This window comes from Quercus suber, unplaced genomic scaffold (genome assembly GCF_002906115.3).
Source record: "Quercus suber isolate HL8 unplaced genomic scaffold, Cork oak 2.0 scaffold_105, whole genome shotgun sequence".
NCBI lineage: Eukaryota > Viridiplantae > Streptophyta > Magnoliopsida > Fagales > Fagaceae > Quercus > Quercus suber.
The window spans coordinates 342592-414680 of NW_027069570.1; the positions used below are offsets into that span (position 1 = coordinate 342592).

The 72089-nt window shown below is 32.7% G+C and overlaps 3 protein-coding genes and 1 pseudogene across 4 annotated transcripts; 1 reads left to right on the top strand and 3 right to left on the bottom strand.

Annotated features, from left to right (window-relative positions):
• Positions 1-17434: 17434 nt before the first annotated feature.
• On the bottom strand, positions 17435-23010 carry LOC136061263 (zinc finger CCCH domain-containing protein ZFN-like; annotated as a pseudogene).
• An 11230-nt stretch (positions 23011-34240) lies between these two features.
• Positions 34241-36338, top strand: LOC111997160 (photosystem I reaction center subunit III, chloroplastic). 2 transcript variants are annotated; one of them, XM_024029229.2, is made up of 2 exons: positions 34241-35119; positions 36187-36338. In XM_024029229.2, exon 1 carries the CDS (start codon positions 34426-34428, stop codon positions 35101-35103), a length of 678 nt encoding a protein of 225 aa, XP_023884997.1. In that variant the 5' UTR covers positions 34241-34425; the 3' UTR covers positions 35104-35119; positions 36187-36338. The 2 variants fall into 2 exon arrangements, with proteins under 2 accessions (XP_023884997.1, XP_023884996.1); XM_024029228.2 differs by having other exon boundaries at positions 34243-35119; positions 36184-36338.
• A 1894-nt stretch (positions 36339-38232) lies between these two features.
• LOC111997151 (LOB domain-containing protein 4) lies at positions 38233-41156 on the bottom strand. Its single transcript, XM_024029217.2, has 2 exons — positions 40701-41156; positions 38233-39088 (listed from the first exon to the last, which is right to left on the bottom strand). The coding sequence occupies exons 1-2, from the start codon at positions 40875-40877 to the stop codon at positions 38750-38752; spliced, it is 516 nt and encodes a 171-aa protein (XP_023884985.1). The 5' UTR covers positions 40878-41156; the 3' UTR covers positions 38233-38749.
• Positions 41157-62682: 21526 nt separating this feature from the next.
• On the bottom strand, positions 62683-69551 carry LOC111997162 (uncharacterized). Its single transcript, XM_024029231.2, has 4 exons — positions 69353-69551; positions 68985-69117; positions 67249-67351; positions 62683-63058 (listed from the first exon to the last, which is right to left on the bottom strand). The coding sequence occupies exons 2-4, from the start codon at positions 69063-69065 to the stop codon at positions 62880-62882; spliced, it is 363 nt and encodes a 120-aa protein (XP_023884999.1). The 5' UTR covers positions 69066-69117; positions 69353-69551; the 3' UTR covers positions 62683-62879.
• Between the last annotated feature and the right edge of the window lie 2538 nt (positions 69552-72089).

The window sequence follows — 72089 nt, forward strand, 5'->3', positions numbered from 1 at the left end:
ACAGAGCAAGTGCAAGCCCACGGATTCTAAAAAAAAAACAACGGACGGCAAGCCCAACATTGGATGACGACGCAATGTTTCTGCAAGATTTTTTCAAGATTTTTATGACAAAAAATTGAAAAAATCTTGCATTTTTGTTGTTTGTAACTGAGGCTGAGAAGGAGGGAGAGGAAGAGATTTGTTAGGAAGAGAATGAAGAGACTGAGAAGGGCAGAGAGGAAGAGACCTTTGCGAGGGAAAAAAAAGATAGGAACCAGAGAGAACCTCTGAACCTGTAGATTAGAGCTGATTAGTTGAATGGAAGGTATAAGTCAAGGAATTGGAAAAGTAAGATAAGTTTAAATGTGTGGATGAGAACCATTCTAGACAAGAGTCAAAAAAGAGAAGTCGGATGTGAGAATTAAAAAAAGGTGGAAAGGAAAAAAATAAAGAAAAAACAGGATTTGGCTTGGGCAATTTAGGAATTAAATTTTTTTTTTTTTTATCAAGTAATTTTCATCATGTCACTTTCTCTTCGGGTACTCATTGAATGAGTGTGTGTATAGAGCTTGACTCAAATTTGATTATTTGCATGATTTTTTCTCCAAAAAAAAAAAAAAAAAATTATCTATATATGGGTGTGTGTTAATGCAACTAATAAATAATAATTTAATTTATTAATAATTAATTAGAAGAAGTAACTAATAAATAATAATTAATAATTTAATTAATCAATCAATTATAAAAGACAAACAAATTAAATTATTTAGGCTAAACAATAATTAATAATTTTATAATTAATGAAACAACAATATAACAAATTATAGTTTATAAAAGACAAACAAATTAATGAAACAACTAAATAATAATAGTTAATAATTTTATTAATATTTTAAATGAACTTATAGTTTATTATTTATTCTTTTACTAGAATTATGAACAAATATTTTATAAGAAAACCACGTAGAAGGTAATTGTAAATTTTATATATTTGCGTGTTTTTTTATTATTGTTGTTGTCAATATACAAAATTTTCTTTTTATTAGATTGTGTAATTTATACTTGTTAAAATACACTCTTAAAAAAGTTCTTGGAGCCACCACTGCAAGCAAACTACATATTTTAAAACAAGAAAAGAAATCAAAGAGACGATTGAGCAACTTGTATGCTAGTGGAAGCCATTACACGCCCACTAGCTAAGCTTCTTTGGGTTAAGATTCTAAGATTGGGAGTGTTTAGTAGAGTAGTTTGAAATAAAATTTTTGTAATTTTTGTAATTTTTTAAAATATGTATAAGTAAAAAGTGTGTGAAAATATGTAAAATATTGTTTAAAATATGAAAATGAGAGTTTGAATTAGTTAACGAAATGGGGTTGAGATTCAAAGACAGAATATCATGTATTCAAAAGGAGTTGGCAAGAAACAAGTAAACTACAAGTCTACAAACGAAAGAAATCAAAGAGACGACGGGATCCTAGTAGAAGCCTTTGCCCGCCCACTATCATTCCCTCCGTAAAATTAGTGGAAAGATGCAGGAAAGTGTTTTCTAAAAAATTAAAAAAACAAAATAAACGTTTACCAAAAATCAAAAAATAAATAAAAGCAAGGAAACCAACCTTCTCGGAAACTTCCGTAGCTTTGAAAAATCGAGAACAAAACAAAACCGAATGCGCGTGTTGTCCTTAGGCAGTGCGCCCAATTTATTTCGGATTGAGATTGATTGAGCTTTTATAGCTTGAAATAAAGGCTGAGTTAATTTCTTTCTGTTCACGATGAAAGTAACTCAGCTATTATGAGGGCGTTTGACGTTTTGCGTTTTCCCTTTTTTTTTTTTTTTTTTTTGGCTAATGAACAGTAAAATCACATGATTTTACTGTATAAGAGACCAAAAAATACTGTTTATGTACTGTTTAGTACTGTTCACGCACTAAAAAATATTAAAAATGGATCACACGGTACTATTTATACATTTAAAAATTATTTTGCTACAGTATTTTCAATTTTCAATTTTCAATTTCAACAACAATAAGTTCAATCCAAACGGACCCATTATTTAAAGTTAAAAGTTTTGGGTGAGTTTGTATGATCTTTTTGATATTGCGTTTTTCGAAAAAAATTGGAGTTTTAAAAAGTGGGCAAAAATAGGTAACTAATTTTTTTTTCTTAACTATCTAGTTAGTTGTTAAGGTTTTGAAATTATATTTTTTATTAGCATCTCGAGTCTAAGAGACTTGATTTAAGATCTATAAATCGAGTTTTTAAAACTCGATTTTCATGAGTTATTTATGTTTGATGTGGTATTTTTTCACGTGGCGAGTACGTGGAAATCGAGTCTCTAATACTCGATTTCTAAAGCAAAAAAACTAAAAAAAATTTAAGTCTCATGCACAGCCTCACCTCACCGGATCAGAGAGGGAGAGAGAAAGACCAGATCAGAGATCAAAGAGAGAGAGAGAAAGAGTCACATCACCGGATCAGATCAGCTCAGAGAGAGAGAGAGAGAGAGAGAGAGAGAGAAACCAGATCAGAGATCAGAAAGAGAGAAAGAGTCAGATCAGATTAGTTGAAAGACATAGGCGCGCTGCCTGAACTCGTGTGACCCAGGCGTCGTGCAGCCTGGGTCTCGCGAGGCCCCGACGCACGGCCAGGCCTCGCGACCCAGGCCGCGCGCGGCCTGAGCACGCACTGGGGCCGCGCGGCCTGGGCTCGCGGCGCCAGGGTCGCGTGAGCTCAGGCCGCATGAGGCCTGGGTTCTGGCCTAGGTCGCGCCGGGGCCTCGTGAGGCCTGGCCGCGCAGCGGCTGGGTTGTGCGAGCTCAGGCCGCGCGCGGCCTGGGTTCTAGCCTAGGTCGCGCCGGCCTGGGTTCATTCCTTCTTCTTCGGTTTTTTTTTTTTTCTTCTACTCTGATTTCCTTTTCGCTGGAGTTGTTCCAAAATATATTTGGGCTTATAAATCGAGTATCAGATACTCGATTTTCATGTGGACACCATGTAGAAAAAATGTCAACTTAGACCCGATCAAAACATGAAAATCGACCCTCAAAAACTCGATTTATAGCCCATAAATCGAGTCTCTTAGACTTGAGATGCTAGTAAAAAATATAGTTTCAAAACCTTAACAACTAACTAGATAGTTAGAAGAAAAAAAATTAGTTGCCCATTTCGCCCTCCAAAAAAAAATTGAGTGTTTGATAGAAATTATTAAGAAGAACTTTTAAAAAAATTGAGTGTTTTGTTAATATTTATAAAAGTGATAATTTGAGTAATAAATTATCAAAAATAATATATATATATATATATATATAAAAGAGTTTATTTTATACTTAAATCAACTACTTTATAATACTTAAATCAATTTTTCTTCATTCATTTTTAAAAACTACAGGCCTATTTGTTATATCATCTCAAACTCACATTTTCACATTTTAAACAATATTATACACTTTTTCACACACTTTTTCATCAATACGTATTTTAAAAAACAACAAACAATATTACTCAAACTACTCTATCAAACACCCCACATTATTAACATTTTTACAACACTTTCACAAAAAATCATTTGTGATAAAAATTAATACTAATTTTAATTTGAACGTGCTATTAAAATTATTTTTCTCTCTTTCTTAAAAAAATTAATTTTTTCATCAATATTAGTGAATAATATCCTACCACTTGAAATTTATTGTGAAAGTATTATGAAAATATTATGAGAGCATTTCCTTCTTCTTTTTTCCTTTTTTTCCCCCTCTTTTTTCCTCCTCCACACACGTATCCTTACTTTTTTCTTTTTTTCATTCTTTCCTCTCTTTTTTCCCTATCACTTCCTCCAAACTCCGAAACATTCCACAGAGCTCTCTTTCTTCCTCTTTTTTTTTTTCTTTTTTTTCCCCCTTTTCTCTTAGCACTTTGTCTGTAACACTCACACACTTCTTCACCTTAATCTTCTTTATTCTTTTGTTTTTCTCTAAATTCAACCACTCACAAACGGGATGATTCAAATTGGGAAGATTCAAATTGAGAAGATTCACCTAAGGTTATTTCTCTTAATTTCACCAAAAATCTTCAATACCTCTCTCTCTTCATAACCCCAAAACCAAATGGGAATTGAAGTCAGATTGATGCAGATTCAGCCATGTCGGAAGATTCAGATCGAGTTGTTAAGAGTGAGGGCATATTGGAGCTATTATTTTCTATGTTTGTCTTTTCAGTTTTCAATGTATTTTGTGGTTAGTGAGATGAGGGTAATTTGGGTCATTCTTTGCATTTCCAACAGTAATATTGATCAAAAGCGCTTTTGAGTTTGCAAAAACTCGAGAAACCTGTCCACACGTTTTGGATGAATTCTTTGCATTTCGAAATGCATCTTTTTTGAGAAAGCATGTTTTGAAACATTACCAAATACCTGATTTATTTTTTTGTTTTTAAAAGTGCTTTTTGCCGTCTAAAAGCTAAAACAAACGGGCATTATGTTGCATAGGAGTCCTTCTTTTTTCTCATGCTATTCATGAAGAAAATACCTAAAAACTTTCCATTACTCAAATGAGTTGTTAAAATAGATAAAATTGCTTTTTAAATTGTTGGGGTGTTTGGTACATGCATTTAAAAATTAAAAATTGTTGTCTAAAAACATGTGTGGAAATATGTGTGAGTGAAAAAGTATGTAAAAATACATGTAATGTTGTTTAAAATCTAAAAATCGTTATTTGAAAACATGTACCAAACACCCCTAAATGCTAAAAATTTTGAAATTTTTAACCCGAATGCTCTGAGGAGATACACTTCTTTTTAGAAGAAAACAGACGGTTAAAAACTAGTGACATAAGCTAACCTACTATCTTACCTACTATGTCTTACTTAGTCTAACGTCCCTTTAACCTCGTTAGTTCTGACTTCTTAGAGCGTTTTCAAATTTTCTTGGCATAAATGCTTTTTTTTTTCTTTCTTGGAGAATGACCGCGTAAATGCATTTTGATTTTTCTATTTTGATGTTATTTTCATTTTGGTTCTCACTTTTATTTTATTTTACTATTTTTTGTCTTCAATATAAAAATGCATTTCATTTTAGTTTCTACCATCATCTTATTAGTAGAAAATAATCTATATGGCAAAACGGAGTGTATATATGGCACACAAGATGCCTAGGTGGCCATTAAAATAATAATAATAACTTTTATTTAGCATTTAAATAATGTCACATCAACATTTTAAATATCAAAAAAGCCATGTCAGTTAAAAAGAAATCTAATTTTATGATTTTAGTAAAATAAAACAAAATAATTTTTTTTTTTCTTTTCATTGTTTTTTTTTTTTTTGGGGAAGAACATGCACCAAAACATGACTATTCATGTTCTTAATGATCTTCCCCGAAATATCCTGTTTGGTTGCCCAAAAAATTTACTTTTTCAATTTTAGAGATTGAGAAAAAATTTTGTAGTAAATTTCACAACTTTTCTTAAACATTTTTGGCAACCAAACACAACATTAGTTGAAAATCCATCGTCATTATTATTTTCCTATGTCTCCCTCTCTCTCATCTCGTGCTCTCTCTCCTTCAGCTCAAAACTCACTCAATCTCTCAGTTGAAAACCAAATCTCTCTCTCTCTCTCTCTCTCTCTCTCAAATCAGTGGGTGGGTCTCTATCTCATCTCTCTATCTCTCAACTCAGTGGTGAAGATTGCGGTTGAGATAGGTGGTAGAACTGATAGGCACCCATTTTCATATAGACCTAGATCAAGATTCTCTGGTCCTTAGTTTTCAAGAAGCTAGATTTCCTCCAATGGATTTGTTTGTTTCAAATTTTTATAGGTTTGGAATTTATGAGTTTGCTTTTTGGGTTTGATATTTGTGGAGGGTTTGATTTTTTTGGGTTCACGTGATGTTCTGGGTTTGCTGGAGATTGATTATTGGGTTTTTGTTTGTGTTATTTTTGTTTTGAATCTTTGAGGGTCTTTGTATTTTATAGATCTGTGGCCTTTGATTTTATGGGTTCCCTATTGGGTTTTTCTTGATTTTTTAATTTTCTAGGCAACCAAACATATTATTCGAGGGAGAAAATGAAGAACAGGTTCTTCATGATGACTAGGAAGAACATAATGTAAATAAAAAAAAAAAATTTAAAAATCAAAAGTTTAGAATTTTATGTTTTTATTATTTTATCTGATGTGGACTTTTTCTTAATGAAAACGCTAACACGGAATTTTAAAAATATTATTATAGAGACCACATCAGCTTTTAGTGTGCTAGTAGTACAGTCCATCTGCCACAAGCAATTCCAGTTAATAAGATGACAATAGGGACCAAAATGAGACCAAAATGAAAATATGGTCAAAATGTAGAGACCAAAATCGCTACTGTTTTTAGTTCAAATTCTAATTTGAGATGTAAATGGGTAGGTATTGAAACTTTGGCATCTAAAAACTTTTCTTTAAATATTTGTTTTATGGAATATCACAGATTCACAATACATCATTCATGGGAGGATGAGTCATTTTTTCCCAAAACCGAACAAAATTTATTTCTACCATATTGGTTTCACAAGGCAAAGTGGATGTCTAACACCTTCCCATCTTATAACCTAGCCCCCAAACTTAGATCAAGGGTTAGTGGATTAAAGTTTATCTTAGTACTTTCCAATCTCTAGATTGTAATTAGGAATCAAAGCCACATACTTTACTTAGATTGTATCTATGACCAAAGTCATGTAATTTTCAAGTTATTTATCAAAGAAATGTACGATTTCAATTCATCAATAAATATGTATCTTTTTGATTTGGTTTTCTTATTTTTCAAATAAAATAAGTGACAAATCCATTGTAAAACCTTTAATTTAGGAGGGAAAATAAAATTAGTAGAACCTCCACTTTTAAGAGGCACCAACACAACTCCAACCATTCACATGGGTTTGGCTTGACTAAAAAGGAAATGAGTCAAGTCGGGTGTGCAGTTGCTCACATTGTGCTTGATTTTGAACATGTTGAGATTTTCATTTGTTATGATTCCTTTGGAAGGATGATGATAGTGAGTAACGAATCTCAACTTACCAGCAATGATGCTTGATACAAAGGATGATGCTATAAACTTGAGTGGTAAATGTGCGCACGCTCATGTAGACACCCTTTTAATCTCACTTGCATCCCATTACATATAATCATCACATCACATCACATTTGAATGTTTGATTTTTAATTACATTGCATGATATAAATCTTAAAGTCATAATGATCAAAATGACAATCATAAGCTCTAATCGGACTATTGGAATGAAAGTTATCATGTAAACAATTTTAGTGATTAACATGCACTTGCATGAATTAACTCTCTCAACCATATGTGATTATAAAATTTTACTATTAATTAGTCTATTTTTAGTCCAAATTAAGTTTAACGATGTTTCATAACTCTATTGGTTGTGGATTTAATTTATTTGTGGAGTTACATGCACCTAATTTGATTTGAGAGACAAAGCATTAATTGATTCTTAACAAAATTGGCAAAAATATTTAATAAATAATTATTTAATTCAATTAAATAAATTTAGAATTAATTTGCTGAACTTGAGGTCCAAGAAATTTTGAAAAATCAGTGAAAATTTGGAGAAAATCAAATCATTAAAAGGAATCGTAGAGAATCAAACCGAAAAGGAAATAATAAGGGAAGTTTTGGACCAGTGCCAATTGACACTTAAACCAAAATCACCCAAATCTCTTCCTTTTTTTTGCTCATCTTTCTCCCCACTCAAGTTGACTTTTGCCCCCTACATTGCCTAAAGACTCATCCCAAACCCCCAACATCCTATATAAATACCCCTTTCCCGTACCAATTCAAAGCACAACTGGTTTTCACCAGAATCTCTTTTCTTTGTCCCAACTCTTTAGAGTCAGTAATAAGTAAGGTTCCTTTAGTGTTTTGGTCCTCCAGGTCTCAATTCACTAAAAGGGATAGTTCGGTCCTCTTGGTCTCAAGTAAGTTTCCTTTAGTGTTTTGAAATTGCATTTTTGAATGTAAGATGACAACGTGGCCCAAAATGATAGCAAGTTTAAAAATGTAAGGACCAAATGAAGTTATAAAAACTTGGAAAATTCTTAGATAGTCCTGAGTATAGTGAAATGGTGCTCCCTTCTCTCACATTCATGGTGGACCCCACCATGAATTTAATGAGCAGATCCCACCATGAATGTGAGAGGAGGGAGCACCATTCTTCGTGCTTCGGAAGTATCTAAAAATTACTCTAAAAACTTGAGGATCAAATTAAAAATATGATCAAAATATAGGAACTAAAAATATATTTTTGCCATAAATGTTTGAATTACTTTCATGTAATTAGGTGAAATGTTAGTTTTTAAACCTTATGCAGCAACTTCAATATTGCTCCCAAGTGCAAGATTGTCTCAAAGAATAACTCAGTGATTCTAAGGTTGAATCCACAAGGAAAGATAGTTGATTAGCAAACCACAAGATAAAAATAAATAAAAAGGAAAAACGAATAATATTTAATTAAAGTGAAATTATGATGAGTTGATAAGGAAAAATTAAGCTTAGAAATAATAATTTCTTAAAACACTAAGATTTAGGGATCCACACAACACATCTATTGGTTCTATGAATTTAATTGATTTTAGGTAAGACAAAACTAGTATTTTAATTCATGGGAAATCATAAGTGTTTAACATGTCCAGAGTCTACTTTATATCAAAGAATTATACTAGGGAAAAAATACACTTTTCTAGATAGGTAAATCAATTAAATTAAAACACAAAAACTGAATCATTAAAATAGTCAAGTCCACTTGTGTCTTTCTTGCTAGAAATAATTCTTTTCTCTTACAAAAGACATAGTTGTGCATGAAAATTTATTTTAAGCAAAAAATTAATTATTCAACATTATTCCAAAATTAAATATGAAATACATGAATTAACACAAATATAAGTATATTTTCTATTAATGATATCAATATGCAAAATTAAGTTATTATCACCTTATGTAATAAAATTGAAAAATTGCTAAAGTCATAAACTATTTTATAATTTTTTTTTACAAATTGTTGACATGGTAAATAATTACTGATAAGTAAAAAAAAAAAAAAAAAAAAAATCATATTAGCGGTGGGCCAAATGAGAACTAGTAAAAATTGTCATATAAATAGTTTATAAAAATGTTATTAAAATTGTTAATGGTTGTAGCATTACTCAATAAAATTAATAGTATCCCTAATATTACTCATAAAATAATAATTTGAGAAAATTACATTTTACCCCCTAAACTATACCTCAATTTACACTTACCACCCTAAACTATGGAAATTCATACTTACCCTCCTAAACTATTACTTAGGTAACACTTTGCACCCACCATTTATTTAGTTGTTAAGTCGGACGGAAATATTGCTATGCACAAGTCGCATGACTGGAGCTTACATAAAACCCTTAAAATGACCTAAATGTCTCTCAACAAAAGCTTAATTTGTCCCCTCTCAAATCACTCTCAAATTCAATCTCTTTTGCTCTTTTAATCTATCTCTCCTCCCAACGATGTTGCCTTGTCCTGGCTGACAGCAACCGATCACAACACAAGCCATGAAATGGGTGAGCCCAAATCAAGCTCTTTGAAATCAGGCTTGTTGGCCTTGTAAGTCACGACTAAGTGAGTCACGAAACCTATTGGTGTTGGGCTTGCAACTCAGTGATTCAATTGTTAGAAAGAGTATTAACACTAATGGAGGAGTCTAAAAATAATGGGTGAGATTGAACTTGGTGTGATGTTTCAGATTTGGCCACCAACAAAGTGGATGAAAGAATTTGGTGGGCCATGGAGGAAAATGAATCCCTCCATTTTTATTTCCTTCACTCCAATCCCTCCTAAGGGCATTCGCACTGGGCCTGGCAAATGCCAAATGTAAGAAAATTTGGCAGTTCAGGCCTAAAGGAGCCCAGCATCCGGATTGCTAAATGGGAACAATTGTAAAAAATTTTACAACGTTGCTATAGCTCCATTCTACATATATAATGGCACTGTAGCACTATTATATACATTTTTTAATCACTTTTATTCTCTCCTCTGTCTTCTCTTTCTCTGGGGCTGAGACGTATTCTTTCTTTCTCAACTCTCTCTTTCTGTTTTCTCATCTATCCTCTCTCACTCTTTGACTCGCTGTTGGCCGAAGCAAGGTCTGACGAAGGTGTGGCGGTGATGGCGTTTGCTGATCAGTGATGGCGTTTCTCACGGTGATGATGGTGTTTTTATGGGTATTTTCGATGGCCTAGGTTTCAAATTAGCGGTGTGGGTTTCTGATTAGTGGCTTGGGGTTGCTGATCAGTGGCTTGTGGAGATTGACGAATCGGCGTGATGGGTTTGAAGTGATTTCCTCGATCGCGGTTCGTGAGTTTTGATCGGCGTGGTTCGTGGGTTTTGGTTGGCTGGTTTGGGTTAGTTTGGTGGTGGTATGGTGATTGATGATGGTGGAGCCGTGGAGGTGCGGGTTGCCGTGGGTGGTGAAGGGGTGGGTTGATTGGTATGGGTCTGGGTTTGTTGTCATGGGTGTGGGTTTGGGTTTGCCGCTGCAGGTTGGGGGGATCATGGGTTGCCTTTTTTTTTTTTTTTTTTTAAGTTTGTGATGGTGGTTTCAGTCTTTTTTGGACAGAAAGAATGAGAGAGAAAGAATAAATAATGTGTTGTATTATAAATGATAATAATTTTGAGATATATTATTTTATTGTGTATAAATATTATTTTAATAAGTAGAATAGGAAAATAAAAATTGAGATGTTAAAAGTGTTGAAAAATAATATAGTATAAATAATAAATTTAGTTTTAAATTGGTAAAATAGAATTTTTTGTAAATTTCAAATACGAATGCTTTAAGAGCATTAGCATTGTGGGTTGTAAAAGCTCCCAAAATGCTATTTTACATCTCAAACGCCAAAACTATAACAATATTCAGGCTTGTATTTAAATTTAGAATCTATTGTAGCTTAAATGTGAACTTAAAAAATATTATCTTATTGTCTCTCTCCTATGGCTCAGCACTCTCTCAGCTCTCTTCTTTTCTTTCATATCTGTCATCTCTCTTTCTCTCATTTACTCTCTCCCAAATCCTCTAGTTTCTTTTCACCGAGGCTCCATGGCTGAAGCTAAGGAGCTTCTCCTCCACCTCTCACTGAACCTAAACTCAAATCTCCCTTCTCTCTTTCTCTCACCCAATTCATTGAGTCGAAGCTCCTTGGCCAGAGCTTTAAGCTCCATAAACTGTATTTTCTTTACTAGATCTCTCAGCCTCTCATTTTATTTCAACCCCTCTCTGGAATTGAATCTATGGTAGGGGAAGGTTTGAGATGATGTTTGGTCTTTGTTTTTAGCAGTTCAAAGGCCATAGGTGGCGCGTGGGTGCACTCTTGATGGCGTGTGAGGATGGGAGTGGGTTTATTTGGCTCTCCTTTTCTTCTCTGTATTTTCTGGGAATTTGTGTTTGCTTGCAGGAACTTTCATGGTTTAGTTTGGTGAGATTTTATGGTTTTGCAGTGAGCTATCTTTGGGTTCTTTTTGGGTTTTTGCTGGTTTTTTATTTTTATTTTTTTATGGTTGCAATAGTACACTAGTACTTGTTTATTGCTGGTTTTTTTTTTCCTTGTATAATTGCAGTGGTGGTTGAATTTGGTTTATGGGTGGTTGAGTTGGGAGAAGCTCTGCTTGCCGAAATCTTGTGGAGGGATAGGCTATAAATTGCTTAAGTAATTTAATTTAACCCTTTTAGCTAAAAAAGGTTGGCGACTTCAGATGGGGCAAAATTCTTTGGTGTATCAAGTTTTGAAAGCTAAATATTTTTCGGACTGTGAGTTTGTTCAAGCATCACTTGATAATAATCTTTCTTATACTTGGCGGAGTATTATGGCTGCTCAATAGGTGGTGGAGGAGGGAATTTGATGGTAGGTGGGTAATGGGTCTAAGATCCCGGTATGGAGTGATAAGTGGCTGCCTAGTGCAAATATGCATAAGGTAATATTTCCACGTGGTGATTCATCTCCAAACCTTCGGGTTTCAGACCTAATTGATCACAACTTATGCTGCTGGAAATCGGGGTTGTTGGATTTTCTTTTTCTCCCTTTTGAAGTTGATGTTATCAAAGTTATTCCACTCAGCAGTAGGTTGCTAGATGATAAACTTATTTGGGTTGAGACTCAAAGTGGCTTATTCACGGTTCAAAGCGCTTATTAGGTGGCAATGGAGTTATCTGATGTTTTAGTGGGTGGCTTAAGCTCTAAGGATGGTCATCTTCGAAAATTTTGGAAGCAATTATGGAAGCTTCCTCAGACAGTTTCAGTCCCCCATAAGGTTTGGCATTTTGCTTGGAGGGCTTGCCAAAACATTCTCCCTACTAAGGGGGATTTACACCGAAGAAATTTTCTTAATGAGGATCTGTATGAGGAGTGTAAGGCAAGTTGTGAGTCCTCGGGTCATCTTTTCTGGTCTTGTCAAAGAGCTTGCCGCATGTGGGGCTGTTCTGGTCTTTTTGGCACGCAATTGGATGTTCATTTCAATAGCTTTCTTGATCTTTTGTGGAGCATGTTGATGATACAAAGTTGCGATGGGGAACAACTCAGTTTGGCAATGACCTTAGCATGGTGCTTATAGAATAATTGCAATAAATGTAGACATGTGGGAAGAGGACGGGCGAATGGGAACTGGTGTGGTGGGCTAAGAATTATCTATTGGAGTATCAAGCTGCGAATGTAAGCACTCCTATACCTCCTTCGGTCCTGGTTGGGAATTGGAATCCTCCGTTAAGTCCACAGTATAAGGTGAATGTAGATGGCGCAAGGTTTTCAAGTCAAAAGGAAGCTGGTGTGGGTGTAATTATTCAGGATAACAAAGGACTTGTTATTGCTGCTTTGAGTAAGAATATTGATGCTCCATTAGGTCCTTTAGAGATTGAGGCTAAGGTTTTTGAAGTTGGTCTACAGGTCGCTAAGGATGTGGGAAATTATGATCTAATCTTGAAGGGCAACTCTCTTGTAATGTATTGTGCTCTAACTGGCATTTCTCTTTCCCCTGCTTCAGTTGCTACTATTGTTTATGGGATCGAGGCTGCTTCTCAAGAATTTCGTAATGTTAGCTTTTCACATATATGTAGGCAATGAAATATTTTAGCTCATCTTTTAGCAAAATATGCTTTAGACATTGGTAATTTTTCTGTTTGGATAGAAGAGAATTCTTATTTTCAAAAGTAAGCAGATAAAAAATGATGTAATTTCTTCTGTCATTCATCGAAAGCGTCGTCATAGCAACCCAAACCCCATCTCCTGTACTACAAAATAAGAACCAGTGGTTTTGAAGAGTTGGTAGTACAGCGAGTCTTTCCACGGCGCGTGTAACGGGGAGAATGAATGCGAATCCCCCCCCCTCATTCCCATTTCCCAATGCACCGACCAAGGTTCAGTTTCATGTGGGCACCCCACCTTCGTTTAACAATTTATCCTCTTTAGAGCAACCACGTCAACTTATGAATAGTCTTTTAAAATATAAAAAATGCTCAATTTTATACATTTTAATAAAAAATTTTACACATCATTCTTTGTAAAAATGTCTAAATATGCACAATGGTCTTGCAAATGAATAGTAACCGTGTATACACAGTTATTATATAAAATGAATATTTTAAAATATAAAAAATGCTCAATTATATACACAGTTACTGTTCACTGTGTAAATGATTTTTTAATTATTTTTTTCTCTCCTCTCTTCACCTCACTCTCTTTTCCTTTCTCTCTCCTCTCATGGTTACTGTTTACAGTGTTAAAAAAATGAATATTTTATTTGAATAAATGTGTATAATAGACAAACTGATGTGAGTATTTTATAAAAATAAGTGTATAAAATAAAAAAAGTAGGTTTCAGATGTGCAAAATGGAAAATTTTTTGCATATACTAATGTGGATGCTCAAAGGAAAAGAAAGTTGTGCAAGGTAGGAACATGCTTTAGGCAGCTCAATTAGTAAAATATTTGATGCATGAATAAGATATTTGTGGTTTAGTCTTCGACTATATCAAAAATCGGTTGGTATCTTGGTTTGATACTAAAGAATTACCATCAGGAATAAGCATCATAAATTGAAAATCTTTATAAAAAAAGTACAAGCACGTATTAGTTTAAGGGTGATACGTGTTTGGTAAGGGTATTGTAGTTTCGGTTTTCAAACTAATATAAAAACCACGTGATCAATTGTAACAAAAGTGGTGTGATTGCTTGTGGTCCTAACATTGCTTTTTAGTTTATTTTGATAAATTCTTGGTTTTTATTTTTTGTTTTTGTTTTTTTTGTTTTTGTTGGAGAATGGGGAATTTTCTAATGGCTTGAAAAAGTAAAAAGAATAAGATGGTACAAATTAAATGACTGTTTACGATTATGTAATTTATCCCTCAGATATGATAGATTAGTATATGAGCTAAAGAACCCCAAAATTTTAATCTTTTCTTTTAGGTTATTTTCTTCCAATTCATAATTCACCTAAAGCTATATTATAAATTTTTGAAGGAACTAGATTAAGTAAGAATATTGCGTTACAATAATTTTTCCTCAAAATTAGTGAAGAACAACTAAACATTAATCTTAAAGAAATGCTAGTGCCACAAAATGTTTCATAACTTTTGTCATAACTCACCACGTGACGATTTGTAAGTGGTGAAGATATGAACCCCCATAGACCTACTAAAATTTCTCCACTACGTGGCAAGTTGTGAAACTTTTTGTGATACTAGCATTTCTCTTAATCTTACTATGTCCAACATAGCTCTATTACGTCATCAACAACAACGCCATGTTGATGTGGTGTATAATTCATAGTTAGTTGATGTACTATCTGTTTGTCTTCAAAAATAGTTATAAATAATTCTAATACATACTATCTTACATGACCTTGTCTTAGTATTTTTTTTTTTATAGAGTTTCAATTTATGGCGCTTGCTTCTGATAGTTGTGCTCATTTTTATCAGATCAAGACACCAATCAGTTTTTGATGTAAGCAGAGATTGAACCCTAAATCTCTTATTCAATCATCAAAGACTTTACCAGTTAAGCTAAGTGGAACCCACACTTATCTTAGTATCTTAATATTCTTTCCTAATTGATTTTTAACTTCCTTTTTATACTTTTGAAAATTTTCGTATCTTTTGGGCTTAAAATATGTGTCCATATCGTGAATGTAAAAAATATTTGTCCATGAGTTTTTTTTTTTTATTGAAATTTGTCCATGACTTTTGATATTCAATGAACCACAAACATGAGAGTGTACAATAACGAATAATTTATTAAACATTTGTCCCTAAGGAACAGAAAATCTAGTCATTTTACCAAATATGCAAGGTTGAAGTAGTAAAATTAATGTTATGATTGGAATTAATCTCATGCTAATCATCATTTTCCATTTTTTTTTATTAATGTGTCATAATCTCATATGCCATATAGGTAAGAATCGTCAACGCATAAACAAGCATCATTAGATGCAAAGGAATTAATAAACACATTGGAGCAAGCAAGAGGATCAACTATTGGATTATTGTTAGCAAAGGAGCCAACACTAATTAGTTGATATAATCTATCAATATTAGTCCCTCATATTAAGATTTACCATGTTTTCTAGAAGACACTTTTCTAGAACGAAAACGAACCTCGAATTCCTTTTCATCTTCGTAAGGGATAGAAATGAGATTACATCTCATGATGGGTTCAAAAAGTACATTAGGTAGATAGAAGTTTTTACTCCAACTTTGATGATATTCACAGTTCCAATGCCTAACACATGGAATGAGTATTTTACGAAGATGAAAAGGGATTTGAGGTTCGTTTTCGTTTTAGAAAAGTGTCATTTGGAAAACATGGTAAATCTTAATGTGGGGAACTAAGATTAAGTATTATTTTCTATAAAAACATTATTATCACTGCTTTTAACCTCTTTTATATGTGAACAAAGAATTCTTTCATCATTGCCACATGTTGTGACAAGGAAGAATTTACCCACCAGACTCCATAGTCAACATTGACTAAAAGTGATTCAAAATCTACACAAATTATATCTTTGGAGCCTCCAAAATTATGTTCGTTGTTCATTTTATTATCACAGCAATTAGCTTGATAATAACCAATTTTTTCACATTTAAAATATTTTCCTTTATCCCTTTTATTCTTATCATTATTATTGAAAATCTGTCCTTTGCCTTTGAAATTTTTAGAAAATTTGTTCTTTTCATTTGTGGGGGTTCATTAGGAGAAGCAATTAACAATAGAGAGCTTGATGTGTTCCTTTTATTTTATCCCTTCTTTGCAGGTATATCTATAAAAGAGTTGGTTACTTTTTCATTGTTACAGTGGTTATAGAATAGGAAAATTAAGAGCTACCATTACAAGTTCCCATATCTATAATCTATCAATAATATATTATAACATTTGGATCCCAAATGGATATATGCTACAATAATAGTTATTCATTTTCAAAATATACTCAATGGCACGTGGCAACTTCCTATACTTAATTGGTATAATTGGACAAACAATGCTATGTGTCAAAATATTATTTGTAAATGTCAATGTATTTGTCATAAAACTAGACACATGACATATAATTAAAATTTTGAATGAAATAATTACATTTAATGGGTATGATTGAACAAACAATGTCAAGTGTTAAAGTATTATTTAAACATGTCAATGTATTTGCCATACAACTAGATGCATGACATATAATTAAAATTTTGAATGAAATAATTACATTTCTTTCAAGGATGGGCCCAAGGGGCCCTAGTCCCTCCCCCCCCCCCCCGTTAAAACTATAGATGGCAGTGCAGAGCATCATAGCAGAGTTGGTGAGCATAGGTGCATGAGTCAAGCAGCAGTAAGTGCAGCACCTGATGAGCAAAGGTGCACGAGCCAAGCAACGAGGATAGCATCAGAGCCTACCTGGGCTAGCACAGATCTTCTAGAAGTAATTGAAGAAGTTCCTTATCAGGAGCTATTCTTCCATAACTTTGAGGAGTTAGTTCCACGAAGTTAGGCAGTTAGAGAGTTCGTTATTTGTGGATGCCACGTGTAAAGCTTAGATGGTTCTAGTAACAGATTTTAGCGCCAGATTAGGAAGTTAGTTATTTTGCTTGGTTTAAACTGTATGCAAGTAGGATTAGGCTATGTATTTCAAATATATCAGAAAGACATTAAAATCAGTATCCATTGGAATTCACCAATCACCATATGTGACAACTTGAAGTATTGGGAAAAAAAATAAAACATTAAAATCAGAAAGACAGGCTGAAATGTTCGCATTGGAATTCACCAATCCCCATATGTGACAATATTGCAGTTTTTATACCATGCAGCAATATGAAATTCAGGAGATTCAAGTCTGTCCACTGATTTGCATTTTCAGAACAGAATTAACTTGACATGAACTGGGTACATCTCCAGCAATGAGAAATGAATTTACAGATAACTCTTTCTTAACTCCAAAAGACTATAAAAAGTAAAAGACTTGTGTCTTCATTTATCCGTGTCAATGTTATCATCACCAGAAGGCATCTGTCTACTCTCCCACAGTGAAAATTGCCCGGCCTTTGCCTGCGTCATCAAGTTCTTCTGATGACAAACTTAATGCAGCAGTTCCTGATGATGATAAAGAGAGATATTTGCTGATATCGATGAGGTGGTCGAACTTGCAACGTGGACTGAATTTGCAGAAACCATAGCGAGAATAGAAGATGCACAAAGCCTCTCCCAGGTGTAAAGGAAGACCCATGGGAGTCAATGAAGAGAAATGTAAACCAAAGCAATATGCAGAAAACAGAGTAAAAGATGGAGATATTTTTTTGAATTGAATATTATGATTCTTGATTCATTGATTGGGATTACAAGCTCAGTACATATATGGATACATAATTGACTCCGTAGAGTTCTAATCAATTCTAACAAATTATTGTGAAGATCAATCAGTGACTGACGTGTACAAAATCAGTAACTAACTCCACTAATTAACAACTAAACTGCACTAAGCTTAAACTATCTGCAGTTTAGCCTAAACTATAGCTTTGATACAAGTCGTTTTGGCTCATCAGGGTCATCATGCTTTTCACTCGAGGCAGTTTCTGAAGCAGGAATTAATCTCTCTCTAGGATGATGAAACCAACAATATGCACCGAACATACATAAACCAGTTCTTATGTAATATGTGCATTCAGCTTCGTCAGGTCTCTCAGGATATACATTCTCTCTCTGCAAAGGAAGATCCGTGGGATTCGAGACAGTCTGAAGCAGGAATTGGTATCTCTCTAGGATGATGAAACTGACATAATGCACCAAACTTACAGTAACCAGTTCTCATGTAATATAAGCATTCAGGTCTGTCAGGTCTCTGAGGAAAACGATCCGTGGGATTCAAGACATAGTCTGAAGCAGGAATTAGTCTCACAGGAAGTACATTCTTACAGTCACCAGTTTCCATATAAAATTGGCATTCAGGTTAGCCAGGTCTCTCAGGAAGTACATTCTTCCTCTGCAAAGCATCGAATTTCCCTTCAGATCCTGCATTAGCTGATTCACCTTGCCATGAGGTTCAATAAATCTGACTGTTTCGAACCGTCTGCTGCTGGGTCTCTGAAGGCAAGAATGATCCAAGTAGACCGATTAATGCATTCCACCGATGTAGAAGCCAAGGTGCATGACTCGAAGGTCCTTGCCAGAGTGGACTGGGAATAAAAGATGCTCTTGACCAATCTGTAATTCCTCCTGGATATGACTGCTGACGAGGCGTAGTTGGAGACTGGACGGTTGGATAAGCAGGTGAAAAATTCAATGAAACCATCATATTAGACGGTTGAGGGTGATGAAATTTACAGGTGTTTCCAAATTTGCGTGGGCCTTGTGCTGTACTTAATTGTGTATAGTGTTTAGTGTAATTTTGTTTACGATCATGTTAATGTATATACTTTGTACCCCTAATTAATTGGTATGTAATAAAGAAGCAAAAAATTATTTATGCGTAATCTACATGAGTGACTTTAAAGATGGAATGAAAAATATGATTCTAGGGGAAAGAAAAAATTACTTACATAATACAATCTATTGACATGCTCGTTGCAAATTGATTACATATTTAGTAGTAATTTTCTTCATAAAAACATCTGGATTATTTACTGAGTTCACGAAAAAAATTATTTTTATTTAATACATGTCTTAGGATTTAGATTTGCAAATTCCATGACAATGTAATAAATCATGAGTCAGTAATGAGTCACTCAATGTTTAATATTAAAGTGTGAAAAAATTCAAAGAAGACACTTTGTACAGATTTCAACTACCATTCAATCATCTCTCGATTGATCAAAACCCCCAAGTTTTGACAGACTTTTGATCACTTTATGATCAATTGAAATAGGGTTTCTAACAAAATTTCGACTGCTACTCAGTTGACTGAAAATTGGGGATTTAGTAAGTAACATGTTTTAATGAAGTCAGTGCTTGTGTTTTCCAAACCCTAATTGGAACGCCTATTTATGGCCCTTTATATGAAGACTTCATAGGCATGTAGAAGCAGATTTTTAAAAGCAACACATATTTGAAGATCAAAGCCTTCACCTTCCAACCTGTGAGAACAGAGAGCATATTGACATGTATTCTATGATTTTGTTAAGTTATCAAAGATCTTGAAAACATGGAGGCTTCATCCCAATGGAGTTCACTATGTTATGAAATCTTTGAGGAGGTTCCTTAGAGTTGTTCAAAGGTTCTCGTTATTCGTGAAAGAGGTCATATACAAAAAATTCGGAGTTTTTGAAGTTGTTATGGGTCATAGCCACAAGTTCAGATAATGGGTATTGTCTAGAACAAAGGTTTTGTACTAGATTTGTAACTTCTTTTCATATACTGGGGACATTCTAGCCTTTTGCCCTTAATTGTTTTTTTATTTAGCAATTTGCCCCTATTTCGAAACTATATAGGGATATGCCTCTGTTTCAATACTCGATTACCCTAAAATCGAGTTTCAATGAAATAGTCGATTTGTAGAAAATCGAGTTATGCCCGATCAAACTTTAAAAAAAAAAAAATTTGCATGTAACTCGAGCTTAGGGAAATCGAGTTCCATGCAAAAAACTTTTACAAGTGTGATCAGCCAATATTCAGGGAGACCTATAGCGGCGTTTTTAAGCCCTATAGTGGCGTTTTTCTGGAAAAATTTTTTATACCGGGTTTCAGTGGCCCTATAGCAGCGTTTTTTAATTCCTGTAGTGGTGTTTTTCTGGAAAATTTTTTTATACCAGGTTTCATTGGCCCTATAGCGGCGTTTTTTATCCCTATAGTGATGTTTTTAAGCCCTATAGTGACGTTTTGGAACTCGATTTCCATTTACTCGAGTTTCATGATTTTTTTTTTTTTTAAAGTTTGATCGGGCATAACTCGATTTTAAACCAATCGAGTACTTTAAGTAACTCGATTTTAGGGTCATCGAGTATTGAAACAGGGGCACGCACCTATATAGTTTCGAAACAAGGGCATTTTGCCAATTAAAAAAATAAAAGGGGGTAAAATGCTAGAATGTCCTCATATACTGTGTATCCTTAGTTGGAGTAGGTTATCCTTGTTGTGGTTTATCCTTTTGACTGTTATCCATCATTTTTCTAGCTCATCACCAAATTTGGTGTCTGTTGTTTTATTGCTTTATAATTTGGTGCTTGCAATTTGTGGTTTATAACCATGCTATTGTGATCACATATTTGAATTATATGGTAATAATTATTGTTAAGGTTAATGTTGTTATTGTTGGCAAATTCGACGAGTTTGTAATCTATCAAATTAAGTCTATAATGTGACCTTGAAGATTGAATCAAATTCATGACAAATTGTGCAAGACACAACTTACGAAAGACAAAACATTCTGTGTTAGACTACCTTTCGATCAAGGCTTGGTAGAAGTTTCACAGCCACTTGATCGATCAAAAATTGTTGCTGATGTGTTTTAATTCTTAGAGTGTAGCATGTGCTCAGGATTTTGTACCCCAGCTACTGCTAGTATATAAGAGACTCCTTTACACGATTTTTAAGAGGCTTGAGAGGCTGTTTTTGTACCCTAAAGAAAGGTATTATGCAAGCCAAATATTTACTTCCCGTGTTTAGATGGAGAGAAATTCAACGTGGTGATTGAAGCGTTTGAGTAGTGAATTGAAATACACAAGATCACGGAGTTATTGTAGTGAAGTAAATCTTTAGAAGTTTATTAGAGTCGATCGGAGGTTCCGGTCATGATCGTGGGTGTGTCATCCACATAACATTCATGTAGCTGAGTAGTCCAGAGAATTTGAAGAAGTGTAAGGCTTCGGTTGTAAGTTGTCTAAAGGTCGTGGAGTCTCAATAAGGGTTTTACTTAAGGCCAAAATGGCCAAATACCTCAAATTGCCGAAATTTTCAGCAAATTAACATTGTTCGCGAACTATGTAGCAGAATACTATCCTTTAGGAATTGATTTTGTGACTGTAAAATCAACTTCTTTGGAAATTAAAAAAAAATTAAAGTGGAACTCGATGATTAGGATATCGAGTTCCATTGCAACCAAAAGTCTAAAACCCAAAAACATAATCTGGCCTCACTCACTCTCTCTCTCTCTCTCTCTCTCTCTCCAAATCTCTTTCACTCACCCCAACTTGAAAATCAAATCCATCTCTCTCTCTACCTATCCTCTCAATGTGAAATTCAAAAAAGCCCCAAATTTGCCACTCTTGCTCAGTTCATTCAGAATTTGACGGACAAAAGGTGATTATGTAAGTTAAAATTTTATAATTTAAGAAGTTGTGCTAACTTCCAATAGACCTTTACGAAAGATTGTCCCACATTGTCTTTTACACAAGGAATTTTTTTGGGTACTTTGATTTTATTATTTATTTTTTGGGTAAAATTTTTAGGTTCTCAAACTTTCAATACTGAAAAAAAAAAAAAAAAAAAACTAAACAACCAAACAAAAACAGACAAACAACATGAAAGCAAAAAGAAAGATGCATATGCATGAAGGCATGATAGAAAAATGCAGATGCATGAAAGCATGATTCCAAAAGCAGATAAGAAATCAAGCAAAAAGAGTCCTATTTGAGATAGAAAGAATTAAAGCAGAGAACAAACAAAAAAGACAATTAAGTCTTAGGCTCTTTTCTCACCCACACAGCATGAGTATTTGGCCGTGAAGATGAAAAGACACGTGTCCTAGTATGTCTACAAAAGGACAGAGAAGAATTAAGATTCTCTTGAATTTGAGTTAAAAAGCTCAAAACTTTTAATAACTCTTCAAGCAAAGGTGTAGGTCATTGAGAGGAAACCTGTAACCGTTTAGACAATTGCTTATGAGGATACAACTTAAAGTAATTAGGACGAATGTGTCCAGAAACACCATAATGGTGACAAACATGAGTAGTTTTAGAGCTAATCGGCTTCCTAGAAGTAGGTCTAACCTTAGAGGTTGACAGAGACCTCAACTTAGGACAATTTGGCCTAATATGACCAACAATATGACAATGATGACAAATGGGGACAAATTCAGATTTATCATTCAACCTAGGAGGAGTTTTAGACATAGATTTAGAAATTTCAGCATTAACATCAAATTGTTTACCTTTGTCTATCCTAGCAATATTAGCCTTCAATTCTTGATTATTCCTTTTAAATGTAGGAATATAAAAATCCTTTTCTTTTGAGTTAGGCTCAACAATAAGTTTGACACTAAATAATTTTTCAACTTCAGTTTTAGATTCAACTAGTTGCTCTTCCAAACTTTTAATTTTGTCCACTTGAGATGAAATTTGATTTTTAAAATTCTCATTCAAATTATTGGCTTTATCCAATTTTGCAATCAAATCATTTTTTTCAAGCTTGACCTTTTTAATTTTAGATTTCAATTTTGTAGAACATTCAAGAGATTTCATCCAAAAATTATAAAGCTTGCAATAGGCATCTTGAAAATCATCATCATCATTCAACACAAGATCATGCAAATCAAAACAATCAAGAGATTCCATGACAACGGGAGTCAAGGATCACACTCAAGAAATTAATCCAATCAGCGTGAACCCGTTCTAATACCACTTGTTGAGAAATTTAGACTCTGGTTGATAGAATTAACAAGTTTTAAACCTAAGTTATTAATTAGATTTATTATGAATAAACTTGTTGAAACAAACAAACATCAATATCATGTCAATAATGAATGCAGCGGAAAAGTAAATAAGACAAGATATGATGACCCAGGAAAACCAATGAAACCAACCAGTTTCATAGTAAAAAACCTGGGGGGAAACCTTCCCGAAAAGCAATCCACTATAGTAAAGAGAAGTTTCAGATCTAATACAAAACTTTTGTCTCTAGACTCTACAATCCCCGTAGATGAACTCACAGCAGAAACCTTCTACCACTTCAGAACTTTTGAACTCTTCAATATATGAACGCCACCCTTTGATGTTGCACGAATCACAGTACGTGACTAACCAATTGCGCGGATCCTAGTACGCGACTTCAATCACCAACTAGAAGAAGATGTTGGCTGCAAAATTCTTCACTTCATCGACAATGAAGATCAAGAAGAAGAGTCTTATTTTAGATAGAAAGAATTAAAGCAGAGAACAAACAGAAAAGACAATTAAGTCTTAGGCTCTTTTCTCACTCACACAGCATGAGTCTTTGGTCGTGAAGATGAAAAAGCATATGTCCTAGTATATCTACTAAAGGACATAGAAGAATTAAGATTCTCCTGAATTTGAGTTAAAAAGCTCAAAACTTTTAATAATTCTCCAAACAAAGGTGTAGGTCCTTGAGAGGAAACCTGTGACCGTTTGGACAATTGCTTATGAGGATACAACTTAAAGCAATTAGGACGAATGTATCCAGAAACACCACAATGGTGACAAACATGAGTAGTTTTAGGGCTACTCGGCTTCCTAGAATTAGGTCTGACCTTAGAGGTTGACAGAGACCTCAACTTAGGACAATTTGGCCTAATATGACCAACAATATGACAATGATGACAAATGGGGACAAATTCAGATTTATCATTCAACCTAGGAGGAGTTTTAGACATAGGTTTAGAAACTTTAGCATTAACATCAGATTGTTTACCTTTGTCTATCCTAGCAATATTAGCCTTCAACTCTTGATTATTCCTTTTAAACGTAGGAATATAAAAATCCTTTTCTTTTGAGTTAGGCTCAACAACAAGTTTGGCACTAAATAATTTTTCAACTTCAGTTTTAGATTCAACTAGTTGCTCTTCCAAACTTTTAATTTTGTCCACTTGAGATGAAATTTGATTTTTAAAATTCTCATTCAAACTATTGGCTTCATCCAATTTTGCAATCAAATCATCTTTTTCAAGCTTGACCTTTTTAATTTTAGATTTCAATTTTGTAGAACATTCAAGAGATTTCATACAAAAATTATAAAACTTGCAATAGGCATCTTGAAAATCATCATCATCATTCAACACAAGATAATGCAAATCAAAACAATCAAGAGATTCCATGACAACGGGAGTCAAGGATCACACTCAGGAAATTAATCCAATCAGAGTGAACCCGCTCTAATACCACTTGTTGAGAAATTTAGACCCTGGTTGATAGAATTAATAAGTTTTAAACCCAAGTTATTAATTAGATTTATTATGAATAAACTTGTTAAAACAAACAAACATCAATATCATGTCAATAATGAATGCAGCGGAAAAGTAAATAAGACAAGATTTGATGACCCAGGAAAATCAATGAAACCAACCAGTTTCATAGTAAAAAACCTGGGGAGAAACCTTCCCGAAAAGCAATCCACTATAGTAAAGAGAAGTTTCAGATCTAATACAAAACTTTTGTCTCTAGACTCTACAATCCCCGTAGATGAACTCACAGCAGAAACCTTCTACCACTTCAGAACCTTTGAACTCTTCAATATATGAATGCCACCCTTTGATGTTGCACGAATCACAGTACGTGACTAACCAATTGCGCGGATCCCAGTACGCGACTTCAATCACCAACTAGAAGAAGATGTTGGCTGCAAAGTTCTTCACTTCATCGACAATGAAGATCAAGAAGAAGAGTCCTATTTTAGATAGAAAGAATTAAAGTAGAGAACAAACAGAAAAGACAATTAAGTCTTAGGCTCTTTTCTCACCCACACAGCATAAGTCTTTGGCCGTGAAGATGAAAAGGCACGTGTCCTAGTATATCTACTAAAGGACATAGAAGAATTAAGATTCTCCTGAATTTGAGTTAAAAAGCTCAAAACTTTTAATAATTCTGCACACAAAGGTGTAGGTCCTTGAGAGGAAACCTGTGACCGTTTGGACAATTGCTTATGAGGATACAACTTAAAGTGATTAGGACGAATGTGTCCAGAAACACCACAATGGTGACAAACATGAGTAGTTTTAGAGCTACTCGGCTTCCTAGAAGTAGGTCTAACCTTAGAGGTTGACAGAGACCTCAACTTAGGACAATTTGGCCTAATATGACCAACAATATGACAATGATGACAAATGGGGACAAATTCAGATTTATCATTCAACCTAGGAGGAGTTTTAGATATAGGTTTAGAAACTTCAGCATTAACATCAGATTGTTTACCTTTGTCTATCCTAGCAATATTAGCCTTCAACTCTTGATTATTCCTTTTAAATGTAGGAATATAAAAATCCTTTTCTTTTAAGTTAGGCTCAACAACAAGTTTGGCACTAAATAATTTTTCAACTTCAGTTTTAGATTCAACTAGTTGCTCTTCCAAACTTTTAATTTTGTCCACTTGAGATGAAATTTGATTTTTAAAATTCTTATTCAAATTATTGGCTTCATCTAATTTTGCAATCAAATCATCTTTTTCAAGCTTGACCTTTTTAATTTTAGATTTCAATTTTGTAGAACATTCAAGAGATTTCATACAAAAATTATAAAGCTTGCAATAGGCATCTTGAAAATCATCATCATCATTCAACACAAGATCATGCAAATCAAAACAATCAAGAGATTCCATGACAACGGGAGTCAAGGATCACACTCAGGAAATTAATCCAATCAAAGTGAACCCGCTTTAATACCACTTGTTGAGAAATTTAGACCCTGGTTGATAGAATTAACAAGTTTTAAACCCAAGTTATTAATTAGATTTATTATGAATAAACTTGTTAAAACAAACAAACATCAATATCATGTCAATAATGAATGCAGCGGAAAAGTAAATAAGACAAGATTTGATGACCCAGGAAAACCAATGAAACCAACCAGTTTCACAGTAAAAAACATGGGGGCAAACCTTCTCGAAAAGCAATTCACTATAGTAAAGAGAAGTTTCAGATCTAGTACAAAACCTTTGTCTCTAGACTCTATAATCCCCGTAGATGAACTCACAGCAGAAACCTTCTACCACTTCAGAACCTTTGAACTCTTCAATATATGAACGCCACCCTTTAATGTTGCACGAATCCCAGTACGTGACTAACCAATTGTGTGGATCCAAGTATGCGACTTCAATCATCAACTAGAATAAGATGTTGGCTGCAAAGTTCTTCACTTCATCGACAATGACGATCAAGAAGCACTTGGTTACAAAACCCTAAGGCGTAAAGACGCAGTAACTTCTTTCAGAGAGAAGAAGGCATCGGTCACCTTTTACATATGTTCTTCTTGTATTCTCTTATGTGACGGCCTCTAAAATAAGCCTTATATAGGTCTAGAGTTGTGAGAAAAGAAACCCTACACAAATACATAAGCCTGGCCCAAAAATAAAAAATCTGAATTTTCGTAACCTTGACAGATAGCAGGTGTCGAGCAGGTGTCGAGAAGGTGTCGAGGTTTAATGAGGCTAGATAGATACAGCTATCGAGGAAGTGTCGAGAAGGTGTTGAGGGGACAGAAACTTTCTCGATCGATCCACCAGGTATCGAGAAGGTGTCGAGATTGTGATAACAATCAATTGAAGAGCTCGATAGATAGCCAGGTGTCGAGGAAGTGTCGAGCAGCTATCGAGATATCTGTCCATAGGTTTCGAGCTATCTGTCCAGCTTTAATGATCACCTTTTCTTCACTTGTTTTTTGGTCCAATATTCATGGCTTTAATACTAGACTTGAACAACATGTTCTTTGAAGTATTAAACACATCCTAGATCTACCAAATTACAAGTAAAATGCGTTTTGTCAAAGGATTAGCCAACTACATAAAATATGTCCTTAACACAAAGTATCATTTGCATGTCTAATAACGCCTTAAAATGTATACTTGTGTATATTTATGTGGGCGTTATCTCTTTATTACTATGCTTAATTTGTATAATTAAGTCATGATTTGCATTAGTCCCTATTATTTATCTTTACATAATTTCTTGAATAAGATGCTATTCATTGTGTGTAATTTTCTACTTTCAGGAAATCATGTGAGAAAAATGAGTTTATAGGAATTTGTGAGAGAATGGAGGCCAAACTAGAATTAAAGTGGAGCTAAAGGACCATGCTTAAATGTATAAGGAGGTGTAGCTAGAGTGCTTGGATCGTCTACCATGATTGGAAACTTCAAATAAGGAAAGAAATCAAAGAGACAGAGTCTGAAAAGGAAAAATCGGATTTGAGCACTGATTAGTATTTTGGGTGTATCTCTCTCTTCAAAAATCCAATTGACACAAAGCCAGATGGGTTGGAACCATGAATTAAATATCTACAACTTTCCAGTTTTGAGATTTTCGAAATTCTCAATTTTTGAATGCCGAAATTAACTCACAAGTTACTGCTATAAACCTGGACAGAAATTAAAATAGTAAAAGTTTTATTTTCTTTGGACACTTTTGACATGAGGGTTTGGAAGGGAAGCTGTGGAGAACAAATTTTTGGCAGAGAAAACCTTGTATTTTTCTTTCTCTAATGGCAGCCTAAACTCTTTGCTAGGGCTAGGGATAATGTTTCTTCTATACGGTATGAATATTCAATGTGATTCTTTCTAGAATTTTATCAACGACATATTTGATTGTTCACTTAGATTTCTTTTGATGCATTAGTTCTTCCATGCTTTCAATAAGTTCAATCATGTTTTTCTTATTGTTTAGATGAATTTCTAATAGTTTCAAATAGAAATCAGGTTTTAAAGTGAATGGGTTTTTCTGAAAACTTTTCTAACCGCATTATCAATCTAGGTTATCATGCGTTCTTGAATTGTTTCAGTTCAACTGAATCATAAGTATTTAATTGCATAAGAACAATCAATTATGAAATATATATTTTCTTAGATCACAAAGAATTTCATATCGATATAGGGAAACTCCTCGATGCCTTGGTATTTACATTATTGATTTTAATAAGCTTTTATTATTATTCTTGTTAACATTTACCAAGAAAAAGTACTTTTCTTCTTCATCCAAATTGTTATTTAATTATATTGTCTTTGAATTTACCCTGCTCCTTATGGTTTGATCTCGATACTCCAAGAATTATATTGCTACGATCTCCTGCACTTAGGCGTGAGCAAGCAATGTCCAACACTCAACCGATACAAAAACACTAAGGTAGTTGCATCAAGGATACAAGATCCAACAAGGGCACAAGTGTAGAGTACTAAAGATAATGCATACATAATCTAAAAGTACTAAAAGGCTACAAAGCAAAGGTACATATTAAAGCATAGTTTAAATAGCTAAAACATTCAAGCATTCATAACATATCATGTCCAAATATTTTAAAACCAAGTACTAAAGTTATAGAGTACTTAAAAACCAAACCAAAGTACTAATATAAGTGCTATGAAAGCCCATAATAGAAACTAAAACCAAACTTAACCATAAAAGCTATAAAACTTATAAAAGTTCTTCCCCTCAAGGTAAGGCTCCCCCTTAAAAGCTACTCCGTACTACTTCCCCTTTTTTACCAGAATGGCCAAAGAGCTAAGGCTAGTTGGTGAAGCTATCAAACTTGGTTGTAAGCAAGTTGATTTGGTCTTGAATGGTGGTTAGTCTGTCGAAGTGCTCATTTTGGACTTCTCTCAAGCCGTCAATCCTTTCAAGAATGATCCGAAAAGCATCTGGAGGCATTGCAAAAGATGATGAGGCTCTGCTTCTTCCTCTACCACTAACTCTTTGGGAAGAAGATGGTTGTCCTTCCGCTTCACTCTCGGTGTCCATGGGCTGTTCTTGTGCAGGATCAACCTCCTCCTCATCACCCGGAAGATGAACTTTGCTCCTTGTGATTGTTAGAGCATTGATAGTAGGAGGTGTAGGCATGAGGTTGATGTCTTGGGGAGTCTTTTTCATGAAGGATCCTCATGATTAGACTAGGGAGGATAAGCTTAGGTCTTGAGGTTGTCCTTGTTTCATCGGCAAGAATGGAGAATAGATGAGCACTGATGTCAATGTAGATATTCTCCCGAAGCTCCATGAGGAAGATGGCTCTTGCATTGTTGATGGTGGTCATCTTCCTTACCGGATATAGGCTGAACACCATGATGTAGGTAAGGCATCGTAAATCCGGTGGGAAAGTAGTTATGTTGAGACATCTTCCTTCTCTAACACCACCAATATGAGATTGAACCGTCTCTATGGAGAGCATTCTGTCTTTGAAGTGAGTGAAGTCATGTTCTACATCTCCAAATCCGAGAACCTCATCAATGTCCTCCACTTCAATGGTGAATTCATGGCCTCTAACCCAATAGTCTATGATATACTTTTGTAGGATGGCATTGGCGTAGAATTCTCGAATTAGTGGTTCACAAACCCCTGGGAGATCACTCAGTAGCTTTTCCCAACCTCTTTCCAGAAAACAGCTTGGGATGAAGTAGTCCTTGAGATTAACAAGATCCACAAATCGCTCTTGAATGATTGGAGCTTTCACAAAGTGCTGGTTGTATCGCTCAAAATGTTGGATGGAGCGAAATCGAGTCTCATCCATGCGTTTCCTCTTGTCACCATGCTAAGCAGAGGTTTTCTTTGGAGCCATCTGTTAAACAGAGCAGCAAAGACCACAAAATAGAGCACAAAATATGATAACAAACTTGATTAGTAATAAGTTAGTACCAAATTAGAAATTTTGAATTAAATCCTAAAAACTGAATTTAAAGAGTAATTCAAAAAAAGAGAGCACATTTGGTTTATTTTATAGGCATATAATACTGTCCTAGTTTATAGGATTCCAGTTTTATAGGTATATACAAAACATTTGATTTTATAATTCCTCTAGGTGTAAGGATTTTAAATACTAGGGAGCAAACGTGTTTTTGAATTAGAATAGATATAATTTTTTATAAAAAAAAATTAACCAAACAAAACAAAATTCAACTTTTTCAAAAACATCTACCAAACAAATTTCCTGAATTTCGTTTTTGGAAATTGTGTTTTTCCTTTTAACTAACAAAACGTGTTTTTCATTTTAAAAACAGAGAATTTTTTTTTTTCTTTTTCCCTTGAAAACAAGAAAACAAAAATAGAAAATAAAAACAGTTACCAAACATGGTCTAAGTTGAAGAACAAAATTTTAGTTTTGAAATTGTGTATTCAACCTATGATTTCAGTTTAAAAAATAAGTGTGTAATAATGTGTGTATAACAAGATGTGTATAACAATATTTATTAAAGGGTCATGTTAACAGCTGTCTTTAGGGTAATTGTTAATAAACCAAATTAGGAAAGTTTTAACACCATTTTCATGGGAAATATAAAAAGTTGTTAGAAAAATTAATTACTTCATAATTTTTTAATAAAATGTTTTTTTTTAAATGGTTCCTAAACCAATGCTCTTAGAATATTAGTTAACATTTTCCTTTATTAAAAAAAAAAAAAAAATGAAGTAGAACTATTAGGTGCCGTAGAGTAGAACTACAGAAAGGCATATATCAAGTGGGAGGGTGGACTTTGGCAAAAAAAAAATTGACTTTCATGGGAGTTATCTATTCTATAATGCCATTACACAACTTTTTATTTACAAAAATACCTTTTGTTCTCAGGTGAAAAGTTGAGAATTTGAAAGGCAAAATTTGACTGATGTGTCACCGGGGGATTTTTTTTTTACATTTAAATTTATGTTTGGTACATCCTATATTCACATAATAGAGTTTTTTTTTTTTTTTTTAAATTTTATTTACTTTGAATTGGGGATAGTCTATTTTATAGTGAATGTCAAATTTATATATTATCAAACATTTTGGTCTACTTGGTCTAATTATGAAACATTTCAGTCTAATTTATATATTTACTCTCTCTCTCTCTCTCTCTCTCTCTCTCTCTCTCTCTCTGTGTTTTTGGCTTGATATTTATTTGAGTTAATACTTGATTATTTTTTAAGTAATAATTTGAATTTGTATCAGAACACAATCTTGGTTATGCTAATTAAAGATCGACATTAGGTCTATTTCAGTCCACTTCACCTATTTGGTCCAGTTCGGTCTACTTCAGTCCAATTTATTCTATTTTGGTCCACTTCAGTCCAATTATGTCCATTCGGTCAATTCAATCCAATTCGGTCTATTCAGTCCCGTTCGGTCCACTTAGTTCATTTAGGTCTATTTCGATCTACTTCATTCAATTTAGTCATGTTTGGACCGCTTTAGTTAATTCTGTCAAATAAAGTCCATTTGGTCTACTAAAGTCCATTGGGTCTACTTTGATCTAATTTGGTCAATTCGGTCTATTTCAGATCACTTCAGTCCAATTTGGTATACCTACTTAAGAATGGGAAAATACAAGTTTGGATTGATAGTACTATCAATTATTTGAGTAATATCAATTGTAATTGTATCATAAGCTTTGATTATCATAATTATTTCTTTTAACAGAATGTGAATTTGAATAATAACTTTGAAACTTAAAATTTTTAATTGTACCAAAAAAGAAAACTAGGAAAATATAATGCATAATAAAAATAATTTGAAGAATATGGACCATTTCAATATGAGTTTTAGAGAATAAATTATACATATCGAATATAAGTTTTTATGAGTTTTAATTATCAAATATAATAAGCTCTTTTAAGAGAATGAAGAATTTGAATAATTTATTTAAATAGAAATTATACACACACGTGTGCACGCGCACGCACACACACACACACACATATTTATTTATTTTGCTTGAAGATATAATCAACTTTACTTGAAAATATAATCAACCTCATGCAATTCATTTAAAAGTAATGATATTAAAACAAATGAGTAACAACCTTAAAGATTAGATTTGTATATCAATAGCCTTCACGTTAGAAAGACATTCACTTAAATTTAGCTAGACCAAAGTGGACTGAAATGTTACGTTAAGATATTATGATTTTGAGATATATATATATATATATATATTTTATACATTTTGATGCGAGATGCAGAAGCGTTAAGAAGTAAAACACGTTTACTTCTAGAAAACAAGAAACAAAACACGTTTGCTTCTAAAAATAACCTCGAATCCATAAGGGTTCCTTGAATTCACAAGGAGAAAGGGTTTGGAATCTACCATACAATAAGAAGACAAAAGTCTGAATTTTATTGATTGAATAATTGTTTCCAAAAAACGTGTATAGACTTAAGGGCCCATTTAAGGACTCCATAAAACTTGATAGATAATAAAATATATTCTAAAATAACTTCTAATTAATACCTAACCATAACAGGAATCAAGTTTGATCTAAAAAGTACTAAATGCACCTAAAAACAAGGAAGTAAATCACGTAAACCAAAAATAACGTTTTTTACAAAACAAAATACAAAAAATAATAAATTACAATAATTAAATAGTAAATTGTGTCTTACATCACATTTGGATTTAGAATAGGTGCCTACAACCCAAACATGTCTTTTCCCTATATGTAAGTATACAAAAAAGGATTGAATTGAATTAAAGTGTACACAAATGGATCGAATTGGACCAAATGGAACGAAGTAGACCGAATAGATTGAATAAGACCAAATGGGAACAAGGTGGATGAAATTGGATTCTGTAGGACTGAATAGGACAAAGTGGGCCATATAGGACTGAAAAAGACGGAGTGGACTAATGTGGACCGTATAGGACCAAAGTGGACCGAATAAGAATGAATGGACAGATTAGGACCAAGGTGGACATAATTGACCGAATAGGACCAAATTGGACTGAATAAAACTAATGTCAGCTTAATAGGACTGAAGTGGATAGAATAGACTAAATAGGACCATCAAGTGGGCCAAATATAACAAAATTGAATAGAATGGACCGAATAGGATCAAAGTGGACTGAATGGTTTGAATAGGATTGAAGTGGACAAAAGTGTACAGAGTGGACCAAAAAAGACCAATATAGACCGAATGAACTAAATAGGACCAAAATGGACTGAAGGGAACCGAAGAGGACAGAATTGACCAAATAGGACAAAATAAAACCAATGTGGACTGAACAGGACTTTTGAATATTTATCAATTTTATTTCATTTTTATTGCTCATATTACTAATTTCTAATGTCTTTTTTCTTTTGTATTTTTTAACTCAAAACTAAAGACTTTAGCCCAAATATAATAAAATTTCATACTTTTCAACTCAACAATTAATTAAAAAAAATGAAATTTTCAACTAAACTTGAGAAGTCAACCTACAAAAAAGAATCAATTTAAAGCCCAATTAGTCCAAAATGGAACGAAGGGGACTGATATTGATCGTGTAAATTGAATTGAACTGAAGAAGACCTAACTGGACTAAATAAAAATTGTTTAATTTTTGGGAGAACAATTATCTTTAAAAAAAAAAAATTTAGAGAACAAATTATACATTATTGCACAGTTAAAAAATAATTCTTTATTTTCACGCGTCGTGTGGATCTGTGACTAGTAATACATTATCTGTAAGAAGTATATAGTTAAAAAATTACTATTTTTTAATAGCTTAAGTTTTGGGGAGAATCGTTAATTTAATATGGTATCAAAGTAGGAGATTTTGAGTTCAATCATTGTATCTTTTACTCTACCTCTAATTTAAAATCTTACATATTAAGTCTCACCTATATATTAAAAAAGAGTTTAAATTTAATTAAATTTATCATTTTTTAATAACTTAAACTTTTGAAATAATCAATAATTTAACATTAATACTTGACTTGAATTTCATTGCATTATCAACAAGTTCATTAATAATTGTTTAACATTGACTTAAAAACTTGGTGGAAAGAATTGTGCACCGAAGGCAAGCAAGCACTTCTCTTATCCACTCAAAACTTAATTTCCGAGTTAGATAGAGAGAGAATCTAAATGAGCCCACAACCAAATAACCCCTAACCAGTTACAAACATCCAACTCAGCCTTCTTACTCCATCCACCTTATCCACCCTCGTCTTCTTCCCTCCGCCACCAATCTCTCCTAATCCTTCAAAGAATCTAAAAACCTTCTCTCCACACCCTTTGCTTCACTCTTCATCACCAACTCCTTCCCATTTCCCACTCAACAAACACTTCCATAGAGACATAACCAAAACAAACATGTCTCTCACTATCCCCACAAATCTCTCAAAACCCATTTTGAAGCCAAAGTTGAGCTCTTCACCCATCCCAAAATCAAGGCCTACGATTGTATGCAGCTCCCAAAACAGCAACCAAGATGAGCAAACCACAACTTCACCATTGAAGGCCTTCTCAGCTGCACTAGCTCTCTCTTCCATTCTTGTCTCAGCCCCAGTACTCCCAGCCAATGCGGACATCGCGGGTCTAATCCCATGCAAAGACTCCAAGCAATTCGCCAAACGTGAAAAGCAACAAATCAAAAAGCTTGAGTCCTCATTGAAGCTTTACGCACCCGACAGTGCACCAGCTCTGGCTATCAAAGCCTCAGTAGAGAAGACAAAGCGTAGGTTCGACAATTATGGAAAACAGGGCTTGCTTTGTGGGTCTGATGGGCTTCCTCATTTGATTGTGAGCGGTGACCAGAGGCACTGGGGTGAGTTCATCACTCCTGGGATTCTGTTCCTGTACATTGCTGGGTGGATCGGGTGGGTGGGTCGGAGCTACCTGATTGCTATAAGGGATGAGAAGAAGCCAACCCAGAAGGAGATCATCATTGATGTGCCTTTGGCTTCGAGCTTGCTTTTCAGGGGTTTCATTTGGCCTGTGGCTGCTTACAGAGAGTTAGTGAATGGTGATCTTGTTGTCAAGGATGTCTAAATTCATCGCTTCTCAGGTTTGCTTTTTATTGAAGCCTCAGCCAATTTAGTTTTTACTTGCTAATGTTTCATATGAGAGCTGAAATTCAATTAATTGCTAGATTCTAAAACAACAATAACTAATCATGACTGTAATCATATATAATATAATAAGTGAAAGTATAATTAGTTTTTAATTGTAATATAATTTTATGTCAAAATGTTCATGTGCCCATTTTATGTAGGATGATCACCTTATTCATTTAAGAAAGACAACCTCATCATCACTATTATTGAATATTTCCATTGGTAAACACAGGTTGCAACATACAACCTAATAGGATAGTTATGCCCAAAATTTCAACCACCATTCAAATCTAAAAACATTCTTATAGTTTTTCTTTCTTTCATTTTTGGGTTAAAAAAATCATATGTTTCTAGTAGTTGTGGTGATGCAAAAATTAATCTCAATAGGTCTACTAATGCACTAATGCCACTGTTTCAAAATCATGCATCTCTTTATATTCTACTCTTGGACTAAATTTGGTGGATAATGCTAGATAATTGATAATATTGCTAGTTAATCCTACTAATGAAGTGGAAATTTGAAATGGGGACTCCAAAGAAAAATTATATATATAGAATTCATGAAAATTTGCTTGTTCATTTAACAAAATTGTCCCGGATTATAATTCTCATGAACATCTCAATTCTCACGAATTGCAAGAATTTTAATTTTAAAAATTTTAAGTAGAAAATTTCTAATGTTAATTTTAGAAAATAAATTTCTTATCAATTAACATTTATATTTATGAATATAGATATTTAAAAATACGGTATATATTCAAATTTTATGTATACCAAACAATAAAAATATCAAATTTTGGGAATCCTAATTTATAAATTCTACTTTTTGTTTGTGAATTTAAAATAAATTATAATGGTCAGAAATTTGAAATTATTAGCAACCAAACACTGAATAGGTCTTCAATAAACTTAGTAAAATAATATCAAATAATATACCAAACAATAAAAATATAAAATTTGTTACTATTGCTACTGCATAATAAAGAATTTTTATTTGGTTATTTTTCTCCAACAGTAGCATGGGATGAAGAGACGCAGTGGAGGGAGGTGGAGTGCTTGTCTTGGGAATTTGTTTGAAGGAGAGAAGTGGGGGAATATTTTCTTGTATTTAACTTGTAAAAGGTTACTTCATTTTATGCGATATTGCTTGTGCTGGACATTTTAAACTAATCCTCTTTACATTTTTAGCCAGTGTAATCAACACCAATGCCAAATATCCCACCGAACCAGCCCGAACGACCTAAGTGTTCATTGTTTAATTTCTTCACATGCCTTCTGTTTTGTATGTGTAGACTGGTTGAGACGATGAAAAAGTGAGAAAATTGAAAAAAAAAAAAATTATGAAAGATAGAAAAATAGGAAAAAATTAAAGATTTTTGTTTATTATAAACATCCTATTACACATCTTTACTTACACTTTTGAAATGCACTGGAATAATGACTTGAAATCACAATTTTCAACTGGATGGAAGAATCTAAGATCATGCGGCTCGTCTCATCGAGAGCCACTCAGCTAGTGATTGTCAAAATTTTGTTCACACCTCATCCATAATGTCTTTGTAATGGGGCGAGTGCCTCCATAATTCTTGTTGCAATGCTCCTACGCAAGTGCTAATGAAGTCGTCCCTCTATTGGTGAATTCAGTGCACATAGAAACTTCTGGTTTGCGGTTCCCTACAAATGACACCAATTATAAGTGGGTAAAACTGAAAAAAAGCAATGATTTTGACTAGCACATATGTCCGAAGTGCTAGGATTCACACATGAACAAAATGCAAAATAGGGAAAAGCTACTAATTAGGTTGGAGACGAACCAATGGGGCTAGTTGGAGGCATTCCAAAGAGAAAGTTAGTGATGAGTTTAATAAAATTAGTTTAAGAAAAAGAAAAATTTTTAGTTTATATTGTATTAGTAACGTAAGATTTACATTGTAAACTAAACAAATGTTTGCTGTTGTACACATTTGTTTAGTTTACAATATAATATTTACATTACTAGTATAATGTAAACCTATAATTATTCTTAGGAAATATGACAAAGTAGTAGTGAGATAATAGAGTGCACACCTTTCTCTAACTTAGTATGCTCTTCTAGAAATTTTTGAGTGGGAGGCTAAAATGGGAGGCTAGTATTATAAGATTTTTTTTATAAAAAATTATAATCATCTTTTTTCAACTTTTGTTAGTGATTTTAACAGTGATAAGCTGTAGTGAGGTGAATATAATTTATTTTTGAAAAATAAGAGAGGCTTGTGTACAATTCGAAACAATGTAGAGGTGGGTGTAATTTTAATAAACTTCAAGGAAAGTTAGTACAATTTTTCCTTTGTTTTCTTTGGTCTATGCCTTGCTTCATTTGTTCTGAATATCACTTCAAAGTTTCCGATCCTTGTAAACTTTTAAAAGGGTGCAAGTCTAAATAGGATAGTTTCTAGAATTTTTTTATTATTAAAAAAAGCATTTTTTCTCAAGAAAATTAAGACGAAATAAAATAAGACCTTAGAAATCTTTATAACTCAAATGACACTTCTTGATATTTCTAACAGAAGTTTCTCAAATTCAAATGTCCCCACTCTGAACTACTAAATTATAAATTAAAATCAAAATAATTATTGTTATTATTAAATAAATGAAAAAAAAGAAGAGAGAGAGAGAGAGGACCAACCAATCTCTTTGATTGAAAATATATCTCTCAATCAAGCCATTTTCTACAGAGGAAATTGAAGGAAACAGGATGTAAAATTCTTATCGAAGGCATGGGAAAACTCAGGACTTTTCATACCAACTTCATCAAAGTTCAACTTTCTTGTTCTTAAGTTGAAAATTTAAAATGCTGAAAACCTTATATTATAATTCAAATTCACAAAGTAATCTAATGTAATGGTATCCTTTTGCTTTTTTCTTTCCTAGGATAATTCAAATGTATTTAATTAGTGTGGCAGGTTAATCAGGAGCTTTTGATTGAGATTAATAAAAAAAGTAATCTTTAAGAGAGAGAGAGAGATAGATGAACTACAAGTCCACAACTAATAAACATGTCATGGTAAAATGGAAAACCCTGAAATAATTAAAAGTAGATACCACCCATTTATACTCCCTTGCTATTAATACCCAAGGCATCACTTACAATACATGGAAAATTTCCATGTAATAATCTGATCACAAGTCCGCACTATATAATTACTAAAAATATATATAAGCTTGAATTATATTTACAATATACATATATAAGTTAATCATAAACACCCATTTCAAACCAAAGCGGGCGAATGGCCTCCGCCACTGCTCCTGTCACTGCCACAGCCACAGCCACAGCCGCCGCCACTGCCGCCACCACGATTACCCCTACCAATACATTATGTATTTCTTGAGACGGTTTTATGGGTGTCTCTAATACATTTGGTGGGTCTCACACGCCTGTAGGATTCATATGTCATGAGAGGGACGTTCCATAAGACCATCTCATAAGATATATTTTTTCTTTACTATTGCTGATGTATAATAATTATATCAAATTTAAATCCAACTCAGGGAGACAAAAATTAATCTAGCGATAGGAGGCATGACCAGTAGAAATTAAACTAGCATAACCACATTGACTCTCCCAAACTGGACTGATCCACTACCATATCCATATCAAAATTGGGCTTGACTTGTGAGCCCATGAGCCTTGATGATGGCGAGCCACTACTACTTGGGCTACCTGGCCCGACCCCATGGTTGGGCATTGATGCAGTCTGTCTCACCCGCAAGTGCACCACTTCAGCCTGAGCCAGAGCCAGTTGGGTCTGGAGCACATCAATTTGTTGCTGTAGAGATGAAATAGCACCAACACACCCATACACAGGGTCACGAACCCTTGCATTTGCTTCATAAACCATGCTACTAACTGCATCACCTCGCTGGTCCACTGGCAATTCCTGTTAATTAAGTTCACAATTAAAATTTCCTCTTAGCCATGGATCCAATAGAACCTATGTGTAACCCAAGCCCAAGCCCAAAATATTTTCAGAGCTATATATATATATATATATGTCATGATCATATCATCTTGGTTTCTTAAAAAGCTTGTTTTAATCTTTTATATATGCCAATGTATCATTCATGTATAAAGCTTAATTCTAACTAGTCTAAAGTTTCTTTGCTTGCTTCTTTTTGAAGACCAGTTACATGATACCCAACTTCTAGAATTTGGTTTAATTCTTTTTCATTCTCCATGTGTGGAATATATATTTAAGACTTTCTTTTAGTTTTTTTTTTGTAAACAATATTCTTTTCGGTAGTTTTTTTTATTTTTTATTTTTTATTATGTAAGAGGTAGATATTATATGGAAACCACAGAGGGGCCCAGATCTGTAAAAGGCGTGCCCGATTGACATTTAGTTTTGGTGTTTTTCAATAAAATAACAAGACTACATAAGAAACAACTGCACGTGATTTGAAAACATCAATTATATTTCATCAAAAAAAAAAAAAAAACATCAATTATATCATATGTATATTTGTATAAAGATAATGTAAAAGACAAAAGATAACAATTTATTTTGTTCATAAAAAATATGTTTCAGCAATTAGTGATCCCAATTCCGAAGACATCTTTCATCAAAGTCGCTGAACTGCCCTTGCCCTTGATGCCTCGCCCAGCAAACCGTCAAGCTTGGTCCATGTTGGACCAAAAAGTGAGAGAGACAGAGAGAACATCACTCTTTTCTAATTTCTGGAGGGAAATTTTGTAGAAAAATAAAATATAATTGGCAACTCTTAAATATTTTTTCTCACTAACTAAAATTAAAATACAATCGTAAAATCAACCCATAGACCCAAAAAAAAAAAAAAAAAAAATTTTTCCAGAACAAACTGTGATGAGTTAGTGAGATTTTCTAAAAACACCACACAAATTTGTTTGCTTCTTTCACGCAATTTGGTTGCAAACTAGTACGACAGTCTTCATATATATTTTTTACTCAATATTATCATATATAACTGCATTAATTTGCCACAAAATTGTAATAAACTCTGCCATACCTAATTCATAAACCCCTATAAAAGATATGGAGTTATGTACACTTGAAGAATTAGTAAAAAATAGTAGGGTTGGTCAGATGTCTACTTTTCTTGTAGGGAAGACTTTTTCTTGGGTTATGCACTATTTAGGAGTATGTAGGAATGACTTCAAATGTGAACTAGTTGGGATATTTAGCCATCAATATAATAAAATTACCGCATACAAACAAAATTTACAACAATTTCAATCTATTTACCAAGAAATACTATCTTATTAAAATGAAAAAGTTGCAGACTTAGTGGGTCCACATGTGAGGTGCAAATTATGAAATTTTTATTATGAAAATAAAAAAATTTTCATGGAATAATTTTTTTGGACTCCAACTATTTTTTTTTTCTTTTTTTAAGTTTAGTCTTTGTAGAAAATTTTCAGTCTTTGTTTAAGAAGAAGTTGCTTCCAAAAAAAAATAAAAAATTCTATAGTCTTTTTCCAAGAGAGAGTTTATAGTATGAAAGCTAGCTAGAAACCTGTAACATTTTGTTGACATTGCTGGCCCCAAACACCTTGTGCACATTAGCAAATTTCTGGGGATCATCTGCAGGAAAATAAGGAGCAAAAACACAGTCTTGAGCACACCTTCTCCTGAGAAGCTTGCATGCTGCACAAGGTGAAGGTGCACCTTGTTTCCTGCCACTCTCTTTCATGCTGTGTTGTAGTAGAGTATCACTTGTCCCTTAATTCCGAGGCAAACCAAAAACACTCCCAAGTCTCAACTGTTAAGGACACAACTTACAATTGTAAGGTACTTTGGCTGAAAGAAAAAGACAAAATTATAAGGCTATCTAGTATTACAAAGATAAAGAGAATCTAAGAGGAATTGATAGAAGAAGAAGAAGAAGAAGAAGAAGAAAAAGTAAGAGAGAGAGAGAGAGAGAGAGATGAGTGACTGAGAAAAGGAGAGGGGGCGTGAAGGGACGAGGTGGTGGGCAATATATAAGCCAAAGATGAGGCCGAGGGTAATACATCTGAGATGGGTCCCAGCATGAAAACCCCTTTAGATTTTGATCCGACCAAAAACACCCTCTCAATTGACATGACACCTTTGGCGCCAATTTTATATGACTTTCTTTTTTGGTGCATATTTTATTATTTTGTGAAAATAATAATACTAAAATTTTTTTGGTAGAAATAATAATACTAAAATATTTCTATAGTTTGACCAAAAAGGAATTATCACATATAAGTAGGGAACTAAAATTGAAATTGAGAAGACCCTAAGGGTCAATACCCAATGGTAAAAATCTATAAAGTAATAGCAAATTCCGTAACTACCAGTACTAAAAAGTTAAGTGTGATTTTGTGTAAAATGTAACATATGTATGGGTGCATGGTTTTAAAAATATATAAGATCGATTGGTGAATGGGAAACAAAACTAGATTTTGTGTAAAATGTAACATATGTATGGGTGCATGGTTTTAAAAATATATAAGATCGATTGGTGAATGGGAAACAAAACTAGTTTTTAGTGTTTTGGTCTAACCTAGATAGAAGTAGTGATCGAATTAATGCCATTATAATTAATTTATGCTAATGATTTTGAAAACTGGAATAGTCAAAGAATCAAAAAATGATTTGGTTTCTAATTGAATCAACAGTTTTTACAGTTGAACCATTGGTTTTTACAATTTTTATCAAATTAGTTAAAGATATGGTGCTCGATTGAAGCGGTTAGTCCAATCCGATTTTTAAAACCATGATTATGCTAGATCACGATGAATGACATAGTGATATAGATATTCCGCTAGAGTATAGTTTCTAGAGAGAGAGAGAAAGATCCCTATTTTCCCACCATTAGACTCCCAAATTAAATGAATCCTAGCAAAAACCCTAGGAAAATTGGGTCAAATGGAGCATAACCTATAATAGTAATATTGGTCAAACATAAAATCAATGCAAATGAACCATTTGATCTTCCCAATACTCTCATTTTGAGTTCAACTTTAACTCCATCTCCTTCTATACTTTCTTCTAGTTGTTGTTTAGAGAGAAAGTCCTTAGGCTAAACAGTAATTATTATTCATCACTCACAAGTTAACATGCTACTCTATCGACAATCTCCCTTGTAGCCTTGTGATTTGCATTGATCTTAAACTCAACCAAGCAGTTGGTGACCTTTGTTGATGCAAAGATAAGTGTTATCATTGCAGTTGGGTTTGTTTGGGTGTGTGGCATTGAATGTAGGAAATATATACGAAATTCCTAGATTTGTGAGAAGCAAAAATAAAAAGAAAAAAAAAATCTTCAAAGAAAAACAATCACACAAGACAATATTTACGTGGTTCGGTAATTTGTCTACATTCATGGATTTGCAATGATTTTACTATTCACAGGGGGGAAAAATACAAAAAGTGGTAGTACAGTTTTCTCTCTCAAATACCAAACCCTAATCTCCAAACAATAGACTTTTTATCTTACACACAGGATCTACAATGGGCTAAAAATTGGCCAAATTTTTTTCTAGGGTTTGTCCATGAGCGCTTAGGATCATAATCCCATTAAAAACAATGGACTAAGCCTCAGAAAAAATTTCATTAAAAACTGTAACACTTTTATATTAAGTTGGGTCATAATTCGGATCAAACAAAACTAGGCTCCATAAAACCCAACATTAAAGTCATTAAAGCAACTACTACAATGATGGACTTGTCAATGGAGACTTGATTGGATTTGTTGTTACAGATTCAATATAAGTTCCTCCATGATTGTTATCTTGTTGATTCTTTTGGTGCGGTTACATGTGCTAATTAGGACTCATTTTGACCTAGTTAACCCGATCTAGCTCTTGGTTTTGTCGATTGAATCATTGATTTTCAATTTGTGGCTGGTATTTTGATAGATATTTTGGTTTTTACGTTAATCAAATTGATAAATAGGCAAGTTTACGATTACAACGATTGAACTAGTCACTTTAATTTGATTTTTAAAAAATTGTATTGGTGTGATACTTTTTTCTGAAGAACTTTGGGAAAATTACACTTTACCACCCTAAACTATACACCAGATTACACTTTGCACCCCAAACTATCACACTTATCACACTTTGCACCCCATCGTTACTTTTACTGTTAAGTTAAACAAAAATTGATAGCACATGACTTGCATGTGATTTTTGCTCAAGTGACACATTATTTAAAGGCCAAAACACTCTTTTTACCAAAAAAAAAAAAAAAAATTTAAATGTTTTTTATTTTCCAGGTCTTTCTCTCTCTCGCCCAACAGGTCTTTAAAGTCCACTTTTAGATGTGCGTCCATGAACTCCTTTCATACATTAAATCAACGCCTTGTTAAGTGTGCTGTGCACTAGAACAGTAGTAAGACTAAGAAGAAGTGGTTGAACTGAACCCCAAATACCCAACCCATAAGTAAAACTAAAACTAGATCAAACTCAACGAATCAAAAAAAGTCTCCGAGATTTGAACCCAAAAAATAAAAACACTATCTTGTTCACAATTCCTACACGCATCAAAAACTAAATAAACCAACGTACACGAAGGGTCAGAGAGAGTAAGAGAGAAATCATAGTTTCCTTAAAATAGTAAAAATACCAAACTACCGTATGAGCTAGAGAGAGAGAGAGAGCGAAGGGTATGGAGGGAGCGAAGACGCTGATCTATGCAGTGGCGACATGGGTATGGAGGCAACCGCTGAAGTTCAAGATGTTTTTGGAGGTGGTTTCAAAATTTGCAGCGCTTGTGTTCCTGCATGCATGCAAGAGACAGAAAGACCTGAAAATTAATAAATAAATAAGCATTTGTTTTTAATTTTTTGTAAAAAGGGTGTTGTTGGTCTTTAAACAATTTCTGTTTAACTTAATAGTAAAAGTAATGGTAGGATGCAAAGTGTGATAAGTGTGATAGTTTAGGGTGTAAAGTGTGCATTCGAATAGTTTATGGTGCAAAGTGTAATTTGGTATATAGTTTAGGGTGATAAAATGTAATTTTCCCGAAGAACTTTTACATTAGTTGTGGAGTCAAAATTTCGATTTAAGAGGAAGCTATAATTAGTTTATCATATATTCAAATTTTAAATTTAGGGTAGAAAATTCAAATTGCAATTTTTTTTTCCAGAATATACAAATGTATGATACTTTTATATTAGTTTATCAACTTTTTTAATGAATTTGAATGATCATTGCCCATTCGAAGATGAAACAATTCATAATTAATATAAATGATATGCATTGAAATATTATGTATTCTGGGTATTTGACATACAAAAATATAATAGGGATTGAATGATGACAAACTATCGGCAATCAACTACAGTGCTTCAATTAATTTAGAAACCCTTTTTTTTCCCACATAATATCAATAATTTGTTTTGTACATCCGAATTACTTGGACAAGACAGGCAATGGGGGTCATTCCTTTGATAGCAATCTGGTTTCGTTCCTTTTTAGGAATTCATGAGGAAGCAAATAGCCAAATATAGTCTTGAAACTAATTATTATCCTAAAATTTTGGGGTCTTTTTGTAACAAGGGGCCTTAGGCCTAGGCCACTTGGCCTAGAGGCTAGAGCCGAGCTTGAAGTAATTGTTTGCATATCCTCACTTTATTATAATTTTTTTTTTAAATTGAAAATTATACCAGTTAATAATATTTCAAAGATTGTAGTAAAATTCTTGTGAAAACAAAATCATTCTAAATTTCGAATTGTAATACTTGGAAAATCGTTTTCACAATAATTTTATTGCTTGCATTTATAAAGGTATAATGATATTTGAATATAAGTAATGTTTATAGGTGTACACTTTTTTTAAAAAATTATTAAATTGTTAAGTTGTAATTCACATAACTTGCTTTTATATGATTCCATAATTGATATTACTTTTATTGTATTTGAATTATCATGTCATTTGAACAATTATAAAAAATTTATGTCATTATATTTATTATTTATTAAGTATTTGTTGGGCTCTTATTTTTACTTGCAAAAAGTATTGTATCATTCACGTGAGAAATTGATTTGAATCTCCTCGCCCCCACTTATAATAAGCTAAAAAATACATATCTCTACCTTTTCCAGGAAATACGATCCTTTTTTTTATTAATTTTTTTTCCAGAAATAGTTCTGAAATCAAGCCAATAGGTAAGGTAAGAAGTTTCATGACAACCATGTTAACTCTCTCATCGCACCGAATCTCTTTCCACAACAAATGGGTCATATAAGCCTAAAGTTCTTCCTTCTTGGAACTATAGGGTTTTGGATGTCACGACTCACGAGGTCAATGGGAACATGAACAGCAGCGAGAGTGGACTTAATCGACCAAGATCTATGATCAATTTTAACAAAGGTCTATTATATATCAGGGATGATTCTCACTCAAAAAAAAAAAAAAAAAATGTCTATTATATATCAGGGAGGAGCCTAGATACCTATATTTCTCTCACCCCACCCTTTTTTTTTTTAATTTGTTGGAAGGGGTGTGGGGAGAGATGGTTAAATGCATTAGTGAAATATTACGACCGTTACATAAAATAAAAAATAATGGGAACAGTGCGCAGAGAGGGATGGTATTAGATATGAGATAATATGACCATACGTATTATTGTTACATAAAATAAAAAATCATGAATAGAAATTAGTGGGAACCCCACTTGAGGGGGGGGGGGGGGGAATCACTCACTTCCTCCCAAATGTTCTTCTTGCATATTTTACTAGAAAATCATTAATAGATACTTAGGATCCATTTGAGATCTACTTATTTTGTTGAAACTAAAAACTTTTTACTGAAAGTACTGTAAATAAAGGTAAAAGTTAGCTGAAATAATACAATGGAACCCATGAATAATACCAAAAGTGTAGTGAGACTCATGAATAGTAATAAAAATAGGCTGAATAGTAAAATAAGTTGACAAAAATAATCTTTTCCAAATGGACACTTAGTCTAAACGTCTATGTTAGAAGCACCAATAGTTTGTGGAGGGGANAAAATTGTATTGGTGTGATACTTTTGTCTGAAGAACTTTGGGAAAATTACACTTTACCACCTAAACTATACACCAGATTACACTTTGCACCCCAAACTATCACACTTATCACACTTTGCACCCCATCGTTACTTTTACTGTTAAGTTAAACAACAATTGATAGCACATGACTTGCATGTGATTTTTGCTCAAGTGACACATTATTTAAAGGCCAAAACACTCTTTTTACCAAAAAAAAAATTTTTTATATGTTTTTTATTTTCCAGGTCTTTCTCTCTCTCGCCCAACAGGTCTTTAAAGTCCACTTTTAGATGTGCGTCCATGAACTCCTTTCATACATTAAATCAACGCCTTGTTAAGTGTGTTGGGCACTAGAACAGTAGTAAGACTAAGAAGAAGTGGTTGAACTGAACCCCAAATACCCAACCCATAAGTAAAACTAAAACTAGATCAAACTCATCGAATCAAAAAAAGTCTCCGAGATTTGAACCCAAAAAATAAAAACACTATCTTTTTCACAGTTCCTACATGCATCAAAAACTAAATAAACCAACGTACACGAAGGGTCAGAGAGAGTAAGAGAGAAATCATAGTTTCCTTAAAATAGTAAAAATACCAAACTACCGTATGAGCTAGAGAGAGAAGAGAGAGCAAAGGGTATGGAGGGAACGAAGACGCTGATCTATGCAGTGGCGACATGGGTATGGAGGCAACCGCTGAAGTTCAAGATGTTTCTGGAGGTGGTTTCAAAATTTGCAGCGCTTGTGTTCCTGCACGCATGCAAGAGAGAGAAAGACCTGAAAATTAATAAATAAATAAGCATTTGTTTTTAATTTTTTGTAAAAAGGGTGTTGTTGGTCTTTAAACAATTTCTATTTAACTTAATAGTAAAAGTAATGGTAGGATGCAAAGTGTGATAAGTGTGATAGTTTAGGGTGCAAAGTGTGCATTCGAATAGTTTATGGTGCAAAGTGTAATCTGGTATATAGTTTAGGGTGGTAAAATGTAATTTTTCCGAAGAACTTTTACATGAGTTGTGGAGTCAAAATTTCGATTTAAGAGAAAGCTATAATTAGTTTATCATATATTCAAATTTTAAATTTAGGGTAGAAAATTCAAATTGCAATTTTTTTTTTCCAGAATATACAAATGTATGATACTTTTATATTAGTTTATCAACTTTTTTAATGAATTTGATTGATCATTGCCCATTTGAAGATGAAACAATTCATAATTAATATAAATGATATGCATTGAAATATTATGTATTCTGGGTATTTGACATACAAAAATATAATAGGGATTGAATGATGACAAACTATCGGCAATCAACTACAGTGCTTCAATTAATTTAGAAACCCTTTTTTTTCCCACATAATATCAATAATTTGTTTTGTACATCCGAATTACTTGGACAAGACAGGCAATGGGGGTCATTCCTTTGATAGCAATCTGGTTTCGTTCCTTTTTAGGAATTCATGAGGAAGCAAATAGCCAAATATAGTGTAACTAACTAACTATTGAACAAGACTTCTTACCATTTATAGTGTAACTATTGTAGAATAAAATGAGCATTTTTTATATATTGTGCAATTTGGTCACCTCCACGCAATTATTGAAGAGCAGTTCACCCTGAAGTGACTAAAAATATGAGACCAAGTTATTCATTCCTCAACCACCAAATAGGTGGTACATATAAACATAGATAAAATTCATCAATATATATATATATATATAAACATAGATAAAGGCACGGCAGCAAGTGTTACTAGTACATTGAATAATTGAATACCCCCACATCACTTGAAGCTAGGGGGTTTTCGCTGGATCTCCAAGCAACTTTTATTTTACATCACTAGGATGTGTTAAATATCTCTTATATGAGAGTGGGTTCACACTCTCATATGAGAGAGATGTGATATACCTAATGATATCAAACACTTTTTCCGATCAAAACCCTTAGCTCTGCCTACATGTAGGCACTAAATTAGAGAAAATTTTCAAAAGAAATCAAAGTCATAAAATATGAAAATTTATAGATTAAATCTTCTCTAAAAAATAATAATTTATCTCGATAACTCATGGTCTACGATCAAGGTAATAAAAACTAAAAGTTGATTTAACTCTATATTTTGTACAAATGTGAAACTAATAAACAATGTAGTTCACTGTGATATATGAGAAAATTTTATTCATATATATATATATATGAATAACAATTTCTCTCAAGATAAAAGGCAAGAAAAATTACAATTTGATTTAACTCTATATTTTGTACAAATATGAAACAAATAAAAAAAAATGTAGCTCACTAGGTAGCAATTGACCACCATCCAGCATAAAATAAATAACACCATTATTATAACTTTTTTGTTCACAATTTTTTTTTTAATGATAGTTTTAAAAATATCCGACTATCAATCAATAACTTTTTCATTCACAATTTATTTATTTATTTATGATAATTTTAAAAATATCTTACTATCAATCAAATATTAGGTTTATACATCTATAACCCAAATAATAGGACAAGAGCAAGCAAGATCCACTTCTCCAAATTTGCCTCTACCATGTCCACCCACCCACCCGACCAATATTAGCCCATCAAGATTCAATCAGTTTCGACAATGTTTGGTGGTCAACAATGATTGGTTGTTTTGAAACTCGCCCTTTCACGGGTCAAGTGTCGACTTTCCAACTTAGGAATCAGACTCGATTTGACTTATTTGACCCAACCACCCTTACCTTATTTTCCAGTGACATTACCACTTAATCCTCTCAAATGTTCTTGTTGCATATTTTACTAGAAAATCATTAATAGATACTTAGGATCCATTTGAGATCTACTTATTTTGTTGAAACTAAAAACTTTTTACTGAAAGTACTGTAAATAAAGGTAAAAGTTAGCTGAAATAATACAATGGAACCCATGAATAATACCAAAAGTGTAGTGAGACTCATGAATAGTAATAAAAATAGGCTGAATAGTAAAATAAGTTGACAAAAATAATCTTTTCCAAATGGACACTTAGTCTAAACGTCTATGTTAGAAGCACCAATAGTTTGTGGAGGGGAAAGGGGGGGTATTTAAACCTTGAACGTCTCTATTAAAAGCACCAATAGTTGATTTAGGAGATACAAATTTATTGTTGGTTTATGTACTAAAATAATCATAATCTTATTTGTATCAAAAGTTTTGTAACTTAATGACATTACTTGGTCTTTTTTATAAGAAGAAACAATGTTCAAATCCTCCTCACCACTTATTTTTAGTTTATGATTAACTTAGCACTTAGGTTTACTTTTATATATATATATATATAGGGAGTCCATTATGAATACAGGTCAGCAAGCTGAATCAAATTGATTATGCATCGCTCTCTAGCTTATATAATCTAGAGTCTTGTAATTCAACAAACACTTCTTATTATTTTTGAAAGAGGCGTTTATGGTTTAAATCATTTTCTCCCAACTAATAAACTATTAAGATAAAAAAAAAAAGGAAGAATAAGAAGAAGATGGTGATGGTGATGGTGATTGTAGTAATAATAATAATAATAATAATAATTAGTTTTATGATAACAGTGGAAACAGGTAGATCTCAGGTCAACCTAACCACCATCAGATTTGACAAGGCAAAAAAATGCCCAACCAACATTCTATTTCTAAATCTTACATAAAAGACTCTAAGGCCAATTTGTAAAGCATATATGATATATGGTCATATTCCTGTTCTTATTTTCGTTGTCACCCGCCATGATCAGAAAAAGTATCGAAATTCTGAGGCTATCTATTGCACAACACATTCAACTCTTAACTTGGAGTAGTTGCCTGCTGGCCTAGTTGGACTCATAGCAATTGGAACAGGCTTTTAGTTAACCTAAATCTGTTGGCAGTTTTGGTAAAGTCTATTGGAACCAATATAAATTAATCAGATAATATTCGTAAGATTCAAACTCTTGCTAGTCTTTAAGAGATGGAATGGAAGGTAAAGATCATTTTCAAGTTCCTTTCAATAAAACTGATTACATCTTTTAATCAATTAGATTTGGATGCAATCTGGATCCTTTTTTTTCTTTTGGGGTTTTTGTATTTTTGGACTAAAAAAATTTGAGAAAATTAACCAACAATTGGTAAATTAATCAAAGCAAGAGCATCCTTCTTTTCCTTGAATTTGCGAGACAAAGCATGTCATGCATGTAGACCACAAAAGGAGAACGAAGAAAATTGAAAATTTGGATGGTCCCAGAGACAAACTAACTCATAATTATGAGGTTCTCAATGGCAAGATCTTTGAGTTTATGGATCCAATAATTATATTTGTGGTCAACTCTGGGGTCTACTGGCAGTTGGTCAATGATTATGTTCCATGAACACTGATTAGAATTCCACTATACATGTTAAAGAAACACGACCTCATCATGATAGTAGTTCATTGTGCAACAACTCTTTTTGTGTGTGTGTGTGTGTGTGTGTGTGTGTATGGCTGAAATGTGCAAGAACATCATTTGCAAATAAATATAATAGTATATCTACGTTACATATAGTTATATTCATTTTCTTCTTCAAATTACCTTGGATCTTGGATATTAACTTTAGTAGTAAAATAAATATATAATAGTATATATCTACGTTACATATAGTTAATTCAACCTATTAATATTATAATATTATTGCTAGCTACTTGATTTTGGGATTTTTCTTTTCAAAAATTTCATTCTGTCAAAACTTTTTTAACAGTCAAATTAATGATTCTTCCACCCTTTAATATATGGGATTGTAGATAATTAAGGTGTTATACTCAAGTCCCAAGAATTACGTGAGTTGCTTACTAATTAATTAGAAAAACAAATATTTTTATGTATTACATTATTTTTCTAGCACTTTAAAAGCAAAATTTGTTGCTTTGATTCCTTTTTGAGCCTAAGCTAAAAATTTTGACTTGTTCCATTGTTTCATTAAACACCAAAAGATGGATTATTTAGGATTCCCTTTCTCTTTGCTTGTTTTTGGTTCGACTGTTGTTTTAGAAGTAATAATAGTATTATAGGTAGGTGAAAATAGAAAAAGAAAACATAGCTAGAGTTCCCAAAAGCATAGAGGTTGGTCGGGGTAGGGTTTGTCAGTTGGTGGTTTGTAAAACAAGAACAACCCCTTTTTTTAGGTCAGACCAACTAGTGAGATACTTCGATGAGCAAGATAGCGAAATATATATATATATATATATATAAACTCAATTAAATGACATGGTTGGGAGAAAATGAGTGCATTCCTTTCTCTCTGGTTTGGGGGTTTATGTATAGTCTTGCTCAGACTGAGCTCCCTAGACTTGTTCTTGATCAGCCTACCCATCATGGACTTGTGCGATTTTTTACCTCTAAGGTTTTATGAAAATTGTCCTCTTTATATTTCTCTTATACAATGCCAATCCAAGCCAAAAAGTTCTCAACAAACTTATAGAATCTACAATTTCTGCCACTAGGAATTTGGCCTATCATGCAATATGGGACTCCATACCCGGATTACTTTCTTCATAAAGGGAGCCATGGCTTTGAATCTCCTACTACTCAATCATGATACTTGCACATTTTTACACATAAATTTACAAATATATCTGAATTGTAAATATTTTATAGATGATATAATTATATATTAATCTTTAATTATTTTAGTAGAGTACAAGCATGTAGGATAAGAAAAGATGTTGTAAGCATATAGTTGATTTTTATTTTTTAATATTCGACCATGAAAAATTATCGAGTGGTGTAATATTTTAAAAAGTTACGTTTGAGCATAATGAACCCAATACTATATTTATGCACCGAGGCGAATTAAGTCAAAATTTTAGTTTAGGAGACAAAAATGAAGTAAAATATTAAAAAGATAAAAATTTACTAATTATATAATTTGAAAAATCACTTGTGTAAATATGATTTTGGTCTTTTATTTTAAATATAAAATTCATAACATTTTTTTTACAAGTGGATTCCCTCATAAGTGAGGAGGGTTTTTTTTTTTTTGGAGAAGTCAATAAAAGCAATTCTTAGGGGGAGGACAATTTCATAAATATTACAATAAAACTTTATATGTATATTTTAAGTCTTACAAGTTCACTAATTGAAAAGGCTAATTGTCTTCCTAAAGTATCTTAGTATTTATTGGTGGTGGACCCAAGTCCTAAAATAAATTTTCTTCTCTTTTTATTTTTTCTTTAAAAAAAAATTAGATAAGTGTGATAGGATAAAATGGAGAAAGTATTTCCACACTCCACAGTTCCACTTTTGAAAAACATGCTGAAAAATGAATAGGAAATACTTAGTTTTAGCAAGAGTGGTGGGTTCTTAAAACTAATAGTGAGCACATGACATGTATGTGTACACCTCCTATATCTCAATCATAATTAAAGTCAAAATTATTTAAGATAGTTGTTAGGAACTTAGGATACTAATGGTTACAAAGACTTTAGATTTCAAATATTAATTGTCAAGCTATGTAGTGATGGATAAAGGAACCTATTTGAAGAATATACCAAAACATGTATAACTATTTGTTGCACTTTGATTGATAGTCAATTACAAAACAGTAAAATTTAATATTTTCATTTTAGACCTCAGTGCTGAATACTTGTTTTAAGGATTTTTTTTTAAATTTAATTTAATTTATTTTGTTTTAGAAAAAGGTAAATGATTTTAAGTTGATTATAAATATAATGTGAGGATATTTTGAAATATTTGAAAAGTGGGCGCCAAAAGAGTTACTCCAAGTATAGATGTAACATAACTAGAATGTTCAAAGCTATAATGTAGTCATAAGTTATAATTAATCACGTGAATACTATGGATTCAAATTCTATCAGCAAATAAATGAATAAGAGCACATGATATTACAAAATTTTGAATTTATAAAAATAAATCATTCATAAAGTGATTTGCATGTCTTAGTGCAAAAGAGCATGGTGAATAGTTTTAATTCTAAATTCCATTATTGTGGCCTTTAATTAGAAGAACCAAATGGAATTTCATTTGGCAGGTGATTGTTAGGTGAAGAAAATCATTCTTATCCATATCTATTTAATAAACTACCCGCCGTTTAAAGACAACTAATTAGGTGCTTCCAGTCAAAATATTGGAAATATAGCAGAGGCCATGTTTTTTATTTTTCTCGAATTGTACTGTGAAAGCATAGATAGCCATTGGATAGTCAACCAGCAAAGGACACACTTTCGACCGTTGGGACGAAAAGGGGAACTCTTTCGGTTGGTAGAGGAAATGGAATACGAGAATTTCAAGTTTTTGGAAAACATAAAATGGCATGAAATTCAAAGCAAAGAGGGTCCCAATTTAGAAGAAATTGTATCTACTTTTTTGTTCCTAGAACGGCTTCCACTAGATTAAATACTTCATTAATTAGTTTTTCCGTGGAAAATGATTCATTACCCATTAGTTTTCCAAAGAGGACGGAAAATATATTACTCCTCCATTATCATAGATTTGGGTATGCCTTGAGCCCACCTTACACTAATATTTTTTTTATAATAAAAAAATAGTGAAGTCGCATTTTGCATTTTCTTTTTAAGGGGTGGAGAGTGTTTGGAGAAAAAGACAATTTTACGGTGCCAAAAGTCTTCGTATAAAGATATAGGTAATGATTTTTGTTTCATAAGTGGTGGCTAAACCTGTTCTCATGGCCTATGGTCACGTGGTATAGCGACATTCTTATCAAATATTTGGTTTTCAACGACCATAACCTTGTTTTGCCAACATTTTGATTTTTTCACCATTCTAACGTGGTAAACTATGAGTGGTTACCTATTACACATTTCAAAGCTATGATATTAGATATTCTCTTTAGAATAGTCAAATCTAAGAGAAAAGATTTTTTTTTTTTTTTTCCTTTGCTTAAATGTGTTTCCACACTCTCACTTACAACTGAGTCAACTCGTGGTATCTTTTGTTTTTTTGATGGGCAACTTGTGGTATCTAACTCGTAGATACCACGAGTTAGATACCAACTTGTGGTATCTAATCTCACATGTGAGGGATACATGTACACATGCATCTATCCACTTTGGATAGAAGTTCAAAATTCTTGTATTTTCCTGTCTTTTGTACCAGTCCCTATTGGAATGGAAAAATGGAAGTTTGGCTTTCAAAATAGGTACTCTTGTACCTTTATTCTTTTAATGAAACATTCTATGGTAAATTGAAAAAACTATCAAAAAAATTAATCAATTTAATTTTTTCATTTTTCTATAAAAATTTTCTTAAATTGGTTTACTAATGTGTGCCTTTAGAGCATACATATTGTATGTCTATATATAAATATAGTCCTTTTGACATATTGCCAAGAGAATTAGACACATTTGGACCTCGGTTTAACTCATTCAATGTTGGTAAATATGGTTCTTAATTAGTGTTTAATCATAATTTGATACTAGTATTGATCCTCCGTCTGATCATGATCATGACAAATAGATTTTGTTACTTTCAATTCAAAAGATCTCGGACGTTGAATTGATAATTAAATATTTTTAAAGAATAAAATTCAGGTGTCCTAGAATGTACAGACTAATTTTGAAGAATATCATTAATCTCAAAATGGAGGTGAGGACTAAGGCATAGTACTTTTTCGTCTTTACTACGTGCATGTTTGTGGAAGATTGTTACCTTTGGTATGTTTGTAAATCAAGACTTAAGTTTCAGTAGGTTGCATTTGTCAGCTCGATGTCCTTGTCATCGAGCTAGATGTCATCGACTATCCGGGTAGACGAATCGGAGGTCGGAGCAGAGAAGATGTTACTTTGCTAGAGCAATTCAGCCAATACACCATTAAAGGTTTTGGATTTTAATTGAAATTGAAATTGAGAAACAAATACGTGAAGTTTTATACAAAGATTATTGTGGTTGCTTCTATAAGCCTGTCTTAATGACGATGATAATTAAAGAGCAATCCACTATAAGAAGTCAAGTGATTACAAGGTATAAAAATGATTAATATCAAATAAGACACTCAACTATTTCTGTTTGATAGAGAAAATCTTGGACAGGTTGGAAAAAATGAAGGAAAAAGTACAGAATTTTTTCCACACACAGTTTGTTAGAAAATAAATATTAAGGAATAGAAAAAGGTTTTGGGAAAGCTCGCTCAATACTTTCTTACACTTTGGCACACTTTCCAATACCTTCGTGTAAGTAAGGAAAAAAAAAATTAATAAATGCCCTAAGGCATTGATTTAGAAAATATATTTAAAAAAAATTTATGTGAAAAAAATAATTAGTTAATTAATTTTTTTGACAGCGTTTTATATTTCTGATGAAAGTAGTATCAATTTTTTTAAAAAAAATAGTTTATTAAAAAACACCAATTAACATAATCCAAAAATAAAATATAAGGAAAATAGTTTGGTAAGATAGGGTTTAATTCTTCTTAGTATAATTACTTGTATCAGTTTATTATTAATTAAAAAAATGTGTTCACTGTTTTTTTTTAAATAATACATTAATTTTTATTATAATGGTCTTCTCACAAAAAAAAAAGTTTTATTATAATGGTGTGGATCAAATAATAACCAGTTTCATAAAATATAAATTTTTATCAGCATAATTCAATTCCTTTTGGGCTTAGCTGTAGTTTAACGAATAATGTGTTTTGTTGTTTTATTATTATGTTTTAAATCACGCATAACACATTATACTTATTAACAACATAGAAAAATGAAAAAAAAAAAAAAAAAAAAAAAAAAAAACAAATTGGAGATAAGTATAGTGATATTGAAAATTGGAGAAGTATGGCTGTATGGGTCAAAAACTATCGTGAATAACAAGGGAAGTTTGAATAACAAGCAGAGGCAAAAATTGTAGAGTAGTAGGAAGAGTGAAATAGATGATTTGGACTCTACAATTTTTTCTTCTTGTTATTCAAACTTCCCTTGTTATTCACGACAATTTTTGACCCATCCAGCCATACTTCTCCAATTTTCAATATCACTATTCTTATCTCCAATTTGAAAAAAAAAAACAATTTTCTACGTTGTTAATAAGTATAATGTGTTATGCGTGATTTAAAACATAATAATAAAACAACAAAACACATTATTCGTTAAACTACGAGAAATTATAGAGTCTTCTAGTGGACAAGTAATGTAGTCCATTATTTTACTAAAAAACTTCCACTTGTTTAAAATTACTGAGTTAGTAATTAATTTTTATTTAAAAAAATTTTCTAGCTAACAATTTTAAACAGGTGAAAGTTTTTTAGTGAAATGGTAGACCACATCACTTATCCACCATGTGAATCTTATAATTTCTCTTAAACTACAGTAAGCCCAAAAGGAATTGAATTATGCTGATAAAAAATTATATTTTATGAAACTGGTTATTATTTGATCCACACCATTATAATAAAACTTTTATTTTTTGTGAAAAGACCATTATAATAAAAATTAATGTATTATTAAAAAAAAAAAACAGTGAACACATATTTTTTAATTAATAATAAACTGATACAAGTAATTATACTAAGAAGAATTAAATATTTAAAAGGCGATAAATAAGTTGATATTTTAAACTAAAACAAATCAATCCTAAGTTTATGAAGGGTTTGTCACTTCTCCGTTCAGTACAATATAGGAATGATATAAAAGAAAGAAATAGAAGAGAATAAGAGATACCACTTTTATATTATGTGTGTTTGGTATGAGGAATGAAAAAGAAAAAGAAAAAAAGAAAGAAAGGATAATTGATGTCAATTTCTTTTTGTTTGGCTAAGAACAAAAATGAGAGGAAATAAATTATACTTTCACACACCTTATTTCTTATTAAAAAAAAAAAAAAAAAAACCTCAAAGACCTTATCTCTTTAAACAAAAATAAGCTAAAGAAAATAAAGGATTAGATTAATTCACATTGGTGCAATTATCCCTTCTCTACTTACAAAAGCTTTTTACCACTTTCACTGTTTATTTTTTTCTCATTGGTTTTTATTGAATGATAATTGAGATTAATTTTTTATTTTTTTTCCCAACTCTCAATCTCATCATGAAGACTAGCACCCAATCTTAATCCAATAAACTCATCCAAACTTCCAAGTCCGAACATACCTTTATAGGTGTGACACAATAGTTAGAAAATTATATTTAAGGTGTACAATGCAAATATATATATATATATATATATAATTGGGTCAGATGACCGAGTTTGATTGAAGCTTACCCACATAGCAATTTTTTGGATTTGCAATTTTTAAAATGACAAAGTTTAACTACAAATTTGATTGTAGCCTAAGTCAATAACTCTCTTTTAAAAAAATTAGCATTGCTACATATTTTGAAAATCTAACTTTTAAATTGCATGTTTTTTAATTATGTTCTTAACATACATGTTAAATTTCATACCAATCGAATGTAATTTATTATTCAATATAAAAACTAGAAATTTAAAATGTTATTGATGACATAACTATTGATCTTTGATCTTTTGAAAATTTTGCAAACATGAATGATATAAAAAGAAAATGTAATCCAATGGTAGATTTGTTAAAATTTACATCTAATAAAAAAATATTGAATAGAGTTATAGTTTTGAAATACAACCAAATTTATAGTTAAACTTTGTGATTTTTTAAATTCAACCAAGAAAAAAGAAAGCAACTCCACACCCAATGATTCAGTGCTCTGTGATGGCACAAAGGTCAATTCATCACACCCGCAATGGGGCAATAATAATCAAATGAGACAAACATATAGCTGTTGTTGTTGGAATATTACAATTTCTCATTTGGAGTACTTTAATATATCAAGAAAATTACGTAAGAAAGGAAATACGATTCTGACACAAAATACTTTTTTTTAAAAAGGATGTATAATATAAACAAACCACAAATTTTTCCTTGGAAGAGAATGATGTGTTTAATTTTTCTCCGTAGTTTATACTAAGTGAAGTTATGTCACCAAGATTTTCTCGTGATTACAGTTGTAGGATCTTGCCTGGACCTTGACACGAACAATATCAAAGATTGTTGTAATAAGGACACTGAAATTTTGTTTTTGTATATATTTTCCTTTCTTTGGCCAATTATGACACTGACCTTAAGGTCCCAAATCTTAGTGTAGTAATTAACCATCTATGATATTGCAACTATATATAAGCAAATTTAACAAAAAGCATACATTCTCATTGGTTGAGTGGCATTTCTGGCTGAGACATCGCATGTTTTGTGATCTCATGGAGAGCATAATTTTTATTGAAAAGATAACATCATTGGGTGAGTGCCTTGATGTTCAAGCAAAATCTATGAGGTCTCCAATGTCCCATTATCCACTAATTAAAAGTGCTTAGGGATTATATATGTATTATCTATAACCGACACCATTTTACATTCTTTAGCAAGATTATGATACGATAAGATTCTGCCTGTCTTGTACACCAACTTTTTACACATTAATTGTCGACCAACACTTCATTTTATTTATTTACTTTTTTTAGTTTCTTGTATGAGTTGTATCATCATAGAATACAAAATTGAAATGAACTAATATTCAGCTAAGCCAATGAGAATTTTCCAATAGCCTGATGATAAGTCAAGTTTGTCGTACTGTTTATCTGCATGGGGTTGTCTTGACTTCTCAGAAGATAGCTTGCCAAAGTGTCTGTATTCAACCGGCGACGATTGCGTCGTCGCGCAAGTGGCAAAGCATGTGAGGCAAGAAAAGATAAAAAAAAAGGAATAATCTGCGTGGTGAGGGGGACAAGTTGGAATATCTGTAATCATTGTTCTTCCTTAATCATGCTTTTTTTTTTTTTGAACTACACTTTAATATTGTGCTCTCTCTTTGGACGTCACAAGGCATGGTAGCTATGTTGGTAATGGCATGATGAATTTGACTTTGGAAAAAAAAACCTTCTATTGCTTAGTGGACTCTTTCTTTTAAGTGGCCCTCTCTTTCTCTCTCGCTGAAGCAAAGTATTTGATTATTTTGGGAAACATTTTCCCTAATAGAGACTTCCATTTAAACGTGTGATTAATAGCCTATTGCAGTGAGAAGCAAATGGGGTATAAAAAAAGAGTCTAGTACCACGCACTTTGACACAACTAAGACACATAAGAAGCAGTGATTAAATTATTTTTCACTGAGTTCTAGTGATGAATCTATGTATAAAGGGTATAACCGAATTGCACATTAGCTATATGAAAGTCGTGTCAAAGTATGTGGGAAATCGTGTTCTTTTCTATCCACCTAGTATAAAGACATCTACGGGCGTGGTTCTACAAAGGAAAGAAATGACATCTCTTATTGGATCTTTGTTGAACATGAGGGCCCCCAAAATCCTTTATTGCCATGCGCTCTTTAGAACAAACAAACAAAGCATGGCCAACAAAAAATCGTGTTCGTATGTGTGAACAAGGGGGAAAAGAAATAATTTGCAGAAATGACTTAACACATCCTCGGAATTTCTATAAGCTCTTGGCCTTCATCCATTTGCCTCCCTCTTTTGTCCCCTCCAGGAATCTCACGAGCACCATGATGGGGGTCTCAATTAATCAAGCCATGCAGCACAAAAAATGGAGTACAATTTGATGACCCAACATGCTGAACTTATGTCTCTAGCTTTAGCCCATAATTAAGAGCCTACCTTGAACAGAGGTTTAGGTCTTTGGCATGCACCTCTCTCTTTTTTAAGGGCTAAAAGACCTCGACTATTCTCTCATTACAATTAATTTTCGTTGAAACATTGCTGAACTTTTTCTTCTGATGATAGATTAATTTGAGAATTTTGGTCTTCTGGGATTGAAAAGTTGTGGCTCTTTCAGGGATTGTTTAGTTTGTTGTAGGAAGTAAAGCTTTAGTTTTAAAATTTTACTTGTAAAGATTTTGCACTAAAGAGTTTTAACTAAAAATAATTTTAGTGTTTAGGGTGTTGTAAAGTTGTAATCCTATCTGATAACTAAATTATTAAAGTTTTATTTTTTTGAGAAGAGTTTTTAGCTGCGAGAAATGACAAAAGAGTACATAGTAAATGTGGTTTGTATTTTATAGTTGAACCCAATTAATTTAATTAATAACTTTATTATTATTATTATTATTATTATTATTAGAAGAAGAAGAAGAAATCTAGGAACTTCAAAATTTTCACAACTATTGATGTTATCTGTTATGATGGGTGCTTGATAAAGGTAATGATTGGTGCTTGATAAAGGTAGCGTCCATGGTAAATCTATGTAAAAGTGATTTTTCAATCACTACATGTCACCTTTACAAGTTGTGGAAAAAAAAAATTATAAAAAAGATGCCCCAACTCTCAATGGGTGGATCATGAGTGTCATGGAAAATAGGATTCAAAGTTTTAACATTAAATCTTGAAATTCCAACATTAGTTTAAATTTGTTATTTTAGTTATAAAAGGACACTTAAAACACTTTAATAAAATTTATTTTATAGATACGATGAAATTTTATTCTATAACATCTGTTTTATAATAATTGCACTTTATTATCGGCCAAAACCACCAATAAGTTAGTATAGACAAAGTTTGAACATTAGATCTTTTATTCGACGACAACAAAATGTTTCATCAGTTGAGTTAATTGGAACACACTAAAACTCTTAAACCATATTTGTTTTAACAAAATTGTGAACCATATAACAAATTTTATAACTTTTAAGATAAACTTATTTAAGGCTCCATTTGCTTCCGTATAAAATATTTAAAATTGAAAAATATTTCCAAGTTAAAACCATTTTTAGTAATAAACAAAAACTACTTGTTTTTTTTTTTTTTTTTTTTGAGAAGTGCTATTGCCACCACATTTTCACAACAAATCCTAATTGGCAAGTTGTTACAAGTTTTAATTTGAATCGACCACTGAAATTACTTTGTTGCCCACTAGTAACAGAAAGTAATAACTTTCCACATAGCATTATTGTGAAAATATTGTAAACATGTCATTTTTCTTCAATTTTTGGTTATATTCCTAAAAATTCTATCAAAATATTTTCTTTTTTTTTTTTTTTTTTTTTTTATTCAATTTTTGGTTATATTCCTAAAAATTCTATCAAAATATTTTCTTTTTTTTTTTTTTTTTTTTTTTACATTCAACAAATCACAAATATTCCAATATTTTTTATATAGATGTGAAATAAAATATTTAATTTACCACTTTAAATTATTAATACGAAACAAGTAAAATTAACCCGAAAAGATAAACACAATAATGCAATAGCATATATATATATATATATGAAATCACAAAGTTATCAACAAACTTATCCATTCATATGCATAATTACACAATCGAAACCTCCTAGTTGACACTTTTTTTTTTGCAACTTTTTAAAAATTTGGAGGCAATTCCCAAAATTTTCAAGCATATCGTGATCATTTTAGAGGTTTGATGAGGGATTTTTCATCATTTCAATGCTTTTGGAGCATTCTACTAATTTTTTAAGTTTTAGGATTATTTTAATAATTTTGTAGAATTGAGAATATTTCCAATAATAATAATAATAATAATAATAATAATATAAGTTAACCACTCTCTCCCCTTACCCTCTAAATTCCCCCAATTTGGAGGAATTAAAACTAAGTTGTTTGGAGGGGGTAAGATAACCCTCTGAATTCTCTCAAATCCACTCCGCCCTTTGGAAAACATTCAAACAAAGTTCATTAAATCCTTCTTATCCCCTTCCTTCTAATCCCTTCTCCTTCATCCAAACAAATTTTAAAGATTTTATTGGGGCATTTGAGTAGTTTTTAATGTCTTTTGATCATTTTAAATATTTTACGGATATTTATATCATTTTCTAGGTTTCCAAGGTATTTAATCATTTTAGAAGTTTTGTAGTGTATTTTTGTCATTTTAAAAAAATTGAGTGCATTTTGATTATTTAGAAGATTTCAATAGTGTTTTAAAGGTTTTGAGGCTATTTTGATATTTTTCTATCATTTTTTAGATTTATGTTCCCTTCAAGTTGAAAATTTTTCAAGCATAAAACCCTTCAACATCAGAGATCGCTTTTTCTGATCTAACAGAAAATGACTTTAATTTAACCAAGTTTTCCAACCGTCCAAACACACCAAATGAGGAAGATATTTTATGAGAAATGTTTTACGTCGAAACAAAAGGGACCCAAGTAATGCACTACCAGACATGCCCTCCACATAGCTACAAACCACTAACCGTTCTTTCTTTCTTTTTCAAACCACAGAAAAGAGAAGCAAAAAATATTTACATCAACTGTGTTGCGTAGAATTTTCCAGTGCTATGATCTGCCTTTGGCAACTAATGATTTTACCACCATCACTCTTAAATGTGTTTGTAAGCTAGCAAAAACAAAATTGGCTACTTAAGTCTTAATTTGCCCTTGCGCTAAAATATACGGATATTCTGGAAAACAGCCGGTTTGGATTCCATTGAAAATGAGCGTTTACATTTTTTTTTGTGGGTCCTGTGCACTGTTCACAGGATTGGCAAGTACGGATTTTAACAAATTTTTCTTTAAAACTGGATCCCACAGCACTATTCACACATTTAAAAATTATTTTGCTACAATATTTTAATCAATTGTAGAAACAATTGATTTGATTTCAAAAACAATTGACAGGATTTTAAAACCGATAAACCTAAGAATCATCATATGATGGCCAAAAATACATAGAAAAAAAAAAAATCATATGACGACCAAAAATACATTTATAATCAAGCCGTGCAGCTTCGACTCACCTTTTTGCTGGACTTGTTTTGGAATGGCCAATACATGCCTTAATCTCTTCATTACTCATAATTTCCTCAACACTAAATTTCAATAAATTGCAACAATCCATAAATTCAGCATTCTCTCCAGAAACAAGAGATAAATCCTTGACCTTTCCTTTGAGATATTCCATCAATATGAACCCTGCACAAGTGCTCAGAGAAGTTACTGGTCTGGTCAGAAAATTTGTAAGCTAAAATAATCATTGAGAATCAAATTCAAACCTTCATAAATTGACCAAGTGTATGAGCAACAAAAAATTCTTTTTAAATGACCTGACAGAGCTAATTCAATTTAAATATATAAAACATCAAACTTTGAAATGAATTAAAGATCAAACTTCAAAATGATCAAGCCACTCAGATTCAAGGGCACAACATTTCCCAGTCAAATTTGTTTTGGTACTGTTGCAACTTTCTACAGAAACATATACTTAGTACCTTCTTGCCTATAGAATGAAATTTGAGACTATTCAAGTAAGTTCAAGGAAATATTAACTCCATGATCTTTGTAAAACCTACTCCATGGTGTTATGCTACATCCCCAAGCACCTCTCCCCAAAACAAAGAATGGACAGTGTTCTCAGCTAAACTTAATCAGAACTTGGTCTTCCAAATTACCTAAGGAAAATGGTCCAAAACCAACATTCAAAAGAAAGCTCTGCAATAGGCTTTGACCGAGAGGTTACTTCGAATTAAGGACATTCATAAGTTTATAGTCCTCTCAGGTGGTTAGCATCTCTGGAAAACTTTTTCCAGCTACATTGTAATTGCATTGACTGTAACGGTCATATGAGGATTTCTTTTTTTAATTTCTTTTGTCTTTTTTAGCTAGGGTTCAACTTAACAAGCACTCCAACCCCGATCCACCCCCTTCTTCCCCTTCTCTCCTAGTGCTTATGTAAAAACTGAGAGCACCCATCCTTACCCTTTAACCATTAGATGCTACCAGCACCAACCTGCTACCAATCTTTTGGCTAGCCAATCCTACTTACTTAGCATTAATAAGACATTAAGGCTTACTTTTGAGTGGCCATTACAAACACTGAAAATCACCAAAAAGGGGAAAGGAAAATGTAAAACATTACATAACATAAATGCTTACAAAAATTTGGAACTTAACTCATGGATCTTCTGTGCATACTCTTCAGAACGATGGACCAATGGACTATTGCTTACACAACTAACATCACAACTTTCAATCATTATAAATTTGACCATTCATCTTAGCCATAGTCCAGTTTGGGAAGGCATCTTTCTCTAACGCTAGAACTCAGTCCATTGTCTCAGGGCAATTGAGACTTCTGATGATAAATACTTTTATGATAGTTAAGTCTTCTATATGTTGAACTAGAGCTGTAAAGCATTTCAAATTGCATTTTAAACTAGGAAAGCTTTCTTATAATACCTTTGTTGGATTGGATGTCTATTCTGCATAGTTTGTCTTTATTTTTGTAACTTCTGTTATTAATTTGATAGATTCTTGTAACTTGCATGATTGATTATATGTTCCCCAGCTGTATACTTGGGTGACTCTATTGTTTTATATTAATAGGAATTCCATTACTTATCTTATAAAAAAATAAAAAATAAAAAAAAAGCTTTCCTGTAAGGCCTCAACTAGTTTTTCCTTCAACACTGTTCTTTTGTCACTTTGCGACACTGGGATGCATGGGAAAATTATTAGATGCTTCCGAAGCATGGTTATGTAGTGCTCCCAACTCTAACATTCATGGTGGATCCCACCATAAATTTAATTAGTAGGATCTACCAAAAATGTAAAAGGAGGGAGCACCACATCACCGTACTCTAGGAGCATTACTCAAGATGCATGATAGTATTATATTATAATATTTATTCAATCCAAAACCCTTGAATCAACCAAGAGGCACATAAATCCACCTCTACAATGAAGAAACCTCTGAATCCCTAAGGAAAATCATAATCAGGTCATTATGATCACTTGAATCGACGAGACGAGTTGGTTGCTCTGGTTATGAAGTTGTGAGCTGTTGATTAATTGGTTCATGAAGTTTGGTTACATGTAAATGATTTCTTAATCATATGTTGCCATGAAATTGATGAAAGAACTGAAATCATGGACTACTGTTTTTCTTCTGAATTATTTTCAATGATTATTTTCTCAATTCAATAATTCAGCTTTGACTCAAGTCACCTAGGATTAGTGTTTAGTCCTAATAGTCTATATAATAAAGCTATCGTACTCCTATGGCGACAAGTTTATGATGAATAAAATTTCAGTTAAATTTTTTCAATGGCATGGTGTATTTTCCAAGATTTATATATATTTTTGTTCTGGGTAAATTTGTGTTGGATTGCATCAGTTTTGATTGTCCTGCATCATAATATTTTATAGATAGCCTGAAAGACGGCGTCATTATTACTGGTGATGACAAGAAAGGAGTTGTCAAGTTAAAGGCATTTCTTCAAACTTTGTTTCAAACTAAAGATCTGATAAAGTTACATTATTTTTTAGGTATTGATGTAGCTCATCAAAGGGAGGACTTAGTTTGTCAAAAAGAAAATGTGTTATTTTGGAAGAAACAGGTTGTTAGGTGCAATGAGTTATATATATATATATATATAATTCATTGACAAAACGATAAATGGGCAAACCCCAGTACACCAGGAATATACGAAGGAGAGCACCCTATGAATCCTAAACTATCTCTGTAGATTAGGAGTTATTCTCTAATCTTGAGCGGTATCGTTGATTGGTTGGTAAGATGATCCCACCGTTACTCAACCAAATATCAATGTTTGCCATCAATGTTGTGAGTCAGTATATGGCAACACCCTGTATTCGACAGAGGGCGGTGGTAGTTTGGATTGTGAGGTACCTTAAAGCTAATCCAGGACATAGACTGTTATAAATAGCCAATATTCATTTGTGTGTAAAAGCTTTTACAGATTCAGACTCGTCAAGGTCACCCTTAGATAGATGTCTACTATAGATAATGCCCATTCCTATGAGAAACCATGATCACTTGGAGAAGTAAGGAGCAGTGTTGTGTCCTGTTCTAGTGCAAAAGTTGAATATGTCATGTCTTATACATCTTGTGAGCTTATACAGATTTAACACCTTTTTTAAGAGTCTTACATTTGATGTGCAGTTGTCTATGACTATGTATTGTGAAAATCAGGCAACAATTCATATTGCAACTTAGTGTTCATGAGTGAGCCAAAAATATAGAGAGAAATTGTCATCCTGCCCAAGAAAGACTGGAGAGTGGTGTAATTGCCACTCAGCATGTCTCTATTGGGGCCAAAAACTGCTGATATGGTCACGAAACCATTACGAACGGCCTGTTTTAGATTTGTTATGGGACAAGTCAGGACTATATGATAAATATGTCCCAACTTGAGGGGGAGTATTATAAGAAATATAGTATTAGTTGTAAGATCAATTTAGTCATTTTTTATTTTATACTTTTATTATCAATAAAGTTTGTTATTACCTATCAAAAAAAAAAAGTCATTTTTTATTTTATGACTAATACCTTTTTTTATATAATTATATTTTATAAATAATGCTATAAATAATACATGCGTGTTAGGGTTATGGAATGAATTAATTATAAGCATAATATTTGAATTAAAAGGGTTTAAAGGTACAATCTCATATTGACATGTAGAGGGCAAGACAAAGACAAAATATGACATGATTAAAAAACAGAAACTAAATCAACATGTTGAAGAAGTATATGACGTTAAGGTAAAAGTTTTCAGTCTTAGGTACAGAGTGTATAGATAAAATTCTGAAACCAGCATAAACAACTGCTGTTGTCACATTAGTGCAATTAAAAAAACAAATACACAAAATCAGCCCATATATAGAATGTGAATCGAATGGAAGATGCTAATTAGAATAAATAAAAGATAAACAGAATATATGGAACAGATACAACAGCGTCCTTTGAGAGGCCAGAAAAAAAGGCAGCAGAAAATAAATCAAATTAGACATCAGATAAGAAGAAGATAAATGCTAATTAGAATTAATGAAGATAAGCAGAAAATCAGGAAGAGATTCGATAGTGTCCTTTGACAGAACAAAAAAAAAAAAGGCAGCACCAAAAATCAATTTAGAGATCAGATAGATGCAGAAATAGGGAATAACAATATTTCACAGAATATTGCGGAAGTAAACTCAAACTACACACCCGACAAAGTAAAATTAATAAATTATTAATTGCTCATAATATCATCAGTTCCTAACAATGACAAAACATTTATTTATTTTTTGATAAGTAACTATGGTAAAACATGAAAATTAAGGATAAAATAAATGCATAGAAACAAAAGTGGAAGACATACCCATGGCTCGAAGCATCTTTAGATCAAATTTTTTAGCTAGACTTTCATGGCCAATTACTTTTGCACGTTGGAGGACCAGCATTTTTAAGCTTATCAGCATGTCCTGTCAAATCAAAATATCAAATACTTTCATGGTCATTGTTAAAAATCAACATCGATAATCATAAAAGCAATGGCAATGGCTAAAGGATTTTACTTGTACATCTATGGCATATGGAAGTAGACTCCTATGAAAATGAAACATACCAATGTAAATTTGTAATAACACACATTTAATGCTGAAAGTTGTTTGAAGAGGGCAAGCAGGTAGCATTGCAAATCAAACTCAAGCAAATTTGATGTCCAGAGTGCAATCAAGAAAAATTTTATATAAACCTAATTTCCAGGTTTTAGATCCATACAGAGCAATCATGCATCAGGATTCACTCTGACAATTAATGGGGTTTGAATCCCAGTGCCCAGACACCACAAGAGGTGATGGAACCAATGGGTATCTCTTGAACCCCATTAACATTGACAATTAAAAAGCAATTGATATACATTTACCACCTTTTTTTTTCTTGAATTGTGCATTACCACATATGCTATTGAGTCTAACAAAATGAGACCAAAATCTAATCAACTTTATCATCTTCATCATCTTCATCATAAACTAATCAAAATTCTTGTAAAATTTTAAAATAGGCGATGAAATTTTGGGGAAACCCTATGTGAGATATACGCTACAATTACAAAGATTGATCATAGGGAGGCAGAAAAATTAATATGGGTCCCCTCTAAAAGTCAAGGTTTTCAAGTGAAAATCTATCACAAAAATTTGAGAGGCAAGGGAAGTTAAAAGGTTATTTTCCCTAGGCAGAGCATTTGGAATGCTTGTGTACCGCCATAGAAGTTTTTCTTCTCGTGGTGTTTAACATCAGGGTAGACCTTGGTCACAGATAATTTAAGGAAACAAGGGATAATTATTATGGACTGGTTCTTTATGTGTAAAGGACATGAAGAGTGTGGCTCATCTCTTTCCTTCACTATGCGGTGGCCAAAGAACTGTGATCGTTGTCTTTTGCTTGTCTGGTGTTTCTTGTGTTATGCCTTCTGCTGTGACGGAGCGTCTATCATGTTGGCAAGGACACTTCGGTAAGAGAGGTAATGGGACAATTTGGAAAGTGGCTCCTTTAAGCTTAATAAGGTTTCTTTCGAGGAAAAGAACTGCTCATTGCTTTGAATGGAAAGAACAAAACTTGATTAAATAAAAGTTCTTATTTTTGAACCCTTTATGACTGAACTTCAACCTCCACCACCTTGTCTATTATGGACTTTCTAGATTTCTTAGAATCCTTGTACTTTCATCAGTCATATTTGACTTGCATTTCCTTTATACACTCTGTGAGTACTAGCCTGTGTACCCTTTTTTCCGATTTTTTATTAGATTTTATTACTTACCAAAATTAAGACCTTAGGATGTTGAACCAGAATGCATCCATTAATGCTGCCTAATGTCTTAACCAAACCCACAACCTAATACGATTTCTAAGCAATTTTCATTTCAAAGAATGTGAGTTTGGATTACACACCTTTGATCAGTGACAACATTCCCAACGCACACCAAAGAAAGTAATTGTATGAACATTCGAATACACAAACTATAAAAAATTAATTAACTAACTAAATAATTTTCAAAAAAGGCAGGGCATATAAATGATAAATGGGGTTTGGAGACTTTAGACGCAAATACTTACAAGCTCTGAAGCAGAAAGGGAACAAAGCCAACTCACATCTTCAGGCCTATTTCTCCCCAGTATTTCTTCTACCTCATCCATTCAAGTAACCAAAACTCTTCTATATTATCAAACTTGAACCAAATTTTCACACCTACAAAAATCAAACCAAAAGGCTATATAGATGCACCAACCAACAACCTATTGGGTAAAACAACAACTCCAATAAATCAGAAAAAAGGAAAAAACTGCCCAGAAGTTCCACTACTGAAATTGAGCTTTCAAGACATTCAAAACACTTAGCATTCGTTTCCTTCAATCCCACATGCCTATGTATGTATATATTCAGAATTGAAAAAAATTGAAAGGTAATCCGAATGTGGGGTTACCCAAATATTTTTCCTTTTCTGGAGTTGAAGATAGCGGCGGGGAAGCCAAAGCGGTTTCGGCGACGGAGCTGTAGAAGAGAATCGGCAGTGGCTGTTGTGAACGGAGCAGATTGCGTGACGAGGGGGGCGTGGTCGTGGTCCGGTTGGGTTGACTATGGCGGCGTTTATTAAAGGGTGGACACAAATCATAAACAAGTAACAAATAACAATTTATATTTATTTTCCTATCAAAAAAAAAAAAAAACAATTTATATTTATTTGAATTTTTTTTTTGCTGAGAGATTTATTGTGAAAATATAAATATTGTAAACATGTTTCTTTCAATTTCTAAATTCTAATCATAAATTGTGGAAGAATTATATATATATATATATATATATATATATATTTTTAATAGAAGAGAAGTGTATTTAAACTAAACTAAAATTTTTCAATAAAATAATAATTAACACATGTTAATGTAATGAAATAACTTATTTTAAGTTAGGACATATATCACATAGTGTATTTGAAAATATGAAAATTTGAAAAGAGTTTCACAACATGTTATATATAATGTAATGATAGTTGTACAAGATATTATATGATTTAGATATAAATTAAATAAAATTATTTTAATGCTAATTAGTGGTGATAGTTGTGGACGACTAAATTTCTCGTTTCGAAATAAATCAAACAAGTAAAATAGTTGTACAAATGTGAATTTTGTATTGATGAATGTGTGGTACAATTCTCTGTTGATTACAAAAGAGTTATCCTCTGATTCGATCTCCTTGAAAGATTTGTTAATTGGATTTGTGATAATGTGATTTTGACTTGAACACAAAGTATCCTTCAATTTGGTTGAAGGATGGATCGAAGATTGTTGAAACGGAATTACAATGAATCTCTGGCTATGAGCTTGTTAGAAATCTTTGTTCTTCACGTTCTTCGTGTTCTTCGTGTGTTCTTCGTGTTCTTGGTGCGTTCTTCGTCTTCGAAGGTTTGTGGTGGAAGTTCTTCGGGCTTTAGAGGCTTGATCCGTAGAGCTTCGCTGATTTATGATTTGTTGAGGTTTCTGGAGGCTTTTGAGCTTGATTCCAGTGAACTTTGAGATTGAGGAATATGATTTGGATGATTCCTCTTTGAATGTTCTTCGTACTTGAAGGTTTGTGGTGGAAGTTATTCGGGGCTTTAGAGGCTTGAATCCGTAGAGCTTCGCTGATTTGTGGTTTGTTGATGTTTTCGGACACTTTAGGCTTGATTCCCGCAGACTTTTGGATCTAGGCGGATGATTTGGATGATTTTCCTTCGAATGTTCTTCGTATTCGAAGTTGAAGTTCTTGAAGTTCTTGGAGGCTTTAGAGCTTGGTTCCGGCAGAGCTTCTGGACTTCTGAGTGCTTCCAATGGCCTGGTCCTCTCTCCAAATCTCTGGATCTCCTCAGCTCTTCCCAAATGCCTTAGGAAGGCTTCTATTTATAGGAGTTTAGGGGTAGGTAAGTGACACGTGGCGGAGCTTGATTGGTGACACGTGGCAGCGCTTGATTGGTCCGCTTATGTCATCGCTTACACGTGCAAGGTTGATTATGTCATCGCTTACACGTGCGAAGCTAATTATGTCATCGCTTACACGTGTGATGATGTGTGATTGGTTTTTGCATGACACTTGGCAAATTTCTGTTGGTTTCTGAATAGTGATAGCAAAACCTAGCAGCAATATGTGGCGCTTTGTAATTGGCTGTATTTTGTGGACTTGGTAGTGTGACGTGTCAGCTTGTGATAGGTCGGGAATTTTCCCTGTCTACAATAGTGTCTGAGTATCTTATACTAGTCTCGTCACACGCGCTTCACTCGTGTGATAATCATTTTTTTTTTTGGGTTTACACAGCCATTACACATTTTTTACTCATGATTTTTTTTCTTCTTTTTTTCACATAAATCTCTTCATGCTATTTAAAGGTGTATAGACCGAGCTCTTGAAAATGAAAGAAATGAATACACCAAACCTTTTTCAACATATATTTAACAAAAATACAATCACATTGTTGCTAATGATTTCTCTACAACATTTGGTTTTAAGAACCAAATGAACTAATAAAATGAATCATAATAATAATGAAAAAGAAAAAGAAGATAACAACTTGTCGAGACATACCCCAAATCCTCACAATCTCATCTTTACTTCCGGAATAAGAAACATACCTCTTTGAAAAGAAAGACAGTGATGAATTGAGGAAAAAAATTGTGGAGATCAAAGAATTTGTGAAAATAAACTTGAGAAAGAGATAAAGAAGAAGAAATTTTTAAAAAAACAAAGTGTGATCTGTAAAAAATTACAGAAACAAAAATACACAACTAACAAATTAATCATTTCAACAATGTCAAAGAAAACGAACCTTTCTTAGATTTGAGATGGTGATGAGGTGAGTATAAAGTTGAGGCAATCCAAAAGTATGTGCAAAGAAACTAAAAGATATGTAAAAAGTGTGTGAGAGAGAAATGTGGAGGTGGAAAAAAATAGTTTAGTGTAAAAACTTGGGCCATTTCATTTTGGCAATTAGAAAAAAAAAAAAAAAAGTTTTTATTTTATTTTATTTTTATTATTATTATTTTTTTCAAAAAGAAGAAGTTGTATTGTATTAGTACTTGACAACTAACGTGAGAGAAAAATGTGGAGTCTTTAATTTAACTAAAAATTAGGAGTTTTTAAATTACTAATTTTATATGTCTAACCCTATTATTTAAGCTATACAAACA

Bases quoted from the DNA above. Each gene is read 5' to 3' on its own strand.
- LOC111997151 (XM_024029217.2), bottom strand. From the start codon at position 40,877: ATGAAAGAGAGTGGCAGGAAACAAGGTGCACCTTCACCTTGTGCAGCA. The intron at 39,089-40,700 runs GTTTCTAGCTAG...CTTAATTAACAG, and splicing joins ATGTCAACAAAATGTTACAG to GAATTGCCAGTGGACCAGCG.
- LOC111997160 (XM_024029229.2), top strand. From the start codon at position 34,426: ATGTCTCTCACTATCCCCACAAATCTCTCAAAACCCATTTTGAAGCCA.
- LOC111997162 (XM_024029231.2), bottom strand. From the start codon at position 69,065: ATGGATGAGGTAGAAGAAATACTGGGGAGAAATAGGCCTGAAGATGTG. The intron at 67,352-68,984 runs GTAAGTATTTGC...TTGATTTGACAG, and splicing joins CCCTTTCTGCTTCAGAGCTT to GACATGCTGATAAGCTTAAA. The intron at 63,059-67,248 runs GTATGTCTTCCA...GCACTTGTGCAG, and splicing joins AAAGATGCTTCGAGCCATGG to GGTTCATATTGATGGAATAT.